This window comes from Phoca vitulina, unplaced genomic scaffold, assembly GCF_004348235.1.
Source record: "Phoca vitulina isolate PV1807 unplaced genomic scaffold, GSC_HSeal_1.0 scaffold1, whole genome shotgun sequence".
Classification (NCBI taxonomy): Eukaryota; Metazoa; Chordata; class Mammalia; order Carnivora; family Phocidae; genus Phoca; species Phoca vitulina.
The window spans coordinates 98,998,979-99,070,725 of NW_022589704.1; the positions used below are offsets into that span (position 1 = coordinate 98,998,979).

At 41.5% G+C, this 71,747-nt stretch overlaps 2 protein-coding genes across 5 annotated transcripts; one reads left to right on the forward strand and one right to left on the reverse strand.

The window, feature by feature from the left end:
• Positions 1-439: 439 nt before the first annotated feature.
• LOC116645665 (L-aminoadipate-semialdehyde dehydrogenase-phosphopantetheinyl transferase) lies at positions 440-1,447 on the reverse strand. The gene has a single exon (XM_032426087.1). The coding sequence runs from the start codon at positions 1,417-1,419 to the stop codon at positions 532-534; it is 888 nt and encodes a 295-aa protein (XP_032281978.1). The 5' UTR covers positions 1,420-1,447; the 3' UTR covers positions 440-531.
• A 14,385-nt stretch (positions 1,448-15,832) lies between these two features.
• INSIG2 (insulin induced gene 2) lies at positions 15,833-33,658 on the forward strand. Of its 4 annotated transcripts, none has more exons than XM_032411899.1 (7): positions 15,833-15,909; positions 21,353-21,474; positions 22,090-22,471; positions 28,849-28,973; positions 32,137-32,303; positions 32,488-32,587; positions 33,423-33,658. In XM_032411899.1, the coding sequence occupies exons 3-7, from the start codon at positions 22,228-22,230 to the stop codon at positions 33,462-33,464; spliced, it is 678 nt and encodes a 225-aa protein (XP_032267790.1). In that variant the 5' UTR covers positions 15,833-15,909; positions 21,353-21,474; positions 22,090-22,227; the 3' UTR covers positions 33,465-33,658. The 4 variants fall into 4 exon arrangements, with proteins under 4 accessions (XP_032267790.1, XP_032267814.1, XP_032267798.1 ...); XM_032411907.1 differs by lacking the exon at positions 15,833-15,909 and adding an exon at positions 15,920-16,033; XM_032411916.1 differs by lacking the exon at positions 15,833-15,909 and adding an exon at positions 16,051-16,242.
• The last annotated feature ends 38,089 nt before the right edge of the window (positions 33,659-71,747 follow it).

Below are 71,747 nucleotides of genomic sequence, written 5' to 3' on the forward strand. Positions count from 1 at the left end.
TCGGGCACTGTCTGGTCTAAAGCATCCTGGTTCTAAGCACACAGCAGAAGCCTGTCGGGCCACAAACGCACGATGGCGACCAGGAGATGTGCACTTAGGACAACAAAAACATTACACAACACTACGGTTCCGTAAAAAAAAGGTGTACTGATATGGATTCATTTGCCTACAAGAAGGTCTAGAAAGATACTTTGGGTTTTAGGAATCATGATCGCTGAAAGATAAGAATTTAAATGTTTCCTCTTTGCATATCTGTATTTTCTACTCTTTTCTACAACAAGCACTTATCACTTTTAGGATCCCGCTACCTTTTCTACTCCTTGTGTCAATCCAGTGCAACTGGGGGAAAGAAGAGGGACACATATTCTAGTGAGCTATCCTCATCCGACAGCCTGCTGTTTCTAATAGGAAAAGTTGTTTGTTTTTGAAAACTGGTTTTTGAAATAAAATTTGATACTATCAGGCATTTATTTTGTGAATACAGAAGATTACAAACAGTTTTCATTTTCCTTTGTTACTCAGGGAATCCTATCATGACTTTGTACCATTTCGTATTGGAATTTCTTCTGTGAAGCAAAAACAGTCCCAAAATGAAGGATCTTCAGGGGTCATAGGAACAGCAGATGATATTAAATCATTAAAGGTGAGAATAGTAAACTGCCTCTGAGTTGGTTTAGAATCATCTTCAGATGGAACCTGATGTCTAGATCCATCTGGTTTCCTAAGAGCCACTGCAACAAAATGGTGCTCGTCTATTTTGCTTTCTTCAAATGCCCATTCTTTTTCTTCTTCCCCATCCAGGAACAAACGTGTTTCCTTATAAACTTGGCCAATATCCAGATTTAATGGGGATATATCGAATTCAAGCCGTTGCAATTCAAAGCCTAGTCCAACACCAATGGCTTTTATGAAGCTTTCTTTCAGTGCCCAATTCCTGTAAAACATGTCCAGTTGAGTCCATTCATCCTTAAAGCTTCTGATTGTTTCCCATTCTTTGTTGGTGAACTCTCTTTTCATAATATGAAAGAATTCTGGAATTGAACCACGACCTGGAAAACTAGTCTTCATTACATCAATTCCAACTTGCAGCTCAGGTTCAGCAGCGAGCACGGCATAGTCCCCTTGATGAGAGACATTAAAGTTGAAATTGGGGTAGGGATTCAAGGAGTCTTTTGCAAGAACTGGTTTTCCCTTTGCAGTTCTTTGCAAACGAATATTATTCCAAGGGATATTCAATTTCTCTGCAACTAATTTCCTTATCATCGGACGAGCGGCCATGGCGGCCTTGGCGTCCCAGGCGAAGACGAACTGGCCAATGCGCTCCTTCTCCTCGGGCTGGATCGACCGCACCGCCAGCAGCCACTCTGCGCGGCTCGGCAGCCAGGTGCCGCACGAGAAGGCCCAGCGCACGCCCTCCATGGCCGGCACGACGCGGGACCGCCGGACGGGCGAGGACCTTAGGTATCCTATCTGTTAAACAACAGGGTAGACTAGATGATCTCTAAGACAATTTTCTATTCTATTTTAAGGGGAATATGGGTCATTTGGAACAACAAGTAGGGGAGTGATTGTCCTGAGGCTTACTTAACTTGGTAAAGAGTAGGGACAATATTAAAATCTAAGGTCTTATAATCCTTTCTTGATGTACTACCAGAGCATTTTCAACACAACAGCCTACTGATCAAACTGTATTGAATTCTATACTTTCAACCTTAAAAGACCTCAGCCAAGTTCAGATGCATTTTGAATAATGGACGTTTCATCTCCATGGTAGATTACTCTGCATTTTTTTCTTTCCTAAGCTCTTGTTCAGAGATGCCTAACTTGTGGTTCTCCGAGTTGGTAAGAAAACTTTTGAAGTGTTTCATTAAAAACGGAACTGTTATCTACAAAACATTCTAAATTTCAAAGCCTTTTCCCACAAAACAAGAGTGCTAGATTATGGGGCGCCTGGGTGGCTCAGTTGGTTAAGCGTCTGCCTTCGACTAGGTCATGATCCCAGGATACCCGGATGAGCCCCAGCATGGGGCTCTCTGCTCAGCAGGGAGTCTGCTTCTCCCTCTGCCCCTCCCCCTGCTCATGCTCCCGATTGTGTGCTCTCTCTCTCAAATAAATAAATAAAAACTTTTTTAAAAAAGAGTGCTAGATTATATGTTAAAATTCTAATTGCTGTAAGAATTCAGGAACTAGAAAGATCATAAATGGTCATAGGTATTCAGAAAAAGCTTCAAAGTAGAAATGGGGCTTAAAGTTCGGCCTTGAGGAAAGGCGAGACTGGAATTGTTGGAGAAAGCGGCTTTCTAGTTCTCAGAGTATCTTAACAAAGAGCAGGACTTCCCAAACGCCGGTTTAAGAATCATTCTGGCTCAGAATGAAATTTTCACTGATCCATGACTGCTCAGAAAAGTAAAGAGCAATATAGTTAGATGTGTCCAAAAACTAAATATAAGCTATTTAAAGGACGATCCTTTATTTGAGACAGTGTCCTTCCTTTGTTTTAGTGTTAAAACCTCCTTTTATGAAACGATGTCATTGGGATAGTAGATGTTTTTACTTGGGGAAATAATGGCTTCGAATTTGGCCTCCATATGATGGTCTCTCTCTTTCCCTTTGAAATTTTATTGGCCACTGAAATCCAAAGATCTGGGCACCACCAATTAAGTGAGTATTCCTGATATGTGGCATTTACTGCCGCCCTTACTCATGTAGGCCAAGAGGTCAAGTACAGCTTTCTAGCAAGGAAAAGGACCAGTGTGTGTTAGGATTTTATTTACCTGTTCCTGTGGTATGTCATGGCAGTAGACGCTGATCAGGCTTAGCCATGATGTTGCTAGAGTTAAGCTTAATATGCTGGACGTAGGACATGTCCCAGGTCTTTCACTATATGGCACCCTGGAAAACACCATCTGCTTTGTAGCCTTTAATTTATTTTAAAGCTTCATGCCACGTTGGCAGCAGGAGATCTGCCAGCCTGCTTACCAATGTCCCTGCTTTGTATTGATTAAATAAAGGAACTTGTTCACGATCCTTCCTTATTCCATGGTTGTAGATTGCTAGATGGTTGGATTTTTACTTTAGTCCAGGCATGCTGAGTCCCTCTCGAAGAAGCCAACCTGGGGTGTTTAACGTGCTCCTTCGCTCTTGCATTCAGGGTGGGACCTTCCCTCGAGGCCACATGTAAACAACTCATTTCCATCTGGAGGAAACAAGTGTGGGGACACAGTGTTTTATTACAACACTTCATAGTTTTCTGTTTCCAAAGTTGCCCCTTCCCACCCCCGTCCCCCCATCTCCTGGCCTCATATTAAGGAGTATACCAAGGAGTAGAAGGAAATTTTAATGGTGGTGCTAGGGCTGGTGCTGTGAAAGATTAGCTTTCTATATTTCCATAGGCAAATTTTATACATGCTTTTATTAGCTCACTATGATCTTTGAGCTGATATGGAAAAAAAAAAAAAAAACACTTTAGAAACACAAATTCTGATTTCATCGTTTTCAACTCAGAGGTAAAGGAACCAGAGGCCAGGTTAGATAGTGAGTAGCTCAAGGTCACCCAGCTAGTTAGCCGAGGTGCAAGGACTCGAAGTTGATCTAGTGGTGTCTCTCCTACCTCCCTCCAATACCCCACCGGAATTGAAATCATCGCAATAGCGACTACCAAGTACTTAACAATGGATATTTGATGGTGATCCTTTCAGTCTGTGCCGGGGTGGTTTTCACTTTTTCCCTTCATCAGCACAGGAAGGCAAGGACGTTGCACTACCTCTAATATTTCATGCTTAGCTCTGGATTCCCTTGGTTTTATACTTCTGACTCTTCCTTCAGTTTCTTGTAGGGCTTTATGATTTAATTTAATTTCAGCTTATGGCTGGCTTTGGTACCCAGAAGAGTGCTAATTTGTCCTTTAAATTATTCACCCAGGGGAGTCAGTGTCCTTAGAAAGTGAGGGAAGAGAACCTATGGGCTTCGTCCCCTCGGAGGGATACGTGACACACACTGATGCCTCACTCACTGGTTCTCTCCCCACAGTGCCTTATCTCCTGTGTTCAGCCCTGGTTCCTATAATACCTTGTATTTCTGCAGAGCTTTTCACATTGACAAATAAAGCAATTTATTTACACGCTGACTCGTGACTAATTATACACCCACAAGTATACACTCTGGACAAGCAGCATTCCCCTACATTAAGTTCTCTGTAGGAAGGTGTCCTAGAGTTATTTGCCAAGAGAAACTTGGGGCAACAGTCTTGGCTCTGACATTCAGTTGTTCAACGTAGGGACAGCTTATGTGATCTGGGATGCACCTCTGGACCTGGTAGCTCAGGCCCGAGACAGGTGCTGCAAGGGTTACAAAAGAAGGGAAGGAATGGGTCACCATGACCCTAGCAGATCTTGCTGAAGTTGCTGACAAAACCAGGCAAAACGTAAGCAACTACTTGTGAAGAACACAGGGTGTTCTTCTGTACCAAACACCCTGGCCGGCACAGATATACAGCTTCTGTTTTATGCACACCCGGAGTCCAGAATGGAGAGATTGTTGCCACTTTCAGTTAAAAGATAATAAGGGTAAGAGATGGGAGTGCCTGGGTCAGTTCAGCGTCTGCCTTCGGCTCAGGTCGTGATCTCGGGGTCCTGGGATTGAGCCTCATGTCGGGCTCCTTGCTCAGCTTCTCCCTCTCCCTTTGCACCTCCTTCTGCTCAAATAAATAAATAAAATCTTAAAAAAATATGGGTAAGAGATGAATAAGATTAACAGCTACTGTTTAGTGAGTGCCTACTAATGTGCTAAATCCTCTCTATATATTCTTTCATTTAATCCCACTGTCAGGGGCACCTGGGTGGCTCAGTCAGTTAAGCGTCTGACTTTGACTCCAGGTCATGATCTCAGGGTCCTGGGATCGAGCCCCGCGTCAGGCTCGCTGCTTGGTGGGGAGCCTGCTTCTCCCTCTCCCTCTCCCTCTGCCCCTCCCACTGCTGTGCTCTCTCTCTCTCTCTCAAATAAATAAAAAGTCTTTAAAAAAAATTAATCCCACTGTCAGTTAATCCTACTGTCATCCCCATTATCACATAAAATTTACTCTTCTAAAGAGGTAAAATCATGTTCCCCAGAATACCCAGCTACCTAGTGAGGGAGACCAGGAATGAACTCTCAGGTCTGTCTGACTCTTCATCATGTGTTTATACCTTCCCCACCCTAAGAAGGGGATGAGAAGCATTAACAAGAGGTCAGTATCTAGCTTGTAAATGTTGAGCGGGGTTATGCAGAGGAAAGAGATTGCTAGCATTCCATTTATAGGGACTTTAAGAAAAGGAATGAAATATTTTCAAAGCTTAATTTTTGGCCTTACAGTGGATTGGAAGCAATGGAAAAGCCCCTAATAAACTGATACGACTCCACAGGGTCCTCTCTGATGAATTCAAACAGAAAACAGACAAGCAGTCATGTTCAAAGGTAAGACAGCAATGTAAGCCTGTAAGAATATTAGACCCTAATGGCCAGGATAGAGGGAGGTAAATGAAACATGCTAAGCATCCGAGGATGTGTACGCTTATGTAGAGAGAAGGAAGAACAAGTAACAGATGGCTTTGCCGTGTGGTGCCAGGGCTCTGTTTGCTGGGCTCTATTAACCTGGTACCATTTTAAATACCTGTGTGCAAATTTTCTGACATTCCTCTCATTGAGAGATGGAGTCCATGTCTCCTTTCTCTGAATCTGGACCAACCTTAGCCATCGGTTGACCAAGAGAGGATGGCAGAAGTGATGCCATGTGACTTAAAGGCAATGAAGCTGCTCCCTGGTTTGATCCACAGCAGTGGATGGCTGGAACACCTGGTGGGAATGTCAGACCCAAGGAGATTGGCCAAAGGCAAGAACCCATTTTCTGAGGAGGGGCATTTACCCTTGGGGGACCAAAGCAGGCGCCAGAGAGTTAAGAGCAAAGAGAAAATCGGAGTATGGGGGAGTAGTAGGTCTCAGGAGAGAAGCAGAAGTGAAAGATGAAAATAAGTCCGAGGGTGAGTGGAAACAGATCAGACTGTGGAGTGCCAGCATTTAGGACTGGAGTTGTGAACAATCCAAATGTAAATGGTTCAGGCCGGAGGTAATAAGTCACGCAACGCACATTTTCATAGATGGCACAGAAGTGTGCCCAAAGTTTAAGGAGCCTACTACTTGCAGTGTTAAAAGAGTAGAGGAGGAGAGTAGAACCACTTCACTGCTTAAATTCCTATGCTTTCTCCAGCTGAAAGATTGCCAGAGAAGGAAAAGCAACCCTAATACTAGTTTGTAAAAGTAAGGTAGGGAAGAAAGCTGTAAGAAAGCCCTGGCTGTTCAAAATGCATATAAGTCTCACGGCTTGGATGAGGCACATTTCCTAGAGACTACAAGAATCTTGGGATAAAACTGAGGAACTCCTGTCAATAATTTCTGAAGAACCTTAAGAATTAGGGAAAACTGAAAATGGGACAAATGTCTTATTCTCAAAGCAGAGGTGAATCCTGTGAATTCTGGGAGATGGGCTTGACATCTGGGGCATTTTCTAGAACAAAGCATTAAAGAGATCATTTGCAAGCTCTCAGCAAAGGAATCGGCGTCAGTTAGTGAAGATGAAATAGTTAGCCTGACTTTCTAAACGCATTTGCCAGGCTGTAATGACACCACTCTGAATGAATATAAGCTGGGCCTATAGTAAACAGAATTCTTTTTTGATGAATGGATTCATGTCAAACCAAATGGCAGGGCTCTCTCCAGAGCCCACCACAGGCCTCTGTGCTTGGTGCTGTACTATGCAAAGTGTTGATTAAGGACTTGGGATAAGATTCTGATGGCAGCTGATGCGGTCTGCAGGTAACACAAGGCTTAAGGGGGCTCATCATTATGGTGAACAGTGGGAACAGTGGAAAGACATGGTTTAAGAAGAAGAAATTCAACAGGAAACTCATAATCTCTCTTGTTTAGGCATCCACCCATCATCCTCAATGGAAAACATGGACAAATCTAAACACCCCCAAATTCTACCCACAACTATACAGGAACAGGATAGAGAAAATGTGGTTTGTGCACATGGAAAGGATTTAAGAGCTGTTTAAATTTAACAACTCAATACAACTTAATAGTAGGATATGACTGCCAAAAATGCTACTGTAAAGGGGCGTTGTGTTCAAGGAAGTATCTAAAATGGGGGATGTGGTGATGCGGCTTTGGTGTTTGTTCTGGAAGTAACCCTATGGAGAGGATGTTGGTAGTCTGAAGCATGTCCAGAAGAAAGCAACAATTATGGTAAGGGGATGGAGAACCTGTCATATGGAAAATGGCTAAACAAATGGTATCTTTAACGAGGACAAGAGTCTGTGCGGAGCGCAGAGCAGGAGGAGAATTTCACAATTTCAAGGTTGTCGCATGAAGTGTTGTCAGTGGGTGGGAAGCCATCAAGAAGCTGGATATAGTTGAACTCCAAGAGGAACTTTCTTGCCCCTAGAGCTCTGCAGAGATGAAACAAGTTTCCTTAAGAGGTGAGGAATTTTCGATCCTGGCGGCATTCAACAGAAATAGGAACGTCATTTGTCAAGGAGAACATCGAAGTGATTAATGGTAATACCCACATAACTATGACGTTTTATGACTACTTTATTACATGTATTCCTTATGACAAGAAGTACTTCAATGATGAGGAAATGGAGGATCAGACAAGGCAAGTCACTTGCCCAAGAATAACCAGCTGGTAATAGAGAGCAGAGCCTGGAACCCAGATATTCCTCCTTCTATGCAGCGCGCATGCTTTTCCTTTACCCCAAGCTCCCTGAAATAAAACTGAGCTCTTGGAGTGGACACCACAGCAATTTTTAAAATAACAGAGGAGCAATGGGACCTACTGGAGCTCAAGCATCTAAGAAAGCCTCTGAAAATAGTGAGCATCACCAGGACTCTCCAAGCCATCATTGAGCCACACATATTATTTTCCAGCTTGGAATGTCTTTTCTACTAATGGTTTTATCATACTTCAATACTAACATTACTTTTATGAATCTAAGATCTTCTTCTGAAAAGTCTAAGTTCTTTTAATGATCTCTAATCACTATTAAAGCATTGATCCCTAGTCTTTAAAAAAAGCAATGCTTCTCAAATTCCAAAGGAAATAAATTTAAAACCATTTCAAGCGATGTCTTTATTTCTACAGAAAATTCTTTTGGTAGTTTCCGTTTTTGGCAAATCTGAGTCCCCGAAGAAATCTAAATCCAAGCCATTGACTTTCTGTAAGTGTGTTTTATGTCTGTTACATCACCTAGCCTTATATATATTTCTTCTGGGAAATTTTCAACTATTTGATTGTTTGTGTCTTCCATCTGCTATCAGATGAAATCCTCTGCTTTTGTGAATCAATGTATATACATATACATATATAATTGGCAAACCAGAGGAGGTTCTCTGCCACTTTTTTCAGTCTCTTATAAAAACAATATATGCTCTTAGACAACTATGAGTCTAGCTTAATTTCAACTAGAGATTGGAATACACATTTCACCTTTGGGAGAGACTGAATCCTACCTAAGACCCCAGTGTGTGAATTCGATTCGATTGAGTGTCACACAACAGAAACAACAGTGTGGTGAATTAGCAAGAGAGAAATCCCTTAGAGAACACCTTGTTATGTTTTTTGACCGCAAATTGCATGGGCCCTTGTAATAATTAATAGCTAGTGTCGCCTCTCTGTTCTTGGTCTCTATCATTGCCTCTCTGACAAATAGTTTATAGTTTATAGTCTTTCCAGGTGTCTTCTCACCCTGATGTTTTATACCTCAGTGATTCTGTCTTAGAGTTGTGTTCTGCATTTGCTTGCTCATCCGTGGTGACCTTGTTTGGGCTTTGTTTAGTTTATTTGTTGCCTGATGATACATACCAAGCCTTACAGGGACCATTTGACTTTATATACATTCAGTTTATTGACTTTAGTTGCCACTACTTCCTAACAGTCCCCAAAAGCACCCTGACAGCGTTACACAAAGGTCACTACTGAAAGGTGACTGCCCTTCTTACTGACCTCTTCCTTCAGAGCTTTGGGGGTTCACCCTGCCCCTGTTCTCTGTCCTCCTCCCCTCTTTGGCAACATGTTGTTTTTTTCCTCTATAGCCAGCATTGATCTTACTAATAATCACAGATTGAAGCAGTGCAACCATGAGAATTCAGGTTAGTTTGCCTCCTTGTGACTAGATTGATTTATAAGCACCTCCATCACTTCGTCTCCCACCCCCGACCCTCAATTTGTTTGCATGTGCTGTGGAGTTTGCCACCAAACAAAAAATTATAAAAGCAGGCTAAGGTCGGTAATTGCAGAAAACATTTAATGAGTTTATATCCAAGAAGATAAACATCCCTATTATAAAATCACCTCACATTTGTAACTATGACCGAACGGTTGGTAACTTCAGTGTATTTTCAGTCTAGAGTTATGAAAAGATAGATTGAATATTCTGGGCATATTATCAAGGAAACGTACAAAAACTTTATCTACAAATACACCAAGAATTATCATCATCTCAGAGTGTGTTAGGCTAATACAGTAGAAAAAAATTCTTTTTACATGATCTAAAAGATTTCAAGCATGGTTCTTAGATCAAGATGAATTCTATTTAAAAAAAAAAAAAGGACTGAATTATGAACCAGCAGATCTGATTTCTATTCTGACCCAACTGCTAGTAAACCTTGGGTGAGACTTTCCTCTCTGTGAGCCTCCCCTGTCTATCTCACAGCACGGAGAAAGGGTGTAAGAAGGTCTTACACTTAAAGTAAAATGCAGGTCTCCTTTCCCTGGTAAAGCAGGCTCTGTTCCTGGGGCTAGTTACCCCCTGCATGTCCAGCTCCAGCAAGTAGATTTTGTGTCCATCAAGAGTCCACTGTGATTATTGCCAGTTATGTTGTTGTGACTGCATAATGTAATTCAAAATTTGGAAATTGATGAGGGCGCCTGAGTGCCTCAGTCAGTTGAGGACCCCACTCTTGGTTTCAGCTCGGGTCATGATCTCATGGGTCATGAGATCAAGCCCTGCATGGGGCTCACCAGTCAGCATGGAGTCTGCTTGAGATTCTCTCCTTCTGCCCCTCATCCTACTCATGCGTGCTCTCTCTCTTTCTCAAATAAGTAATCTTTTAAAAAATTTGTAAATTGATTAAATGGAAATATTGAAAGGGCAGGTTTTTTTCTAGGACAAATAAGTTAAAAGCTATGGGTGCTTGGTTAAGGTGAGTGTTACTAAAAAATGTGCATATGTATGAGATGTGGGCTAGACATTTGTAAAAGACTGGAAAGACATGCAGAAGAAGCATTCAATCCACAGGTATTTTGGACTCCATCAGTCTAAGAACACTTTAAACAAAATTAAAGACATGAAGTTTTTGAATTTACTGAGGTGGAATGAATTTGGAATGCAAATTTGCCTGAGGGTCAGCTTGTGCCTACATTTCCACAGGTACTTATTTATGTTTTTATTTCCTTCTGCTCTGCTCATTTCCGTGTGTGGGTGGGGAGTGGCCTCACTTCCCATTACCTTTACGCCAAAGGTGCTATCCTTGGCTGTCCCACCTTTTAAACCTGAGGTCTCTGAATCCCCAAATTAGCAGGCCCCAAGCTTTTACATTTGTCCTCTTGTCTGAAAAGTCTGTCAAAACAGAATTTCAGTTTTTTTCCAACCAGGAAAACATTTCAGGGCAAGTAGCTTTCTTGCTCTGCTTACTTCTCCAGGGTCCTGCTTTCCCTTATATTTTGGCCTGGTAATCTTTCTTTATCTTCTCAGCTCTTTGATGATACTTAAAATACATTCCAACAAACACTTTTGTTTTCAGTAGGAGGGCTTTTCTTTACCACCCGATCTACATTACATGGTATAGACTTTCTACTGGCCATCTGCTCATGACTCTTATTGAGAAACCAGACTGTCTTGGAATTGGTGCATCCCTCAGGAAGAGGTTGGTGCCAGGTCTGAAAGTGGAGAATGCCATAACTCAAACTTTTTCCTAAAGGAAAACTAGAACCACTGGGTCACTTTGCATTATACAATTCTTTCTCCAACGTGCTAAAAGAGGTTATAAATTTTAAGGACAAATTGCTGGGAGGTAATAATTTAATTTCAACTCTATTTCTTGATTTTTTTCCTTCCTTGTTAGTATTTTGAGGAAACTAAGTTTATGTAAATCGTCTAATACAGGGCTTTCCAGTAAAATTTCATGCGATAATAGAAATGTTCTGTAATCTGCCCTGTTTACATGGGGTTATTGCACACTTGATACGTGTGACTACAGAACTAAATTTTTAATTTATTTCATTTTAATTAATTTAGGGGCACCTGGGTGGCTTAGTCGGCTAAGTGTCTGACTCTTGGTTTTGGCTCAGGTCATAACCTCAGGGTCGTGAGATCAACCTGTGTTGGGCTTCACACTCAGCAAGGAGTCTGCTTGAGATTCTCTCTCCCTTTCCTTCTGCCCCTCCCCTGCTCACACTCACACTCACTCTCTCTCTCTAAAATAAATAAATAAGTAAATAAAATCTTAAATTAATTTAAATAGCTGCACATGGCTAGTGCCTGCCATATTGGACAGTGTAGATTCTAAGACAAATTTCTTTATGATACTTCAGGATAAATATTGGTTATATGACGGGCTTCATAAAAACACTTTTGTGACCATGGTCTTCTCTCCAGAAGATATGTAGTTCATTAAATCAAAATAGCAGCAACTGCTATTGACATAAAACAAATAATACAACAAAATACTAGTTAACCCCCAAAATATTTATTGAGCTTGTATTATGAAATAGGCACCATACTAGGCATTGAAAAGTGTGCCATATGCCTGATGATGCTTCTGCTTTCTATGTAGATGTTATTGATTGACAGATGACAGAGGATTTTATAAACAGCCTTCACTGTAAAATACAACTTCATTCTTTCAACTTTCCTTAAGTGTACTAGACCGAAATGTTTGACAATATGTAAACATAGTCAAATACTAGCCCTGTGAGATGCCCTGAAGGAGGGAAAGAATCACATGTTCCATCGGACAACAGTGTCCTGGCATGTTAAAGGATCTCAGAATTCCCATATTGAAAATATGTTTCATTTTTTTCTAATCCAATGCTTACCAAATACAAATGTAGAACCCCATCCCCCTCCCCTGACAAACTACCTGTTAATATTGATTCTATGGAATACATTTTGAGAATTGGAGATTTATGCTAAGGAATTTTACAAAGCATAAATAATCAAAAACACTGGATAATCTAGGATAGGTTTTTTGTTTTTTTGTTTTTCAAAGTGGCATCTGCAGATCTTTAGGGACCATGAATATATTCTGAATATATTCTTAGTATTCCATAATTCCTCTGAAGAATTTTGAATTGATGTGATTTTACTTACATGATAAACTTCAAATATTAATACAAGCCTGTTCTGGATTATGTTGATGAACACATTCTAACAGAGTATTGTTACATGATTTCTCTTAAGATTGGCCTGTAATTGTTTTACATTGATTTGCAAAAAAAAAAAAAAAAAAGAGAGAGAGAGAGATGGATTTAAATGACCATTTGCCTCAAATAAAGGCCCAGTAATGGTGGGTTTACTATAAAAATAAAGGTTTAATAAAGAGAAGTGGTGAGAGAACTGAGCCATCACATGACATACAGTATTAAAAGCATGTTTTATCTTAAAATAATCCATTCTGGAGCAATGATTTAAATATTTACTGAAATTCTTCAAGTTCAAGAAAACACCTTTCACATTACGATTTGAAGCTTACTTATTTTATGCTTTTGTTCCTATTTATTTTGTAAGGGTTCTGGTTTATGGAGGTATATGGGCTTAAGCCTAAGAATTTTTTGTCTAGATTTATGTCTAGAATACTGTAATTTTTGTAGGTTTAAGTAATATTAGGATAAAATAATTGAAGTCAAAACTAGGGGTGCATAAATGTTATTTATGTGTGGAAACACTGCTCTAGGATATTTCTGTTACATTTCTGAATGCATCATATTGTGTTCTTAAATATTTAGCCAATATTTAAAATTGGTTTGCGTTCCATGGCCATGCATCATCTGTTAAATTTGATGTGAGGCTAGGGAAATTCTGGAAAGTATTAAAAACTCATCACGGATGATCATGAGTTGACTGTATTTAATATCACTGCAGATAAAAATAGATTTATTGAACTATTCAAATATGGCAATGTCAAATTTGGTGGTTTTTTTCCCTCCCTGATCTCTATTGTCTTTTAAAAAAAATTCCATACATAGCATACACATTATACAAAGCTTGGTTTCAGCTACCACTTATAAGTCAGTGACTCCAGATCTTTATTTCCAGACTATTTGCTCATTTGAATTCCAGATGCACACTTCCAGTGCTCTACTAGATATTTCCATCTGGATGTTCAACAAGTATTTCAAGCTCATTGAACCCCATTCTTGTGTTCTTGATCTGGGTGTTACTTCCACTCAAACTCAAAACTCTGAAGTCATCTTCTACTTCTTTCTTTCCTTCCTTCATCCTCTCATCAATGTTCAGCAAGTCCTGCCAATTCTCTTTGTACCCCTGTCATTGTCTTAGTTCAGCCTACAATTGCAATAGCCACCTACCTAGATTTCCTGCCACCAGTTACCTTCCATGCCAATCTAGCTCAAAATTGGAAGGAAATACACAGAGTTTTCAGTTGACTTGCTTCTACCTTGTGTGAGCTGGCCTAGTTTCATTTACTGAGACTTCTGCCTTACAAGGCTTGAATTTATTTAAGGCACAGGCTCTGTCTCATTCATCTTTGTGTCCCAGTGTTTAACAAAATTCCTAGCATGTAAGTGGTGTGTGCTACATGTTGTTGAATGTAGACAGTGCTAATGGGCAGCTAAGAGCACAGGTTTTGGAATCAGATAGATCTAGATTAAATTTCTGCCTCCTCTGCCACTTACTTAGTTGCTAAGTGACCCTGGGCAAATTGACTCTAACACAGTGATTCTCAGCTCTGGTTGCACATTGGGATTACACAAGGAATTTGTTAAAATGATTCAGGTCCTCTTCTCAGCCCAATTAAGTCAGAATATATATGGAGGATGAGGCTCAGACACAAGAAATTTCAATAGATCCATGGGTGATCCTAATATGCAGCCAGGATTGGGTATCACAGCTCTTGGTCTTAATTCCTCATCTACTACATAATATCTATTTTAAAAGAGTTTTTGAGCAGGTCAAATGAAATTAAATTTAGCAGTGTCTGGCACATAGATTGAGTATGTGCTCAATCATGATACTAATACACAACCTCAATTTGTAACCTCTTCCTTCTCAATTGCTACCCCCCAGCTATTCTACCTTCTTTTCAATTCCTGGAATATACCAACTTTTTCCAGCTTTAAATAAATATTTAAACTAAAATAAATGCCTCTGTAGGCTAAAATTTTCCATAAGGATTTTCTTGAAGGCAATTTCTAAGTGTTTGAAAAAGATGGCTTAGGGGAGACATGAGCTGGATGAATAGAACTCATACTGTTTTACAGAGAGTCTTAATGTCAGGACATTTTTGAGATTGTTGTCTCTTTAGTATGTACTCTTCTCTTTTTCTTTTAAAATTCCTCATCCATCCGTATAATCTGCCCAAATCTTATTTTACTGGTGGTATAAAAACCTATAGAAGAGAAATTTATGGCAAATTTATGGCAAAATATCACCTGGGTGGCTCAGTTGGTTAAGCATCTGCCTTTGGCTCAGGTCATGATCCCAGGATCCTGCGACCCAGCCTTCATCTCTGGCGGGCTCCCTGCTCAGTGGGGAACCTGCTTCTCCCTCTCCCTCTGCCCCTTTCCCCCCGTTTGTGCTCCCTCTCGCTCTCCCTCTCTCAAATAAATAAATAAAATCTTTTAAAAAAGAGAGAAATTTATGAGCTATAGGAAACAGAGTAAACAAGAAAGATCATATAAATACTTGCCTAGATGCATTTTGTTGCAGATTTAATTTAGACTTTAATTTTGAGAAATAAGTGTACTTATATAAAGGTTGGAAACATAAAAATCCATCTTATTGTTAACCACTCAAAGGAAAGAAAAAAAAGAAGGTATTTCATTAACTGATACTTTTATGGAAAGCTCTTAAACAATTACGCGAGGCCCAAATTTCACCTAAAACTTTCAAGACCACTGTAACCTGATCACATCCATATTACAGCACACCTCCTAACAAAGATAAGATTCTGTATTTTCTCTACTTTGCTATCCACCTCTAAAGCTCTTCCAAAGAGGTAGCTCACAGTGTGCTACCTGGTCGAACTTGGGGAACGATTATCAATAAAAACCTTATGAAGTGCTGTGGGATGGAGATGAGAGAAATATCAATCATGCTTTTATGATTTAGTAGGGAAGGGGAAAATGTAAAGAGTAAAATCCGGCAAAAGCACAAGGTACTGAGTCAGCGTCTCCGGTGGAGATCCGGCGGCCTGCGCTCCAGAGCCCTCAATTCCCTTTGGAGCAAAGGGACACGCTGAGGGTCACGCCTCCCAGAGAGTGTGCGTGTTTTAGTGCGCGATTCTCTTACACCGCCCACAGGGCCTGGATACTCGTCACAACCCACGATTGCCTGGTCAGCAAACAACAGCTGACCTAGCCACCTCCCACCGTCTAAACAGTCCACACCTACAAGCAGCGGCTGATTTCGGGCAAGCCGGAAGCCCTTTTGCCCCGTCTCACGGGCCCAACAACAAGTGCGGGTGTGAACCGGAAGTTTCTCTGCCCCGATCGTCGGAGCGCCTCCTCGTGGACTGCACAGGCGCAGTGGGGCTCCGGCGGAGTTGTGGGAGGGGAGGAGGAAGAGGCGGGGGGGAGGAGGAAGAGGCGGGGGGGAGGGGGGCCGCAGCCGGTCCCAGAAGATGGCGGAGGCGGGGGTGAGTTGGGGTCCCCCTGCGAAGCTCGGGAGATATAGTGCTGAGGGAAGCGGCCTGAGGAGGCGGATGGCCTTCGGGAAGAGGAACTGCTTGTGTTTTTGCAGGCTGGGAACCCCGTTGGCAGGTGCGGGTAGCCAGGACCACAGATGGGGCCTGAAGGGCAAGGGGCCCCGCTTACCTGGTGAAGGGTCGGCGAGGTCCGGAAGGAGACAGCGGGGTCGGGCGGAGGTCATGGGAGAGGCGAGGCTCCCCGGACAGTGCAAGAGTGTCCGAGCGGAAAGAAGACTGGAGGACGGCGGGAAGGGCGACCCTGGAGATTTGATGAAGCTGGAGGTCGGCGAGCTGTCAAGCATAGAGCTGTCAGGACTTGGGAGGCTGGTAGCCAGGGAGACTCAGGCTGGGGAGGAGGATGGATCCAAAAAGGTAGCTTTTGTAATAAGTTTAGAATCCGCAAGAAGGTATGTTGATATTGGGTTGAGGAGTGGGACTTTGGCATTTTGGATTGGAATTGGACACCTTTGGAGTAGGTGTGTGGGTCAATCCAAAGAGAACACTTGCCAGGACCTAGAAGTCAGCTGGTGATAAGTTACTGGGATTTGGGGGTTGCTCAGTGGGGATTGGCCATCTGGAAAAGGAAAGAGGTGTGGATGATAGGGGACGGGGGGTGGGGGTGGGAGGAAGTGTGCTAAAGCAAGTGATCATGACCCATGCCCTGTTAATGTTGGAAAAAAGTTATAAAAGTATGGTGTTAGCTTGATAGTCTAGGAAAATATACCATGAAGGGCTTCCTGTTTTGTAGGATTGATGAGGAGATGCTTTAAGAAGGAATGGGTAGACTTGACTCCTGGGCCACTGAAACTGGCCCAGATCAGTATTGGCAATGGGGCTGAGGATTGCAGGGGAAGGCACGCTCCAGTGCTAGGTACAGGGAGAATGAAGGCAAACAGTGGCTAGATTGTGTTTTACAGCTTTGGGGCTTGGCCCTGATTGCCACCCACCGAGTGAAAATGAATGAAGGGATACCTGACTAATAGGGTCTCCAGGGAAAAAATATTAGCCAGGTACTGTTCCTGGGAGTCTTCCTATTTTCCGCTTTCATTCTTTCTCTGCACGTTATGTTGACTAGTGTGATTTGTTGTAGTTGTCAGTACATATCTGATACAAAGTGGAAGAGGTTGATTCTTTTTAAACTGACAACTGTTGTTTTTAGGAATGGTCTGCTGTAAAGGAAAGGAGAGAATGCAGTTCAGTAATTTGTTATCAGAAAATTATTCCCAAATGATAGAGTAACCTTTTTAGTGACTGAGACTTGACATTTAAAAGTAGTAATGGGATGTGAATGTTGCTTGTTTAATGGTTTCCGTGTTTGGGTCTTAACATAGAAAGGAAAGATGAGTTGCATTGTCTTAAGACAAAATGTTTGTCTTTCTAGAAGTTTTAGTGTGCATAGCCTATGATTCACATTTGTGTTTATTTATTTAAGGAGAGTTAAATTTTTTCATTGATGTAAGTGTATTTTTCCTGATGTTTATGCTTATTCTGTTTTGAGAATGCCATTATAATTAAGAGAGCATCTGATGAAAGATGTGAGGTAGTAATTTAGTTTTATTATTTAGTAGCCTATCTGACCCAAACACTTGAAGAGATAGGGTGATATGAGGAAAGAAATATACTTCTGTGGCTGTTAATCATTGGAAGATGAATGGTCTTGTTTGATTGAGAAGGTGTAGAAATTGATAAAATACAGCCGTTTCTTAAGGTTACTAGAAAATTTTGTGTTTGTTGTTTTCAAATGCTTATTGCCTGAAAGTTGTTTCAGTGGAAGACATAAACTTTGATTTTCATTCACAAATGAATTCATTCACAAAGTCCTGAATCACTTATTACTTATTTTTTTTAAAGGAATAATATCACCCATTAACAAACGGCCATATAGCTGGACTAATGTTTTTCCAGTTTTGATGATTTGTTATTGATCTGTCTAAACTATTTGAACTATTTTTCTTTTTGTTCAGTAATGTACTTTATAGAAATTGTAGGTCAGGGCTCAAGGAAGAATAAGAATTTCTTATATACTGTGGGAGATTTTTCTTTGTCAATTTTTGGAAAAAAAAACAACCCACATTATTTTGGTATTAACAGTAGTTGATCAGCATGACTTTAAAAGCTGCCATTGTGTGGCGAGTGAATTGTTTTTGTATGGTGTTTGTACTTGGGTCAGTGTGGTGAAATGGGAAAGAACTCTAGAAGGAGCCAGAGTGTTGGGGATGTGGGGGAGGATGCCAGTCCTGGTACTACCTGGTAACAGTGTTATCATCTCAGGAAGTTACTTAACTTACTTTGTTCTGTAAAATGGGGATTAAAAACACTTGCCTCGGGGCGCCTGGGTGGCTCAGTCGTGCCTTCGGCTCAGGTCATGATCCCAGGGTCCCTGCTCTGCGGGAAGCCTGCTTCTCCCTCTCCCACTCCCTCTGCTTGTGTTCCCTCTCTCGCTGTGTCTCTCTCTGTCAAATAAATAAATAAAGCCTTTAAAAAAAACAAAAAAAACAAAACACCTCTGTACCAGGATTATCATTGAGGATCTATTGAGGTATTGGTCTCTCTGAATAATATCTTTATACCAAAGACTTCTTCCCTAATCAGCAAATTATTTCTTGAGTAATCTAAATTTTTCAAGTATAGATTTTTTTTTTTTAATTTTGGAGAAGAATCAAATTTATCATTGATGTAAGAGTAATATTTAAAGGTATAGGTACATTTTATTTTAAGAAAAAAAATATCAGTACCTAATCAGAAAACCCGAACTTTACAATAAACAGATTAAGGGGATACTTAATCCCAAGAGCTTTCATTTAAATAACCCACTCCCCTGTTTTGTGACTGATATTTAAACAGCATGCTTTTTAAGGAACTGAACTGTTGCATACTAGGGAGTGAGTGGTCTTGTGGAATTTTTTATCCCTTTAATGAGCCTGTTCATTTCCAGGAGTTCACTTTACACATTTGTGGTAGCAAGATCTAGTAGTACACAGCCTTGATCTTGTCACCTCACTTGACCACTTTGGGTCTCATTTGATATGCCAGTAAAATGAGAAAACTGTTAGATCACTGGTTCTTAACTTCTTTTGGATCATGGGCTTTTTAAGTACTTGATATAAACTGTGGAACTCTCCAGAAAAATGCATATATACACAACTTTTTTTGTTTTGTTTTGCCTCAGGGCTCACGGACCCCCTGGGATAGATGATCTCTCAGTTCCCTTCTATTTCTTAAATTTTAGGTTACTGTGATTCTAAAGCATCCTTTTATTTTTGTCTCCAGGAATTATATAATGTTGTATTATTATGTAGTCGTAAAAAGTAGCTCGTTGGATTTTTAAAATATGATCTTTAAAAAGAGAGCTCGTTCAAATATAGTCATAAAAATCAGCTTTTTGGATTTTTAAAATATGATCTTTAAAAAGAGAACTCATTCAAATAAACAGTCGCCAACCAAATATTGTGTTAATTTTAAAGAAAACTTTTGGGGTGAAGTAGGAAACTATAAACAAGCATTGCCAGGAAAGGTTGAATAAACAGCTGTGGTAGAATAACATAAATAAACAGCTTCGAAAGTCTCTAGCTTGAGGAAATAGTCTGTGGCAATCAGTGGTCCTTAGTGGGAGGGCATTGCCTCTCTGGGGGCATTTGGAAATATTGTAGGAACAGTTTTGGTTGTTTCAAATGGTCGAGGGGGCATGCCCTTGGTATTTAGTGGGCACGAGCCAGGGACGTTAAGTGTTTCGCAATGCCTAGGGCAGTTCCTTCTACACAGCGAGGAATTGTCCTGCCCAAAATGCCAGTGCCCTCTGACAAACACTGGTGATTGTGAGCTGGGACCTGGCACAAATGAAAAACGCTTTTTAAGCTGAAGTTACTATGCTCTTTTAGAAACATAATTCAACACAAAACATCCTTTGCCATTAATTCCCGCTTGGAAGGATCACAGACATAAAACGAGGATTCACTAGAGGAATTGGGGCTACTTAAAATTATATACTTTGTCCTCGAGTAGCCATTTTAACCGCAGAAGCTGGGGCACGTTGCTGTGTCTACTGGAAGTCTGGGAAGTGAAGGGTCTTACGCAGTATGGTGGTACACAGTATGTAAGTTGTCCATATGATTTTTTTTTTTTTTAAGATTTTATTTATTTATTTGACAGAGAGAGACAGTGAGAGACGGAACACAAGCAGGGGAGTGGGAGAGGGAGAAGCAGGCCTCCCGCAGAGCAGGGATCCCGATATGGGGCTCGATCCCAGGACCCTGGGATCATGACCTGAGCCGAAGGCAGACGCTTAACGACTGAGCCACCCAGGTGCCCCCTGATTTTTTTTTCTTTAAAACATCTTTTTACACCTTGATCTAGTAATTTTGAAGAAAATTTCAAGGCCTTGGTACATTTACTCTCATGGTCTTTGTGCTATTATACCTACTTATATTGAGAATATATTATAGTTGAGTTAGTTTTTCTCATATCTACTGTCTTTTCAGTAACCAAATCCCCTTCCATAAATCCATATGCCAAAAAAGAAGTCTGAGGAGTTGGGCTGGAATGGGGCTGAGATTTAGAGGGAAGAGGATGGGTTTTGGAATCAGACCTGAGGTAAAATTCAGTTCTGATACTGTGTGTCATGTGATGATAAGCAAGTTCCTAAATCTCTTTGACTTTGCATTTCATATGTAAAAGGAGGGTGGTAATACTTACCTTTGGATGATTTTGAAGATTAGGGCTAACTCTATGTCTGCCATGGAGTAGGCCCTCCATAAATGGGTGCTATATCAATAGTCATGATGGTGATGATGAAGAATCCTGTAGCAACTAAACACCTGGCGTGCTAATTTGCTGGATAGCACAGCAAGGAGGAGTCTGCAAGATCAGATCAGAAGGAGATGTGTTCCAGGCGTTTTCAGCTGGTGTGTAGAGTGTATTTGTCCATGAATCAGCCGGAAGACGTACTATTTTCTGTAGTCCTCTAAGCTATAGAGCTCAGTCTTGCTATAGACTAAGTTAGGTTTATGAGGACTAACTTGAGGACAGATGTCCCCCTGTGACCTGGGCCCAGAGTTTTGAATGTGACAGAGGTCGGTAAAACAAACAAACAAACAGTCTGTTGTCTGTGTTTATCACGTGGAACTGATCGGCTATGAGAGTTACTAGTACTCGTAAATGTTCTCATTTTCATACTGGTTATTTCTAAAGTCAGCACCCCTCTCCCCAACCCCCAGTTTCCACATGGGTTGTGTGCTCACAGAAATGTCAGATGTTCTTTGTCTTAACCAGATGAACATAAGAGGAAGACTACTTGCTGTGGCTTTCAGGAGCCACGTGGCTAAAACTCCTTACAATCTAGCCGTGAGGTTACTCTTCGTTTTCTTAGCTTCCTTTCTTCTGCTTCCTATTGCAGCTTTGTCACAGTAGCTCTGTGGTTGCAACAGAGGGCTGACAGAGTCCAGGCAGGGGTGGGACACAGCTGTGGCCCTGCCAAGAGTCGGGCAGGTCTGCTTTCTGGGCTTGGTGTATGTGTAGGTAAGTGGGTGCCAGTCTGTGTTTTGTAAGATGCTTTTGTGCAAAAATTCAAATACATAACCATTAAACGTGAAAACATCTTGTTCCCCTATGGAGGTCATCCTCATGAGCAAGTCACATTTTATTGTGAGCAGTATAGAATTTTCAGTTAGAATATGTTGATTTTCTGTATAAATTCATTTATTTTTTTGTAAAGTATAAAGATTTTTACCTAAATCTCTAGGCCCATCTGTCCTAACTGATGGCGTTGGAGATTTAGGTAGAAAAAAACAGAAACCTGGATTTTAATCTTCCAGATTCTGGTAGAACTATCTCAGGTAACCTGCTCTGCTTTTCTCTGAAGCAGAGCAAGCTGTTTTTATTATTATTCTAACCTTTGAGCCTCGCAGGTCACTTAGGCTGTCCTAGGAAATATTAAGTATAACACTTTTTTTATATCATGCTTATAAGAATGCTTTTTAAACCACTTCTTATTTAGTAAATAACTAATTTAAATAAATAGATAAGCTTGCCATTTCATTATTTGTACTTTGAAATTAATTAGTATGAAAATCAGAAAAATTGTATGATCATTTATTAGACAAACATTGATTTCTTTTTTCTTATCTCTTACAGGATTTCTGGTAGGTCCTCTTTTAGGATAAGATGCTGTAACTGTTGAAACGCCAGTCTGCATTGATTCACAGACAGTTGGCTTTTCAGCTGGAAAGCCTTTTTTTCCCCCCCTTGCTGGTTTACTGAACTTATGAAACCATGGCAGAAGGAGAGACAGAGTCACCTGGGCCCAAAAAGCGTGGCCCCTACATTTCTTCTGTCACTAGCAGGAGTGTGAACTTGATGATTCGTGGAGTGGTACTGTTTTTTATTGGAGTATTTCTTGCACTAGTGTTAAATTTACTTCAGATTCAGAGAAATGTGACGCTCTTTCCACCTGACGTGATCGCAAGCATCTTTTCTTCAGCGTGGTGGGTACCGCCGTGCTGTGGCACAGCCTCAGGTATGTGTAGGTTGCTTCTGTACTGCTTAGAAAGGAAGGAGGGCACATGAGTGTGGATGTTGTCTGGGCAGTACTTGCTTTTCAGCTTTAATTTAAATGCAGGACAGTGGACCTGTTTTAAATGAACAGTTCCATGAGTTGAGGCAAACGCGCACCGTCGTGTAACCAACCACCACAGTCCGGCTGTAGAACATTTCCATGACCCACAGATTCTCTTGTGCTCTCTTGCCGTCCATTCCCCACCCTCAGCCTCAGGCTTCCACTGATCTTCCTGTCCCTAGGTTATTTTTGCCCGTTCCCCCATGTAATATAAATGGAATCACAGGGTAGGTACTCTTGTGTCTGATTTCTGTCTGACCTATGAACTTTAAAATTTTAGTCTTAAAAGAATCTTGCTTCCCTTTGGGATGAGGCTTTTAACTTCTTACTTTTGTCTTTTCTTCAGCCCACCTCATATTAAGTCTTACTCTGGGTTATTTTGATGATCATCGTCACTGTGGTTTTAAGGGTTAGATCTAGGTGTGTTATGGCCTTGTTTTTGAAATAGATGAAAACTTGAAAGATGGAGTAGCGTTATTCAAGTTTAAAGCTTCATGTTATTTTTTATTTTTTTATTTTTTAAAGATTTTATTTATTTGAGAGAGAGAGGGAGAGAGTGAGCACAAGCAGGGGGAGAGGCAGAGGGAGAGAGAAACGGAGAAGCAGACTCTCCACCGAGCAGGGTGCCCAACGCAGGGCTTGATCCCAGGACTCTGGGATCATGACCTGAGCTAAAGGCAGATGCTTAACCGACTGAGCCACCCAGGTGCCCCAAGCTTCATGTTATTTTTTAGATTTTTGTACATGCTTTTTTTTTCTTGGTATCTCATTTTCAAATGTATTTTAAGGATAAAGAATACTTAAAGAGATTAATAAGTAGATTCTCTTTGCTTAAAGTCATTATCCTATTTCAGTAGTTATTTTAGATCTCTTTTGGTGGACAGTGTGTCACAGATAAAGTGGAGCATTTCAGAAAGCGTACTTAATGGGGAGCTTCCATAATGGATACTCTTTAGCTTTTTCTAATGACTGAGACCACTAGATTAATAACATTTTATAGAAGGAAGTAATAGGAGGAAGCCATCATTGTGTGGTAGAAGAAAAATCTGATCGAGGAAGAAAATTGCTTTTTAGAATGTCCATTTGGTGTCTCATACTTAAAATACACCAATACCTTGCAGTATAATGTAGATCCTTCTTGACTTCCATCCTCGAGCTGGAGGTTGAAGGGGGAGGAATTAGGTGTGAGATGTTTTAGAATGACCTCGTGGAACCTACTGGACAGTTGCGTGGATGGAAAGGCATGTTGTGGTAAGGTTTCAGTGTGGTTTATGTGTCGATGTCTCTATTACAATATTCACATTAAAAGTTTATAAAGGCAGTGATTCGTAGTTTCCCCAGGGTTATTACATTTTCTGAGAGACTAGGCAAACTTGTCCAAATAGAGGAGAAAGCATAAATTATATTTTATCATTCTCTGTTGTGTCTACTAGTCCTCATGTATTTTCTTTCGTCTAAACTCAAAAGAGAAAAATTAAGTTTTCCCATCGTCTTTTTCTAGTTTGTTTATTTTCTTGTGTGGTGTAGCTGCTGTCTGGCTACCAGTTGAAGCTTCTTGGGATTCGGAAGAACATGTCTTTTCAGAATAGACAAAAGGAAGGTCAGGGGAGGGACACTGTTACTTACTGACTGCCTCCTAATGTGCTAGGCCCATCCCTTAACCCCAGGGATCTGTAGGGCAACTTTGGGAGTGAGATTTTGGCATTGTGCCTACTTTGCGGAAATGAGGAGCCTGAGATGAAGAGAGGATGTCATTGAGCCCAGGGTCTCAGAGCCAGTGAATGGTGCAACTGGGTCCAGCATCACAGGCCAGAGAAGGGGAAAGAGAAAGCTCCTCACACTTCCCCATGACTCAGGGGGGCCTCTTTTGAAGCTTGCAGAGGAAATGCCAGGCTTGGATGGAACATACTGTTGTGTGCTGGACATTTGTGGCTGGGGCAGGAGAACTTGACTGAGGTTTCAGTGTACCTCCATTAAGGAGAGGACCAGGGCCTGTGTCTGTCCCTGTGGCATGGGCACTTTTGCCACAAACTCATATTTAGGAAGGAAAATTCCAAATGTTAATGCCACATTTCAGTTACTTTGTCCCTGCTTTCCTTCCTTTTCCCAGCCACTAGGTCTGTTACACTTACAAACCTAACTTCATACTTCTCCGTTTGGAGGATTTACATTTACATTTCTTGCTTAAGTGTTTCTCCTGAAAGCAGTGCATTCCACAAGGTACGTGGGCACATGGAAGTAGAGAGGCATTTGGAAATCTAGATTCCAGTTGACTCTGCTACTGATTTTGTTGGGTGAGTCATGGCATTTAGTAGATGAGAGTGAAGATACCAGATTTATGAAAGTTGCCAAAAGTGGAAAATGGATTCTTGCACCTCCTGCCCCCAATTTTAGGGAAAATATCAAGGAAATAAGAAGTTAATGATATAAGAAACATAGTGTGTACATGTTTACGTGTGTTTGAAGTATGTATATGTTTTTGTGTACATGTGCTGGTATGCATTTTCCGCAAAACACTGTAGTTCTTACCATCTTAAGTCAGAAAAACTGATAATTGTCCTTTGCTTTTCCTATCCAATTAATATTCATAGACAGAGCAGCTACCTTCTGGAGATTCTCCAGAATCACCACTTTCTGCATGCGAACAGAAGGGTCCCTGGCTATTTGCTATCTTCCCCTATAGCACGTAGTGCTGGAAAATTTGTTAGCAGTGCTTCTGGAGGGACACCCAGTAGAGAACTCTGGTACATTTCCTTTGATCTCATTTTTCTTTTCTTAGTTCTCTATTTTTAATTTAATAATGGCTGGTGTTTCAAGTTGATTAACTTCTCAATGTGTGCAGTGCATTAGAATCAGAGTTAGAAACCTTTTGAACGCTACGGAGGGCTGCAAAGGAATCTTTCTGAGGAATGAATAGAGGAAAAAGATAACCATCATTGTGTGGGTAAAATAACTAGGGAAATTGACTTGAAAATCGCAAGTAACCAAATTATATTCATACCTATGAAACTAATATCTAACATTAAAAGAAAAAACAAATCTTTCTAGTTTAGCCAGGCAGTCATTTACCCAGTTCCTGGAGAGCCTTGCAAGACTTCTGCTCCCACCTCCCAAGTTTCCAAGTTTCCATGTTGCCTCTGTCTCTTGGTCCAGGCCCTCTACCGCTCTGATGGGAATTTTCAGCTTTTTCTTTTTCTGCTTCTAATTTTGTCCTCTGACCACCCGCCAGTCCCCTGTCCCCATCATGTGTTGTTGTACACTCAGCACTGTAAGAGTGAGCACCTCTCTGTCTGCTACAAATGCAATGGCATTATTTCCTGATTCCCCAGTGTCTGCGATATGACCCTTGCCAACTTTTGTCTTTTTCAGAGTCTTTCTGAAGCTCCCTTTTTGCCTAAAGCTTACAGTTTCCAGGTGATGGTGGATATTTTGCACTGTCCATGCTTTTCCCCAGAATTTCCCTTGGATTAGAAAACCATTTCCACACCACTGACCTGCTGAACTTGGCTCCTGCCTCGGGGGCCACTTTTTCTGTGAAGTTTTCCCGACACTCCAGCACCCTGCCTCCCCTCAGCTCATGCCAGGAGAAGACTGGGCCCCCACTAGGCCCTGTCAGTGCCACCCCTAACATATTACTGTATTGCATCGTTTCTCTGCTCACTTTGGGGCTAGGATCACGTCTTACTCTTTTTTCTTTTTAAATCCCCAGCAAATGCCAAGAACCGGACACATTATGGGAGCTTAAGTGTTTATTGAATGAAACATTGCATATCCTGTCGTAGTTTTCCCTGAAAGTCTATCTCATTCAATGGCTTTGTTTTTTTCAGCCCCTGCTCCTTGTAAAACATTTGATTTAACTGTTCCTCTTAGTGCATCACTGAATTAAACACACTACCCTGAAAAAGTGATGACTTAATATTGATGTTTTACAAACTTCTTCTGGTTTTGGCTTGGTATGCTGTAACTGGTCACTGGGAAGTAACTTAAATCTATCCCAAGAAATGTTATTTTGCATCAGAGAGCCCTCCAATTAAGCAGGACGATGTTTGCATATAATGTTACACGGGCATGATTTTAACAATCTCTTGTTAAAATAAAAAGTCGGGAGAAAGAGAAAAGAAGCCCAGACATACTTCTGCTGAGCTCTCAAACGGTGGAGCCTCCCTGTGCCATAGGTATTGCGATCAGACTCTGCCATGCCTTTATTTAAAGGGAAGGAAGAAGACATTTAATGGGAAGTGACAAGCTTCCTTGAATTCTCCTTCTCAGTGAGCAACCGAGAACCATGCATACTCAATGGATTTGATTTTTATTGGCAAATCCCAAGGTTGGCAGCATGGCAGTTTAAATTCCTTTTTGTGTTTTTGCTTTCTCTCCTCAGTTGTCTCTCACTTGTGAGTCTGACATCACGTTCATACAAATCTAGTCAATTTTACTTATTTATATCTGTGCACACACGTCAGTATTCTCTGTGTGATAATTCTTTACCTATGGCATCAGCTGCTGAGGAAAATTGACTTGGAATGCCTGATCTTAGTTGATTTTACTCAGCAACAGGCAAAGGGAGGAGAGAGAGGGAGAGTGAGAGTGAGGAATGACATGAGCTGTTAGTTTCATGACCCCTTGAGAAAAAAAAAAAGAGGTAATATTCATTTAGATGTATTTCAACTGTTAGGCATGCTTATTGCCATTTTAATTTTGTAGGAATTTGGAAATGCTGTCAGTTAATCTCCCAGGATTTTAGAGCTGAGCCTTTTAAATAGGAATATGATATAAAAGTTTTAAATTTACTAACGCTTGTTGGAGGTCCGCATTGCTGAAATTTGTTGTTAATCTCTTGATGGTCTGTGAACCATCTATACTCAGCAAAAACCTAACTCAGAAGAGTACTTTCAGATTTGTGGATTAGAGCGCACATACATCATTGCAGCCACTCACCCCCAGATGGAGGGGTGACTCTGTGGCCTCTTTTTAATACTGCTCCATTGGTATGCTAGCCTGTGATTTTTGATATTAATTGATTTCTGTTTTTCCTTAAAGGTTGATTGAATACATCATTTGTAAGATAGAGCTAGCCAACGCCAGGCCAGGCAGGGGGTTCCTGATACTCAGGCACTCAGATTTTGGTACAGTAATTTCAAGATACATCATAGGTAGCACTGGACATTTTAAACATTGCTTTCAACCAATGTGACAATTGTGTCTTTATTACTTAATGGCAACATGACCATTCTGTTTTTAGAAAGATTAGCAAGTCAAAGCTGCCTAGCTATTTCCTGTTAAATTTAATCTGTAGAAGTACATTTTCTTTAGAACTTGTTGAAGAATATTTTGGTTTGTTAAGGTCTTTTTTTAGTGACTAACTTAGCATTTAAAATCTTCTCCCATTAAATGAATAAAATGTTGAAGTTTGACATGTATTTTAATTAAAAATTGGGTGTGAATAATTGGAGTCTCAATCACAAATAGACATTTTGCCTGCAGTTATTCATAATTATATGGTTAACATTCAAGATGTTCTTTCCAAAACTAAGAAATGTACCAAAATGACTTCTGATTTTTAAGAGTGAATTTGAATTTTAACCGAAAACGTATAGTTCTTATAGATTATGTTTCCTAAGTTTTCCTATGTGCAGAATGAGGCTTACGTGTAGATTTCTATTGCAAGTTTCCCTGTTTTGACAATATGACCTAGGCACTCATTAGAAGGCCAGGGGGGAGGGGAACGTCAGGACACAGCTCTGGGCGCAGGAGACAAGCTAGAGGCAATAGAATAATCTGTAGGCCGGCTGTAGCCATCTGAACAAACACTGTGTGTGGGATGACCGTATTGTACACATTTACACTTCCAGCTTCTCTTTAGACAGTTTGGGGCATTTTATAGCGCGCTTCATGCTTACATGGTTCAGAGAGAACATTGTTTAACTGCCAGCTGGTTTGATGTTTTCAAATCTCAGAGATAGTAGTCGTAGAGAAGTAGCATGAACCATCTAGTCCAAACTGCTAAATTGTGAATCATACACTGAAATAGCACTCTGCCAATTATAATTTGGAATACTGTTGTAATCATTTGCAGTGCTTTCTGCAGTGGTGTTATCTCTTTTTTTTTTCCTTTGGGGAGGTAAGTTTAAAAATATGGGTGATTGATGTTAAGTAACTTGGAGAGCTTCTGAAACAATCTTTCAAATGCTTGTGGGGGTTGTAGTGACTCTTTTAGCTTAAGTTTTGCCGGTATAGCATTGGAGATGACTTAATTTTTTTTCTCCTTTTTTCCACAGCTGTGATTGGGTTATTATACCCTTGCATTGACAGGCATCTAGGAGAACCACATAAATTTAAAAGAGAGTGGTCCAGTGTGATGCGGTGCGTAGCCGTCTTTGTTGGTATAAATCATGCCAGCGCTGTATCCTTTCTGCTGTAACGAAATGCATAATCACAAAGCAGCGCCGACAAACCAAAGGTTAAACAGTCCCTTGCAACTGCACTGTTGTCAAAATGTGGTACGTCCCCTTAGCGTAAAAAGAATGTGTGCTCTATTCTTGAAACATCACAGTAGCAGCCTTGCAGTTACTGGGCGGGGTATAGCCTTCCATTTAAATCCCCGAGTTTCAGGATCACTGAGAAACTTTGCACGTTTAAACATTTTGCATGTTTTTCTTAAATTAGGTTACATAATTCCGTATAGTTTTGGTAACTCCAAGATTGAAACAGATACATTTTCAAAGGATTTCTTTCCTCTCTCTTCATTTAAGACTTGCCAGTGAGGACATGTGGTGGCTTCAGGTGCTGGCTGTTTTTTGGTTTGTTTTTAATTTAAGGAACCTATCATTTTTTTCCCAAAAAAAGGACTCATCTTTTGGTTTTAATCGACGCCAGCAAACCGCATAAATGTTCTTAAAGGTGGCATAAGTGGAAATGTTCAGCTTAGACATTGGCCAAAAAGAACATTTGTCCCTAAGGTACATATTTTTAAAGTTTGATCATTTAGGGTTTTGACATTTTATTTCGTGAGTAATGAGTGTTTTTAGAGTATCCCAGCTAGAAGGGTAAAGTAGCCTCTATTTCCCTTCTCCCCGATACCACAGAAAAAAATGTCCACCCCAGAACAAAAGTTTTTGCCCTCATAAGACTTTCATCCTGTCCTCCTCCCTGCTACTTCTCCTCTTCTCCCCCACCCCTGTCCTTCCTTTGGAGAAGAGAGCCTGTGACTGGCTAGTTCAGTTGTCCCTTTTCTAGAAGATGTGGCTTAGAGAGTGGAGGGGGCAGGAGCTTTGGTGCTGGGAAGAGCACACAGTGCAGGTCAGGCTGCCCAGGGTTCCCTCTTGTGGCTCTGCACTGGGCTCACGGCTGGTGGTTAGCGGGAGAGAGGGTGGGTCACATGGCAGGTGGTTTCCTGTGTCTGTTACGGGAAGTATTGAGGTGTTCTGGAGAAGCCTGGGAGAGGAACAAAGGCAAGTGGCAAGGTCCTCCATTCTGCAAACATACTCACCTTTCTGTTCCTAATTGTGCTAGCCCTTGGGGATCTGTGAATTTGGAAGCCCCTCAGTGGCGGTTACTAATCTGTTTTTCCATTTCCTTCTGTATTAAAGAATTTCCCAACATGTTTAGCTTGGAGGAATCTTTGAGATTTAGGATTTTATAACAAACAAATCTAGTGGTTGGGAGGGCTTCAAAAGATAGACTCATAGAATATTGTACCTAGAGGAAAACTTAGAAATCACCCAGTTCCACATTCTCTTTATTAAAGATAGTAAGACAAATGAAAGCTAGAGGGGTTAGGTACTTCGCCAAGGCACTCATACTGCGAGTCTGGGACAGAGCTGAGACCAGACCCCAGAGATCCTGGCTCGAATCTAGGAAGGGTTCCTTCTCCCATTCAGGAGCCCCCTAAGCATGTAAATTTCCCTCCCAACTGGTGGATTAGACCGTTCTATCCCGGATGTTTCAGGTGTTTTTAAGTAGAGAAATTTAGATAGCCTTTTCTGGAATTTAAAAACCTTTATATTAATTTAAAATTTTTGCTTCAGTCATTCTTTTCCTTCTCTGTCAATGAGATGCTTGAATATAGCAATTTTTAACTGTTCTGTCCGCCATTGAAGCAAAGTCCAAAATGTCCGCAAAATTTATAACATAGACTTAATAATATTAGGTCCCTTAGACTAGAGAAAATCCCATGGTACTATTTTTCAGGTAGAAGTATTTTACCTATTTACCCTAGAAACCTTATTTTCCTCTGACCCTTAATAAAGTTAATTTAGTTATCAAAGATAGAACTCAGTGAATATCAAATCCTACTGTTTATAAGAATGTTTATTGCATAGAAAAATCAGAGCATATAACCTTTCCTTTGGAGTGTTAGGTATAATGCCTGCTAAAGAATAAGGAAAGCTTTTGCAGAAAGCATACCATAAGCTATAGGGTTTTTTGGGGTAAATCAAGCCTAATCAAGAAATGACCTTGAGGGAATGGCCAGCAACGGTCCTCCGATGCTGAGAAGTAAGCGAAGAGGGAGTTGGAGATCCTAGCTGGTGTGGTAAGGGTGGGGGTGGCTGGTAAATGATGGGTTGTTAAAGGAAGTGGGGAAGTAGTTTTATATGCATTTTTTGAACTTCTCCTCTCTTCTCTGTAGTTGCAGCATGGCCAGTTAGTTTGGCGAGCTATCTAGTTTCCCCTGGGGAGCTGGATATAGAGCCAAGATGTGGCCTTTGGGACATAGATAATGCCCTTTTAATGATATTTGAAATTAATTCCTTTAGTGTAATCCTCTAGCAAAGAAATGAGAAAATTGAATTTGTAAAGCTTCATTTTGCCCAGAGATTTTGGAGTAGAAAAGGACCGCACATTTGTGAATAGATGCTTAAGTAAGTGACGGAAATAAAATATCATTTGAGCAAACTGTCCTATACCAGAAAGTCTCAGGCACCAAAATAGCTTGGCAGGTTGCAAGATAATGTTCACTTCAAGGCTTTATCCTCAACAAATTAAAACTAGAACAGTTGACATAATGGAAAGGGATACTGTGTCCTTGGTCCTCTTGTTTCTGAACTGCATTATTATAAAATGTGTCTGTCAGTAAATCATATAGAGAATGTGGTACCCTGTTAAATAGCTGTCAACTCTTCTATTTTCAAGTTCTTGTATGATTCGCAAGTAATTCTGAACCTGTTTGAGAAGTAATATTGGTTTCTTTTTTAGCAAAAGTGCGTTCCTTTAGCAGTACTTGTGTTCCGAGACTTCTGGTTACGTTTTTAGCAAAGAAAGCATTTCTCAAATAATGGGTCTTATCTTATAATTGTGAATGTAGAAAGAGGGCTTTTTTGGGGGGCTGGGAGGAACTACAAGTAGTGGGATCTATTAATGAAATATCATGCCCTCTGTGTATCTTTAGTAAATATCAGAGAAATTTTAATCTCACCCAGTGTCCTGCATTGTATGAAAGGACTGAACTCACCCTAGAATAAGCAATCAAGTCCCATCTCAATAGTAACATCTCTTATTTTAGAAAAATGAATAGGTGGTATTATTTGGTTACAAGTTTTAAGATGACTCTTTAACACTGATCTCAGAAAGTAGATTTTGATAACAACATACAGTTGTCTCTCACACTGGCTGCACTCTCCATTGGACTCTGGTGGACCTTTGATAGATCTAGAAGTGGTTTTGGCCTTGGAGTAGGAATTGCTTTCTTGGCAACCTTGGTCACTCAACTGCTAGTCTATAATGGTGTTTATCAGTAAGTATTCTTTTCGGTGCTTGTTTGCTAAAAGAAATAAATGACAACTGATTTCAGAATTGAGATTTAAAAATTGCGTTAACCACTTTAATGTACAGAGTAACTTATTTCCATTGTAATTTTCTTAATGATTATCGTTGTATACTTCCTCTGTGGGTTGTTAAAAACATTTCTGTTATTCTAGATATACATCTCCAGATTTTCTCTATGTTCGTTCTTGGTTACCGTGTATATTTTTTGCTGGAGGCATAACAATGGGAAACATTGGTCGACAACTGGCAATGGTAAGCTGATGCTTATTTCATCTGTTATTGAGATGTAAGACAAGTTTTCTCCAAGCCAAGCACACTAAAAGTCGAAGGAACCACTGGGTAGAAAAGCTAAAATGTGTTACGGATATGGTGATAGCACTTACCCTCTAATTTTTTTTACTAATCTGTAAAAAAGGATGCTATTGGTCACCCCTGTCATGGATGGCAGGGCCAGGAACAGCATCCAAAGGCCACAGCAGTTTCACGAATAAGTGCTGTCACTTACATTATTGTAGCCAGCTAGGAGAATTGAGTGGCTGTCTTTTTGATAATCTGGCCACCCCATTATCTTAAACCCATTAGTTTCCTTTATCTTGAATTGTGGGTGCACATCTGTAGCTGTACTTCTAAAATACTGTTTTTGACCAGAAGATTTTGCTAACGTAATAGACTTTTCCCCTTGAAATTGTAAAGTGATTTGAGAAAATACTACCTGAATTCACCATATCAGTCCCGTCCTTAAGTTCATGACCTTTCCTTTGCTGATTGGCCTTACCGAGCACTCAGAGAAACCTATTTTGCCTCCCTTTGTGTTGTAGGATTGATCTGAATCATACTGTTATTATTTGCTTGTAATGCCGAAACCTTGTCTTTTGCCTGCGTTTCCATGTCTCTTTTACTTCTCGACTGTGAACTTTCTTTTTCCCTATCACATTCGTCATTTGCTTCTAATCCTTGCATAACTCTCAGATTCTTTGACAAATAAAGTGGGCATACATTAATAAAGTATCAATTTCTAGTCTGTGTGGAAATTGCTATTCAAAATAAACATTAATCTGTTGACCTTTTAACCTTTTAATTTTTACAGTATGAATGTAAAGTTATCGCAGAAAAATCTCATCAGGAATGAAGAAGGCAAAAATATATCTTTTGTACAGAAAAACAAGATGAAAAGGGCATGTAAATGATAGCTATATCAACAAAGCTTCGGACTGTAAAATTGCCAGGATGCAGTTTTTCCCTTGATTGGTGTATATATATGTGTGTATGTGTGTGTGTGTGTATGTGTATATATAGATATATATGTATATACACACACACATACACACACTTACATGCATGTACATGCACATATGCATATATTACTGCAATCTGTGATTGCTTCATCTGTAAAATCAGTTACAAACCTTGATGTATTTGACTTAAATAACTATAAAATATATATCCACTACATGAAACAACGTGTTCATTAATAGATGAAATTTTTTAATTAATTTTTTTAAACATACCATATATTGTATGACAATGTTGATGTGCCAAAATATTGTTATTGTCATGCAGAGTGTAAGAATGCTTGAACAGTTTATAAACTTAGTGAAATAAAATAAGAGGAAAGCCAAAAAAGAAAAAGAAAGAGAAAAATGGAAAGCTGGTATATTCTCTTTTGCTTACTGTTGTGCCTTTTCATTTTTCTAATCACAGCAGTATGAATTATGGGTGCCCTGACGTGTGGTTAGTTTCTATTTTAATGTTGTCTCAGAGAGCTTGGGGTATTTTAATTGATAATGAAAATGAACTTCCATAGAACATTTTCAAACCTGCATTACTGGAGAGAGTCCAAAAAGGAATTCTACTGGAGATAAAAGCGATGAGCAGGAGAGGGTTATCAGCGTTAAATTGTTTTAAGTCTAAGTCTACAAGGCTATATATAATTAAAAGAAGGCACCATTGGGAAATTTAGCTAGAATAAATATGTTACAGAAATACCAAAATGACTTTTAGCAGTGCCACAAGTGTTAAATGATACTGTCATTTGCAGTACAGTAACCCATTGCTTTTGCACATGGAACACCCAAGAAACCCCAAACAGATCGACATGAAGTTTCTAATTCTCTTGGGTTCTGTAATCTTTTGGGTTCTACGAAGCAAACCCCATTAGCCGGGCTGGGTCACGTGACTGTCAGTGGAATGCCATCTGGGAAATGGATGAGCACATCTCTTTTTACGTATTCATATGTCCATTGGTGAACAGTTCGAGCCTGTTCCAGAATGTGCTGAGTATGGCATATACTGTGCATGTTAAAGATCTCGATAGCAGTTTTGTGCATATCTTTCCAACAATGGGAACCATTTAAGTGTGGTTTAAACATATTTTTAGTTAACTTTTTTCTCAATTTTTATTTTTGAAATTGATGACACTTGTCTGATACACAAGGGTGGAACTTTCTGCTTACTTTGGGTTTGTGTGTCTTTGTGTGTGTATGTGTGTGTGTTGGATTGAGTGAGAGAGAATGTACATGTAGAAATGTATGTGCATGTGCCCGTGCTCTCATAATATGTCAACTAGATATTTTTAAAACCATTGCTGTCAGACTGAGATCTCCTATGCCAAACTTTAATCTGCTTTTACATTTTAAGGCTGAAAGTGTGAAGATCCTAAAAGGATTTCATATTGAATATATGTACACAATCTTAACTATAGTGGTGGTAAACATACTACTATAATTTATTATTCTATCTTCCAGATAATGTTATTCATTTAGAACAAATAAGGTATATTTTTAGAATCAACTTTGTAAGCACTATAAATCTTTAATAAGTTATAAGGTCTATGATGTGTTTACTTTGAAAATTGCTGTTAAAAGCAAGATGTATTAAATATATAATTATCATCTTGGTTAAGAGTCTTTTTTTCTTCCTCGTGCTAAATTTTAGAATCTAATACTGAGGATTAATTTAATAAAATTAATGTGTATGGTTGAATTTGCTAAGAAATCATGAAAGGAAACCAAGTCTGATGTTCCAGGAATTGAATGATTATCCCACTTGGGAGTTCTCAAGTTATTTTCAGATCATCTAGAAAATAAGAAAAGAGGGCGCCTGGGTGGCTCAGTCGTTAAGCGTCTGCCTTCGGCTCAGGTCATGATCCCAGGGTCCTGGGATCGAGCCCCGCATCGGGCTGTCTGCTCCGCGGGAAGCCTGCTTCTCCCTCTCCCACTCCCCCTGCCCCTGCTTGTGTTCCCTCTCTCGCTGTGTCTCTCTCTGTCAAATAAATAAATAAAATCTTTAAAAAAAAAAAGAAAATAAGAAAAGATATTAATGGCAAAAAGTAAAATTGTTTTGCTATTTTGATAAGCATGTAAATATATTAATCCATTTTTTTGCAATGAAAGAAAGCGGTAGACATCTTTTAACATTGCTACATAGACAGCGCTTCCTTTTATTAAAGTTCTGGAAAGCGAATGCTTGAAAACTGAAACTATAAATTCTACAAAAGCACAGGAAAACAATTAAAATTAGCTAGCCAGAATCCTGCTAATACTTATGTTATAAAATTTATTTGTTTGCACTGAGCTATTTTATTTTAATCAAGGGCACTGGAACCTCTTAGTGGTGCATACATTCACACGTCTTGTATTTTCTAGGTGTAATCCAGACTTGGTCACTATTAAATAGCTCTCCAATCATCTTGGCTCACTTGCCTGCCCAGTGAAATACAGTTGGCCCTTGAACAACGTGGGAGTAGGGGCGCTGACCCCAGCACAGTCCAAAATCTGTGTGTAAATTTTGACTCCCCCAAAACTTAACTACTCATAGCCTTACTGGTAACATAGTCGATTGCCACATATTTTGTGTTTGTATTGTATATTGTATTTGTATAATAAAGATGGAGAAAAGAAAATGTTCTTAAGAAAATCATAAGGAAGAGAAAATACATTTACAGTACTGTACCACATCTATCGAAAAGAAATCCACATATAAGTGGATCTGTGCGGTTCAAACCCATGTTGTTCAAAGGTCAACTGTGTGTTCTTTGTAAGGTAATTCTTTCAGTGATGGTCTGTGTGTAGTAGAGTCCTAGCTTTGCATGTCTGGAAGAATCTGCTTCATTCTCCCAGAACAGTTTAGCAGGCCTTAGATTTCTAGGTTCATAGTTCCCACCCACCCCCCGCCCCCTGCTCCCATTACGTTGAAGACTTTTAACTCATTGTTTATGCCATCTAATGTTGCAGATGGTAAATCTGCTATTAGTGTGATTTTTCTTTCCTTTGTAGGTAATCTTGTTTTTTCTCTCCAGGAGCTTTTACACAATATTTTCTTCGTCATTATTCAGTTTCAGTTTGACTTGTTTAGCTTTAGATTTGTTTTTACTTTTCTTGCTTGGTAATCAGTATGCACTTTATTCTGTGTGCTCACGTCTTCAATTCTGGGAAAATTTTCAAGTTGGCTGCATTTTGGAATCATATGGGAACTTGTAAAAGTATGCTGATGCCTGGTTCCCACCCCCGGAGACTCTAATAAAATAATTGGCCTGGGGTGTGCCCTGAACATGAGGATTTTCATAAATTCCCCAGGCGGTTTTAATGTGCAGCCCAGATTGCCAGTCATTGGTGTAGACGCGTATAAGATGAGGGGAATGTTCGAGGTGAGAGAGAGATCCTAACTTTGGGAACGAAGGGTGAGGGACACATTGAGATACATTTTGGACTAAGTCACCTGAACTTGATGACTTGAGTGTGAAGGGTGAGGAAGAGAAGTGTGACTTAACATTTCTTTCTTGGAAAACTAGGTGGATGGTATTCCCATAAACCAGAGAGGAATGCAGAGAAGCAGGTGAGCGGGTAAAGTTAATGAGTTTGATTGATCAGTTGAGGTGGAGCTATGTCCGGGACATCTGGTAAAGATGCATCATAAGCAATTGGACATTTGAGTCTGGGTTATTAGATGTAAATGAGGGAGCTTGTCGTTGTCATGTGTCCATGATCTTGGAAGCTGTGGAGGTGGATGAGATCCCCAAGGAGCATGTTACAGCAAACGGAGACGAGATCTGAGGCCTACTGGCGTGTTGGCAGAAGAGCTGGTGAAGGAGGTGGAGGGGGTGTGGTCAGAAGTGGGAGGAGAAATAGAAGAGTGATGTGCTTGAAACCAGAGCAGAAGGCACTTTGTGGCAGAGGGGAGCTGGTAGTATGGAGTGCAGTTGGAAGGAATTACTAACCTTAGAGATAAGGGAGGTGTGTCTGATTGTTTTATGTTGAAAAATGCTTTTCCTAACCTATTTTAGCTTAGCATTTAAAATATTTCATTGTATACCAATAGCTTACAAAATATATTTGGGACAAGTCTGATCATATACTAAGTCATATATTACGAGTGAGGGGAGCTGGGGTTAGCTAGAGAACTTTGAGGGAATGGTGGAGATTTGGACAGCCTCTACAGGGACTGACTAGAGACGAAGAAAGAATTTCTAGAACATTTTGAGGCCTTCAAGGACTCAGGTGAGGCTCGAGATGAGATTCTTGCAGTGGAGCCAATCAACATGGATGTGCCATGTCTTGGGGGCTGGAGGGGGCCTCAGTAGCCCAGGAGTTTAGGGCAATTGTGATGGGATAGATTGATTCTCATTGGGAATTTATCGGAAGACGTGGCACAAAGGCTATGTGAAAAATGAGTGGAGGCTCCTAAAGAAAGATCAAGGGATCTTTTATCATGGGATCCAGGCAAACTGGGGAAGAAAGTTGAATCAACAGTGCTGACTTAACAGTGTGAAAGAATGAGGTGAGCTAAAAGGACTGCATGCCCTGAGGTAAAAAACCCTTTTTCACAAGAAGGGTGAAGGCTTGGGGTTTGTAGTCAGGAATTTAGTGGAACATTTCCAGATCGTGAGGTCCAAGGTGTGATCTAAACAGCTTTGTCTACATAGTTCACCAAAGTGGGTGGAGATGCACAGCAGTGGAGTGGAGACCCAAGGCCTGGGTGCCCAGCTGTTAACGGCAGTACTGGTGTTACCTGGAAGGACCTCAGAGGTCAGGTGGAAAGGCTGGTCTTATCTGTAGTCCTCCCAACCATTTGAATGAAATACTTATCCAGATGCCTTGATTGGATTGGGATTTAAATAGAGTCCTTTCTCCCTTTTTTTATTTATTTATTTTTAGGGTTTTTTTGTTTTTTTTGTTTTTTTTTTCATCATCTGAAATTTCACCACAGGTTGTGTAGGAGGATTTCTTTTTCTACTAATCCTATTCAGTCAGAGACATTTCCTCTTTACTTCAGGCCTTTTTTTTTTGGGGGGGGGGATTGTTCTTATTATTTCTTTGTTCTCTGTTTTTCTTCTCTTTCCTTCTCAAATTTCTATATTCAAAAGATCTTTGACCTTTTGTTTCTGTTTTCTATATATCCCTTAGCTTTTCTCTGTTGTGCTATACTCTAGAAGAATTACTTAACTGGATCTTCCAGCTCTGTGTCTGCTCAGCATTCAGCTGTCACTGGGTTTTTAATTTCAGTGATCACACTTTGAATTTCCAAGATCTTTATTTTATTTTATTTTTTGTGGAAGTGTGTCGTCATTCTTGTATTTTCTGGGGATATTAATTATTCTACTTTTTTAAAGTTCTGAACTTTTCAGCCTGTACCAGCCTGTCTGTGGATGTGAGTGCTCCCTTGTTGGCCGTGGGTACACTGCCGTGCTTCTGTGAACTTAGTCCTCACTCTTACCACTTTCATCTGGGGCAGATACTGTGTTGTGTCTGTCCGGTCCAAGATGGGGGAGAAGAAGTGTAGAGTCGGCCAAATGGCTGCTTCCACAAGAGCCTGCTTGAACCCATCAGGTCGGTTGGGTATTTTCATCTCTGAGAGTTAGCTACCTCTGACCAGAATGTCTCTGGTTTCATTTTTAGCAAGTCCCCTCCCTCAGGGTCTTTGAGCTGTCGTTCCTCTCCATCTATCTGCTCTCAATTGTTTTCTTGCTTTCAGGAGTTCCTTATAGTGTCTGGTCCATGGAGGATATGTCTTATTTGGCAGTATAGTTGTGGATTCCTTTTCTTTTTAATTTTTTGTTGTTGTTTCTAGGAATCTAGGATAGGAGAGAGAAGCTACAGCTTAAGTGGTCTGTCTCCCTGATTCAACTTTCTCCACTCCTTTTTTTATACCATGAAATCATGCCATCTGCCTGTTCCTTTGTCTTTATGTTTCAAAAACTCCGTTTAGTTAGGAGCTGAGAAATAGGTTAAGTCAGTGGCTTCTTGTTTGGCCTCAATAAAAATAAAAATTGAGATATTGAGATTATTTTTTCTCTCGAAATACATTTAGTTTGTTGAGTTCATTGTGCCAGGGGGTTAAGTATACTAGTATCTGTTCCTTTATGCCTCCCTTCTTTTTACCACTGATGAAATCTGTGAAGCCTGTCAGCTTTCTTTGTGATTTACAAGACAGACTTTTCCAGGGTACATCAACTGTTCTGAAGACAATGTTGTTAAGTATCAGATTTGGCAGATCAGATAGAGAATGATGTGCCTGGGAAAGAATGGGCTATTGATGAGCCTCGTGTCCAAACTGATTGCTATATATGGGCAATTTTTCCCTTTCACCGTTTCCCTGGCTGCGGACTCGGTGGGGATTCCATGAACAAGGGGCAGTTTTGATTCCAAATCGAAACCGTGCTCTGGTGCAACCGCGTCCTTCTGTTCTGCTTTCATGGCAGGATTTGCAACTGCTAATCTTCCCGTGGCTTCCCGAAGGTGGGCTTTAAAAGTAATGAGCCCTGAGGAAGTATACTGCCATTTAAAAATAATCCTTTTTTATTACTGCTCTGACAACAATAAATTCACTCTGCACTACTGTGTCTCCATACGATTGTTGCGTTTGCAAGATTTGTCTCTTTCTTAGAAAAACACTTTTTAAGGAAACTTGTACAGAATGTGATCATGGACTGATTCATTGTGATGAGCAATTGAGGAGACAAAGGAAAGCAAAAACCCAAGTGCTGAATCTGTTTGTTTTAGAAGAAAAGTTTCTAAAATGCATTCCCTGGGAATTTCTGCCACTGAATGAAACTCATTTCTATTCCCTTTATAGTCATCACATGTCACTCCTAGATCTTCTGGGAATGTCTGCCCAACCAAAGTATGACAGTAGCAGTTCTTTTTTGAAAAAAAACCTTCCTGCGTTTACAAAAGCCTGAGATTTTCCAGCAGGACATTATAGAAAGACAAAGTGCTCCCCCATCATTTTAGGATCAGCTGGGCGCAGCTGCTGTGTGGAGTCTCTGCATATTGGCTTGGGGAGCCCGTAGACTGGCACTCTGAAGATGAAGCTTAAAGATGTTTGTAAAGACAAACCTTTGTGGAATTTCTGTGCCTCACACCTAGTGCGTGTCAGTGTCACGCCTGCCTAAGAGAAAGCAGGTCAGTATACGTTGAAGCACATCTTTCCAGAATGTGTGTGAAATTCATAATAAGGTTGAGTCAGGTTCAGCTTTTTTTTTTCCTCCAGAAAGAATAAATCTGTGCTCCTTAAATGTTTGATAGTATTGGTTCTGGTTCTGGCTCCACCTAAGTGTAACGGGGCTGGGATGTGTAAGGATCTGTAAGAGTGAGAACATGGTGTTAACCCGCTGTCCCTGGAGGACAGAAGAACCAGACGGGTGATCACTGGTAAGTGTCCCCCACGCTTGGTGTAAAGCGTTTTCTGGCACTCTCCGCCCGCTAGTGTGTTTTCCGTCCTAAGTGATTCATAGTGAGCACAACTAGGAGAAAATAAAAGACTTCTTTTGGTGGTAAAATTAAAATTATAGTCTTTAAAATACATAACATATAAACTTAGTATCCAAGTTCTAGAATGGTGGGAAAGAAGGAAGGGCCTCACCTTTGCCTTTTCCTGTCATCTAAAAGAAGAAGTGACCAGGGCTGGGGGGTGGGGGCAGCGCCTGGGTGGCTCAGTTGGCTCAGCACCTGCCTTCAGCTCAGGTCGCGATCCCAGGATCCCGGAATCGAGTCCTGCATCGGGCTCCCTGCTCAGTGGCGAGTCTGCTTCTCCCTCTCCCCCTGCCCCTCTCCCCCCCAACTCTCTGCTCTCTCTCTCAAATAAATAAATAAAATCTAAAAAAGAAGAAGAAGAAGTGAGGGGAAGGAAATGAATCAGGTGTTTGCATTGTGCCTCCTGTGACCATCCCTACCACGCCCTTCCAGATACGGACTGTGTTAAACCTGCCAACGTCCGTGTTCTTCTGAAAGGCCGAGCAGGGTTTCAAACTCTGGTCTGACTTGGCTCTAGGACCAAGGATCCTCCTCCTCACCACAGGGCGCTGGCCCTGCCAGGCCCTGCCAGGCCCTACAAGTGGTTTCCCATAAGTAGTTCCAACAGATTTCTCTGGCCATCCCTTAGAGTGAGTGACTTGGAGGCATTTCTGACTCGGATGCAGCCTCCGTTTCACAGAAGCAGCTTATGGTTAATCCGCTACTCCACTCTGGAACCTGGCTTATTTTAGAAAGCTAATGTAAGTATTCTGAGAGAGCCTAACGGCTTCAGCTCTCCATGAATGCCTAGACATGGACCTTGAACCTCTCTTGATAATAGATGTTCTACCGCAGCCGCCTCAGGCGCAGTCCCATGTGAAAGTCTGACAGACGAGAAAGGGGATACAATTTTTTTAACAGGTTTTGACTTCTGACCTTTTAAAAAGTTCAGTCTGGGAGACGGCTGTGTGAATTATTAATGCTGGGTGGTATTGTTTTTGATGTGCCCCATAATACATGAGTCCTGGCCTTGGGGCATCTGTGCAAATGCGGGGGGCGGGGTTGTATAGACGGATGTTCTGTAAGAGTAAGAACATGGTGTTAACCCGCTGGCCAGGAAAGGCCTCTGAAGGGTGGGGACACAGGTACTGATGAGGTGTGAAGGAAGGGTCAAACTCAGCTCGAGGAGGGGAGGGCATTTCTTGGTGGCGTGGGATGGACAGGAAAACAACAGGGGCAGACAGGTGAATGTACTCTGGAGAATCCAAAGTCAAGTCTGGAAGTAGTGAAGATGGCAGGTAGAGGAAGTGGTGGGAGGTAGGACGTCAAACATGGGGACTGACTTCTCTTTGAGGGTTTAATGACTCCCATAAAGCCTGCAAGCCTGGCATGCTTCTTAGGAAGAGTCCACAGCTGCCTGTGGGGGTTATTGCAGAAGGCTTACAAGTTGAGACTGCCCCATCTGCCACAGTTCATAGCATCCCCATTATTTATCAAGTCACCATCATGATCAGACTTTTCTTGAAAAAGAATGTTCTGAGGCTAATTCAGGTATGATCCTGAGGTTTGGTAGAGTGAATCAGGGAAAGAGGCAGCCTTGGAATCCGACAAACCCAGGCTTGAACGCCGCATGAGTTCCTTATAGACTGGGACCCGGGGCTAGTCCCCCAAGCTTTCTAAACCTCAGTTTCCTCGTCTATGAAATGGAGATACACTATCATCTTCTTTTGAGGCCTCTGAACATCAAATGCAATAATATGTAATGTAAACAGGCATCCAGTTAAATATTTGTTCCTCTCCTTTTTCTTCTTGTTCCCACTTCAAAGTATGGGTACTGAGCCAGCACGTCAGCATTTCCTTGGCATTAAGATACTCTCCTAATGTTTCTGTCAAAATGCAATCATACACAAATCCACTATGCCAACCAACCACCATCCACAGACTCACTTGGCAGCTTCCTTTCAGGGACCAGGTTCCTAAGGAAGTAGGGCAGGGAAGTGGCTCGTTGTGATAATACTGAGTAATTGATTGTTGGGCTGGAGCCTTGGCCAGGTTAGGCTGGGGAGTGTCATCCACGGAGAGAAGCTCAGAGAAGGTGTCACAGGACGGCATGAGGCCACCAGCAGGAAGGAAGGATGTGGGAAATAGGAGATAGGTTTTGTCAGCATCTTATTTTTGCCTAGGGATGATGGCTCTGTCCTCATACTTTTCAGTGTCACCACTGTGAGACTGCAGTTTCCCCAAGAAGGAGTTACATTTTAATTAGCCATAGGTACCCGATTTCTGATATATTAGTCCTTTTCCCCGGGCCTCCTTGTTTCCAGTTTTTTGCTCATGTCCGCCACTTGCTACTCCTTTTATGTGTATCAGAAGGAACCCACCAAGCAGCCTGGAAATCCTATTACCAGACCTCCAGATATTAATTGTCGAGTTCTCCCCCACGGTTACACAAGTGCTGAAAAAATGGTTCTCTTTCAACAGTGTCTTATCAAAACGCCAGGCACAGTTTGTTTTTGACATTTGCTGCTACTGTTAAATAATAGTCTTGCTTCTGTCATAGCTAATGTTGACTTGAAGGCATTTGGAGGGCATTTCTCAACTCCAGCCTTAACAGTGAGACCTGGGTCTTGACAGATATATTTTTTTATTTTTATTTTTTTTGCTTGCCCAAGGCAACTGAATGTAAGGGTTGCAACCTTTGCTTTTCCAACCTCAAGAAAATTTCAAATGGGCACGCACCAGTTGAAACTTTAGATGAATCGTGTGCATGCTCTTGCACTCAAACATAAATACACACACACACACACACACACACACACACACACACAAGCTGGAGTTCTTGAAGTTTTGCCATCCTAGGAGTGACGTTTGAATCCATTAAATAGTACCTCATTTTAAGGCCTCTTAAATCCTGGCTGTTCTGCCTTGGTAAACCTTTATCTGTTAGAATGTCATACTTAATTACAGGTCTCTTTAAAATCAATAAGCAGTTTTATTGTTTCTGTATTTGTAATGGCGCGAGCCCTTGAGCACTGCCCAGCTAACAGCATGCACCGCGTGCCATCTGTCAGAGGGAATCTGGGCTCTTAACACATAGCACTTTCTTCTCTGGCTATGTCCATTAGAAATTTAATTTATGCTCTCTTCCCCACTTCTGTGAGAAAGCATCTCTTGCATTTTACCCCGAATGTCTTCTAGACAAATGTGTAGAGACCTTCTAAGGGCATTGCAATTTCTGAAATGTTCACCATTTGTGAGATAATAGAGGGGAGACTAAAACAAAAAAAATTGGGCAGAGCAAGTGAAAATTGTACAAGAATTCTGTGGAATTGCGTGGGAGTTGGCACTGATTGTATGTGAAGAGGCCAAGTAATGCACAGTTGGTTTCAGAGTAAATACCAAAGGAATGGTTAATTAGACTGTTCTGTTTTGCAGTTTCAGAAAAATAGAAGTATACCAATCATTAGCATTTTCAATAAGTAAGGCAGCTTGGGTCTGGAGCTGTTATGTGGAACAGTAGACCGTAAGCCCAATGGGGAGGTGTCCGTCATGCCCTGTGGCACACCTTTTCTTTGACGACCCCTATGTCACAAAATGCATCCTCAAATTTTGAGAAATAACTTTTAGAGATTTCTAAAATTACAGATGCTGAGCCTGTGAATTATCGTACCATTATATCACCTCACTCTTTCTTTTTATCCTGATGCTGATATTTGTCTGGGAGACTAGGTTTAAATGGCAGCAGTTTTTCCTCTGAAAAGAATATGGACTCATTGGAAATCAGGGTGTAATTATCACATGATGATTCATAGGCATCACGTGGCCACCGAACTGAATTCTAAGATGCACAGAGAAGAGTGGTATAGCCAGAGGGGACCCTAACATTCATCTAGGACAAATACAATTAGGACGGTCTGGTCTTGGCATTTTGCACACACAGAAGCACAACTCACATCGCTTAAGTGCTTGTCCCAGGTCACATGGCCAGCTAGTAGCAGAAGGAGACATTTCAGTAGCGTTAAGAGGGCAGTAACATTTCAATTAATGAAAAGCGTAGATTTGATTTTATAACTCTGGCAGATTTATGGCGGTGTTGACAACTGGTAGGAAATGGGCATTCGTGAGTTGTGAATGTTTTTATTATGAAGGGCAAGTATTTGTTACCTTAAGTAATAGTTGGTAAATGAGACCGAGTATCAGTTATATGCTTTACATTTACCACCTCATTTACTCCATTAAAGCTATGAGGTCAGTATTAATATCTATAAAGATGTAAGATCAGTCCTTTATATGTGAAGCAATGGAGGCCTACAGAGGTCATAATCTGCCAGTGTCACACAAGTAGACTCTACGGCCGAGACAGAGCCCAAGCGCTCATTCTTCTCAGGATGCCTCTGGGCTGCTTGTGATGTCAACACAGGTGTATGTATGTTGGTGGAGAATGAAATGTTAGACGTGGAACTTAAACATGTATATGAAAGTCATGTCCTTGCCCTTCCTAAACAAATTTAAATTTTAATTGGAATAATGAACAACGTCACTGGTACAATTCTTGCCTAAGAAATGATTTCTGAGCCTGAGATTTGTAATTTTTTGATGAAATAAGTTAGAGGTCTTGAAAGAAGATGTGTGGGAAAAGATTATATGAATCATGACATATTAAAGTGGAGATATTTTTAAATCAAAGAATTAAGTTAAATATTCTCATAATGAAGAAATAGGATATAATGCACTTCTTACCAGATACATTTTCATTTATGACTTAAATCTGAGCTTCCAAGCTACTCTGTTGTCTTCAATTTTAAAATTAAAGTTGGCATATTGAAAACATTTTCGAAGTAGTTGGCACATCCACAAGAGAATAATGACAAGATGGACCTGTCATTTTCTAAATTTCCATTAGACTTGCATAATGAAAAAGCATCACAAGCATTATTTGTGAAGTTGGAAGTGATTTCTGCATGTTATCCCCTATATTTTGACATTCATGACCTTAATGAAGACAGGGAAAAAAATATGATTAGGCCTATTTTCAGATCAAGGACTCTAATTTTACTATAAATTCAAGAAGGTAATTACTTCCTCTCCCTCTGCCCCACCTTTAGCTCTGCAAAGGATAGCCCTACATACCACTTTAAACTACTCCTTCCTGAGCATGCCCTTCCTAACTAAGCCAATGAAGAAACTAGAACTGCAAGGTCATGGTGATAAATGGGGTTGGCTGGGTGGGGATCCAGGGCTGATGGCTGTATCAGTTGGGACTTTGGGGGTTATGCTTGACAGAATACCTGATCCAAAATGACTTAGGCAAGCAAGAAAGTTACTGGCTCATGAAACTGGCTTCACACATAATTGGGATTCAGGTTTCCAAAATTGGCATCAGGATGTAGCTGCTTCTGTCCCTTTGGTCTACTGCTGTGTCGCCGTTAGCCTTGGGCTTCCTAGAGGCAGGATGGTGTTAGCAGCGCCAGCCTCGTGTCCTCTCCCACTCACAAACCATCTCTCAGAAACCTCGGCGAAGGTCTCAATGTATCTTGTTGGGTCTGGTCGAGTCAAGCGTCCACTGCCAGACCAACTCCCAAGGCTGGTTCTCCACAGAAAAAATGGGACATGATGATAAAAATAAGGTAAATGTAAAAAAATAAAAACAAAACCCAAAGTACCAACAACAACCAGAAACAAAAACAAGTGTCCTGTATCAGAGCCATAAAGTCATAATGAAACAGAAGCTGGAAAAGCAAGAGAAAGGAGCCAGTTGCCGAGAGAAACAGACAGTAGGATATGAGAAAAGAGAAGAGAGGAAAACCATTTGCTATCTATCTTTCTACTCCTCGTGAGACCTACATGTTCCTTCCAATAAACTCTTTAAAAAGGATTTAAATTGGTTTTCCGTTCTTTGTAACTAAGTGAGCATGGCTAAGATAGTTTGCTACTCTTCCCTTCACTGATTAAGGCTGGATTCCAGGTAATACATAACCTATAGGTGCCCGGCAGATAACTCGTGTCCTTCATGGGAAGAGAAGACCGCCCACCAAACAGATTATCCAGATTCCTGGAAGTCATCAGATGTATGGTTTGAACTAAATGAACTTGGAGCCCCCCATGAAACCTGAAGTTCTGAGGTGCTCAGAAAACACCTACACTCAGTTTCATGCAAAACTCACCTTTTCCAACCCCTTTCCCCCTTTTGCCAGATACATTTTAATTTATTACTTAAATTTGAAGCACGGGAGAAAGTTCCCAGCTCAACTTTCTTACTTGGCTCAACAGAGGAGACTCCTGATAATCCATGTGTCAAAGCATGAATTGGCCACACTTCCTTTTAAATAGGATGTTCTTTTGCAAACAAGAACGCTTAGGTCAGTGAGGCTGGAGACCCCCACCGAAGCGATTCCCTAGAATCTGAGCCAGACCACAACTCAACAATTTCAGTCTCTCGTTTGAAAGGAAAACGAGGCAAACTGAGAAAAGAGAGTCTAGAACCTCTCCCAAGGAATCCATCCTACATTTTTAGCCATTCTCCTCTTCATTTGGCATCTACCAAATGTGAGGTTACAAGGCTTGAGAGATTGATTTGCACTTGAGGATGAGAGGAATGCATTTTATTCAGTTTCTGCTGCAAGCCCCAAAGCAGGCAGGTTGTGGGACTACCTTTGGACAAATCTTTTCATGATGTCATGATTCAAGAGAAAGATCACAGTTTCCCAGAGATTCTGTGCTAGTAGAGGACAGGTTTTCAGGGCTGCTTGTCCATCCCATCTTGCTGACTCACCATGAATGGATCCAGGTGGAACACCACCAGCTCCAGCATCAGAATCAGGTTCCCTAGCCTGTCTCTAGAAGCCTCTGTGGAGTTGTACAGGGATACCACCTGTAGTCATGTGGCTCAGGTCCCTGTCATATTCAGCTAAACAACTTTGATTTTTGGCAAGCCAAATAATTCCACTAGTATAGGATGTCTTCACACTTTCAGAATGAAATTGTCTTATTTTGCCAAACCATTATGTCCTCTTAGTAAAGTTGATACACTGGGTCAGTCTCCCCTCCCCACATGTCCTAAACCCCTTTCTCTCTTCATAATTACTGGAATACCTATGGAATGGAGCAAAACAAAACAAACAAATTTTGCCCTCCGAAGCCAAACTATGTAGGGAAATGTTAGGTCACTCTTGGCAACTGAGAGCTGAACTTGAAGATAATACAAGAAACTCATCATTTCTGTGTTGTTTTTTAATGATCCTCCTCTCCCCCATCGGTTGATTAGTGTGTCTTTCCATGGGCTGTCTTCAGTTCTTGTCCTGGGAAAGTGCCTGTTTCCAAGCCTCACACCCACAACCTATAAATGAAGAAGGAAGGTCATGTGCACGGGAGTTGCAGAGTACAAGAGATATCTATCAAAAACACAAGTCCTCTCACCTAGAGCCTTTATCCCTTGTAGAACCTTAGTTTTTTGTTATTTTATATATCCTAATCATATTAAAAGTGATTTTATTTTACACTGAATTATTTGTTCAGAGATCAAAAGTATACATCATTCAGGTAGCATTTGATTGAAAACCTCTTTCTTTGCATCTGCTGTGGTCTTAGCTCTGCAGTGCTATGATGTGAGGCAGGCACGAGTTGCTGTCAAAGGATTAGTCCATATCATCCAGCAAATTACACCCTCTTTCTAGGACAAAATACTGCTTCTGTGCACATGAGGGTTAGTGCTGTATGGTGGGAAGGTTCTGGATCAAGGTCCAAACCTCACAGATCTAGCTTTAGCTCTGCTAGTAGTTTGTCGGCTGACACAACAACTTTGAGTCTGTTTCCTCACCGATAGAATGAAGCCACTGGATGGGCTGGTCTCTGAAAGAGGCAACAGAGCAGAGTGACTAACGTTGGGGTCCTGGCTCTGCGCTCACTCATGGATTCAACTTGAGGAAGTTATTTTACCTCCCCCCGCCTTGCTGTTGTTGTTGAATCTATAAAATGGGGATGCCATGAGATGATGTGAGGATTAAACAGCCTCAGACATACAGAGTGCCTAGAAGAGAGCTTGGCTCAGAGTCAGTGCTCAAATGGTATTATCAGGAACATCACCAACTAAAATCCCTCCAAGCCATCAATAGGACCTTGTCCTACCCACCATAGAAATGTAAAAGAGGACTCAATTTTTTTAACTTGATGTGGGGAGAAAAAAAATCCATTTATGAAAAAATTAGGAGGGGTGCCTGGGTGGCTTAGTTCGTTAAGTGTCCAAGTCTTTTTTTAAAATATTTTATTTATTTACTTATTTAGAGAGAGAACATGAACAGAGGGAGGGGGAGAGAATCCACTGAGCATGGAGCTGGTGGTGGGGCCCGATCTCATGACCCTGAGATCATGACCTGAGCTGAAATCAAGAGTTGGACGCTTAACTCCAGGTGCCCCATGTGTCGGACTCGATCTTGGGTCAGGTCTTGATCTCATGGTCGTGAGTTTGAGCCCTGCGTGGGGCTCCACGCTGGGCAGGGAGCCTACTCAAAAAAAAAAATTGGAAACAATACAAAAGTATCTGATTAAATGAAAGATAGATTCTCCTGTCAAGTAGTATCAATAAAAGTTAGAAAATACAGACCTTGGTCAATCTTGGGGGGCCCTTTTCTTTATGGCAAGAGTGATTTTATCTTCTCCCCTCTGGCAACCATCAGCTTCTCTGTATTTATGGATCTGTTGCTGTTTTTGTTTGTTTGTTCATTTGTTTCGTTTTTAAGATTCCACATATAAGTGAAATCATATGGTATTTACCTCTCTCTGTCTGATTTATTTTACCTAGTATCATAACCTCTAGCTCCATCCATGTTATTGCAAATGGCAAGATCTCATTCTTTTTTATGGCTAATATTCTATTATATATGTGTGTGTATATGTTAGATATACACACACACTACATACAAATATCACATCTTTATTCATTCATCTGTCAGTGGACACTTGGGCTGCTTCCATATCTTGGCTTTTGTAAATAACACTGCAGTAAACGTAGGGGTGCATATATCTTTTCAAATTAGTGTTTGGCAAGAATGATTTTTGGGTGGAGATGATCTAACAGACATCTCCAACAGACCTTATGATTTTTTCGTACCCACTCTTCCCCTGGAACTGGCTCCTCCCCAGGCTTTCCACATCTCAGGAAGAGCAACATTCTCTCAGATCAGTTGGACTAAAAATGAATAAGGATACAAAAGACTTAAGTAACAGAATCATAAAGGTGGATGTGATCAATATATATCAAACTATGTGCCCTGAAGGTAGAGAACATATTTTTGCTTTGTGTATCTGTGGAATGGCTATACTAATTGGCCATACCACTGATCACCACAAATGAAATCACAATAAGTTTCAAAAAGCAGAGGTAATGTGGACGTTTTCTATTCACAATGCAGTAAAATTTAAAATTGATAAAAAATCAGAATTTTAAGAAAGTTGTCATTTAAACAACTTTTGAGTTAAAGGAAAAGTACAGATGCAAGCTGCAGAATTTCTAAAAGCCAGTGATAATGAAAATACTACTACTTATTAGATTTTGAATCTAAATGATTGAACTAAAGCAGCACACATGGGAGATGTCATAGCCTATAAAAGGAATATTTATTTAAATATAAAAGGGATGAAATAGAAGGAATTAAGAATCAACTCAAAAAAGTTAGGAAAAAAAGGACAACAAAATAAACCAGAGGAAAGCAGAAGAATTAAAATAAGAAGAATTCATGAGGTAGATAATGGGGGAAAACAAAGTGAGTAAGTGAATACCTGGATCATTGGGGCAAAATCAGTAAAACAGATAAGCCTTCTCAGACATCAAGGAAGAAAGAACAAAGGCAAAACAAACAAACAAAAACGACAAGAAGAAAAAATGCAGAAAGCAAGGAAATTTTAAAAACAATTTTATGCAAATTTATCTAAATTTGCAAATTTGAAAGAAGTGGATACTTTTCCAGGAGAATATAATTTACTGAAACCAACTCCAGAACGCCTAAATAAGCCAATTTTCATAGAAAATGCTAGGTAGTATTATAAAGGAGTTAATATTTAAAAAGCACCAGAGCTAGAAGTTTCCTGGGCAAATTTAGCCAAACATTTAAAGGATGGATGGTTCCAACACCATTTAAATTGTTCCAGAGCAGAGATAAAGAAGGGCAACTTTTTTTTAACCCTGCTAGGATAACATCAGTAACAAAGGCTGTAGAAAAAAAAAAAAAAGAAACAATAAATGAATCTCATACATGAATATTTATGCATAAATCCTAAATAAAATATTAGCAATCAGAATGCAGCAGCATACAAAAAGAATAATTCTTCACGACCAAGTGCAGCTTATTCTAAAAATGCAAGGACAGTTCATCAAAATAAATCTAAGGAGAAAAATCATATCATCATTTCTATAGATGCTGAAGATGCATTTTTGAGAATCCAAACTCACATAAATAACCCTGGGAGGACAGATCAGAAATTGTTGAAACCAGTGACTCATGGGGCAGAGAACAGGGGTACAGAATGGGGCAGATATAAGCATGAGTCGGGGACCAGGTTCTCAATGTATATCTTTTTATATCATTTTCATTTTTGGACTATGGGATCCTTTTACCTGTTCAAAAAGTAAAATTCTCGATGGATGTCAGATATTATTATCTAGCTACCATTGTATTCCGTGCCAGGAACTTTGAACTGTGTTCTTGTTGAAAAATTAAGCTTCAAGTGAATTACAGACAAGAGCAACACTATGTGTTGGGTCGGAGTTAACTAAATAAAAACCAAATGTGCTGGTTACCTCCCTTCTAGAAAGAAGAGCTCTCTTTGCTCCATCTTGACCACAGGGTGGAGGCTAGCCCTGGACTAACCTGAACCAGAGACTGATACACGAGAGCTGCTGACCCGCATCTGCAACAAGTCGGCCATCCACATCCGGGTCTTCAGGGTTACACCCAAGTAATGGAAATGAGGATGGCCACCTTATCCACCCACCCCCACATAAGTAGGCTCAGATGTGGCCCTTCTTGTACTGCGTACAGTCATGGACCCCCTACCAGAGCCGCGTAAGGAAAAGCCTGTCCCCTCATAGCCCAGGGGACTCTGAATTGAGAGGGAGAGTATTGTCTCTTGTTGGGCCCAAGCAGTGGGTCTTCCTGAGTCTTTGTGGTCTGTAACCATTGTCCTAGACAATAAAAACTACCAAGTAGTGTTATAAACAACAACAACAACAACAAAAAACACACACACAAACAACACAGCACAAACAACCCACTTATGGACTTTGATAAATCATGTATTATGTCCCAAGCCCACAATGCTGATGTGACTTCGTCATTTGATATGGGAGGAAAACAAAACTGGAAGTGATACCCTCCAGTCATGGTGGCAGAGCTCTGGCCTCCAATACGTCTTCCTCAAAAACAAACTGTGAAGTGGTTAAACGGGCAGTGTCGGCCAGGACTACTTGAAGGGTCCTGACATTGTCCTTAGACACCGACTCCACTGCGTTTATTGGGGACCTGCCCTGTGCCAGCTTCAGGGACACAGAACTCAACGTCTCCCCACTCGCCTCCAGAGGGCTCAGACTGGAGAGGGACACGTGAGCTGGGGCCACCTGTTAGTGCCCGCTTCTCCAGACGCGAGCAACAGGTACAGAGCCCCCCGGAAAGCTCCACCACCCAGCCAGGGCCTCCGGGCCAGGCAAGGCTGCCCAAGTTTTCAGGGGTGAGTTGGAGTTTGCAAGACGCAGAGGTGCCAAGGAGTGGTGAAAGCCACACTTCTGCCCAAAAGGCCCTCCGTCTGCTCTGCGGACCACTCTCATCGCTCAAGTCGCCCCCACAGAGGCAGTCCGGGCAAGGGCACCCTCTGTTCCTCTCCGTCTCATGCTGGTGCGGTTGATTATGTTTGCCACTGTATCCCTAGGACCTAGCCCAATGCTTGGCATTCCATGGGTGCTTAGTAAATACTTGGCAAGTGAGCAAAGGGTTTGTAAGCTGTGTTCCTCAAAGAAAACTGGCCAGGAATGTTTGCATCGTGTGTTCCATTTCTTTATTTTTTAAAAATTCATTTGAGAGAGAGAGAGAGCAGGAGTGGGGTGAGGGGCAGAGAGAGAAGCAGACTCCCCACTGAGCAGGGAGCCCGATGCGGGGCTCGATGCGGGGCTCAATGCGGGGCTCGATCCCAGGACCTGGAGATCATGACCTGAGCTGAAGGCAGGCACTTAACTGACTGAGCCACCCATTTCTTTGCGTAAACCTCTATGACAAACACGAAAACCCATTCAGGTGCTTGTTCTTTTCTGAAAGAGCCTGTCGGGACTGACTGACTGAGGGCCCGGTAACAGCTTGTTAATACTGGGCTAGGGAACAGTAATCCCCTGACCTGGGTCCACTTAACCCTGTTCCCTGTGTTCTGCCCCCTTCCCTCTACTTCCAGCGCACAGCTCCTCTCTCCCCAGGAATCCTAGCAAGGAAATCACGTCTTTTAGATGCAAATACATTTTAAAGGGCTGCCTAAAGCCTGTGCCCCCCTTGGTGGGTAGTACACCGACATCCCGCTGCTACTTATTGTTTATTGTGTGATCCTCAGCTGCTCACTTCAAGACTTAGTTTCTCCCTCTGTAAAAGAGAAATGTCACTCCTACTCTGTTTATTGGCCATGTTTGTGAAACTCCCAACGGAACACCTGGAACATAACAGATGCTCAATAAACAGGAGCTGAGAACAGTTGCTATCATTATTGGTGACGGCAACGGTGGGTTTATTGTTTTATTTACCAGTCCCAGCACATTACAAATACCCATCAGCAGAGCCTGCTCCTTATCCTATTACGCGCGCGTGTGCAGGGAACAGTGACGAGAAGACGAAGATATTGAGAAAGTCATTAAACAGTTCTACGTGAGTGGGGCAGCAAAGTGTGAAATCTTGGCAAAGGGAGACTGGGGACAAATAAGACTGAAAATAAGGCCTTTTCGAACCACAGGGACAAACACGGTCTTTAGATACACCGAAGCCTGGGTTTAAGTACCCAGAACTCCATCGAAATAGATTCTTGGTGTCTGACCTAACTCCTTTGCCCTTCAACTTGCCTGGACCCTTGGGCAGATGCTCGCTTCTTTCCCTCCTTCCCCTCAGCTCACTCTTGGTCTGTCACCTCCGGGCTCGGCTTCCTGTGCCCTTCACGGGTCTTCCTCCTCAGGTGCTGGTGCGTGCTGCCCTGACCCACCCTGTCATGCAGGCCAGGACCCCATAGTTGCTTTCAATTTCTCTTCTGCTTTCTCTGTCATCGTTTGTTTGCTGTATGTGAACAGTCCTCACACTTTCCGTCCCCTCTGGCACATTCCACGTGCAGTCACCAGGGATGGACCTCTGTGGTGGCCCCCCAACTGCCTCTCCGCCCTCAGCAGTCGCCCACACCCACCACTCCCAGTTAGCCCTTCACAATGTAGTCAGAACGAGCCTTCCAATGCAGTCGCTGCTGCCCTCAGAGGACAGTCCGTCTCCTTAGCATGGCACCCGAGGCCTTCAGGACCCGCTCCTGCCCACCTCTCCACACCTGTCCCCGCCCACACTGAAGGGCAGAAGCTCTGCTCTCACCCAGCCCTCAGGGTCTTCAATCGGACGCTCCTCTTGCCAGGCACACCTTTCCCCACCTCCTCACCAGAACTCAGCTCAGGGACCATCTCCTCCAAGAAGCCTTTGCGGACTGTCGCCTGTCCTCACTCAACTTAATTCACAGTATTGACATCGTAGTATGGTTGCCTCTCAGCTGTCCATCTCCCTGTAGGGGACGGTGGTGAAGAGTGGGTCATCTGGAGCCAACCCACCTGGGTTCACATCCGGGCGCTCCCACCTATCAGCTGTGGGGCCTTGCACAAGTTTTCACACACCCCTCCACACACACACACACACACACACACACACACATCCCGTGCTTTAGCCTCCCACCCGCAAACTGAGAGGGACCACGGCACCTGCTTCTCAGGTTGTCGTGAGGGTAAAAACAATTGATACACATAGAGTGCTGGGAGTGGAGGTGGCACATTATAAGCCCTGCATGAGCGTGAATTATTATTATTAGATCACCTTGAGGGCAGGGCTCTGTTTTATTCACCTGCTGAGCCCCCGGCACTGAATTCATAAATAGTAATAGCACTAACATTGATGAGCAGAACAACGGGTGTTTGTAGAGATAGCCCTGCATACAGCCTAGAAAATGTCTACACATACCCCATCTCATTTAGTCCTCAGCACCCTGCTGTCAGATGCCTAACGACTAGCCCCATTTCACAGGTGAAGGGACTAAGGCACAGAGAGTACTGGATCAGTCCAATCGGTTGGAGGAGCAAACAGTATGGATGGTATTCAAACTGGCCATTCTGACATCAGTACGCATGCGTTTGGAATTTGGGGACTTCAGTCGCTGAGACTGGGTCAACATCTTCTCCTTGTCCAGATTTTGTCTGGCAAACTCCTGCTTGTACTCAACTCCCAGCTTCAAAGTCACTGCCCCCGGGGAGCCTCTCTGGCCCTTCCAGGACCCCTGGACTCTGCAGTCGATGCCGCCACGTGGCATTTCTCTCTGTCTTTCTCCCTTTTTCTGATATCTCCTCTACTCTGTGAGCTCTCTAGAGGCGAGGGCCACTCATGATCCATCTCAGTATCTCCCAGGCCTAGCACAGCGCTGGCAGGTGAAGGACGGGACCCAAACTGAGCAAACTGTGGTTCCTTTGGCAGGTGATGGGCTCACGGAGTGGCAGGTGACATGGGCCATCAGCAGAGGAGTGCTGTGTGGGCAGGCGATGGCCAGGCCTCCTGGCTCCTGCCTGGTCCCACCGTTGAAGTTCCTGGGCATTGTTCCCACCTCTTCCCCGGGACTCTCAACCCTTCCCCACGGGGGCCACAATAGCACCTCTGCTGGAAGGCACAGCACCTCCCTCCAGCTTTCCAGCACCCATCCCGACCTCCATCTCCAAACCAAGATCCTCAGAGTCGGGGGTGGTTTCGCTGTAGGGAGCCAGGAGTGGCTGCAAGTGTAGTGACTCCATCCCCCAGCTTGACAAAAGGGGGGAAAAAAAAGAGAGAGAAAGGCTAAAGGCTGCCAACCACTTTTTGAGCCTTCATGATAAGTGTATACCCCGAAACTCTATGGTATGGATTGATATAAGGCAAGAACAGTGCCCTGTATTCAAAATACCCATATCTTCTCCTCAAAGTCTGGCCCTCCACAGAATACAGGTCTCATTGACCTCAGCCAGGAGCTGCTCACCCCGTCCAGTCGTGAGGAAAATGTGTGGCAAGGCTCTGGACCATGAACAAGGCACCGGCTCTTTCTGAAATGGTCAGAGCCCGTTAGCAATGGATACTGCGGTGAAGAGTTCAGTTTTCAGGGCTAACCACTGTGGAAGGACAGATGATTTTAAGCAGGTTGGGAAGTTTATTCGCTAACCTTTCGAGCCTTGACTGGCCCGCCAAAGTTGTCCACATTGCTGAGCTCTGCCTTGAATTCTTTCTATGTGTTCCCACATCTTTGAGAAACTCCTCGAGATTCAGATCTTGAGTTGTGTTGGTTCAGGTCCTCTAAGAAGCAGACACCAACACAGTGTTACACAGGCATGAAAGAGATTTATTGGTGGGGGGGGAGTGGAGAATGCCTGTGAAGGAAGAAAAGGTAGGAAGGTAGAGTCTTCAGACAGACATACAGGTCTGACAGCTCTGAAACAAGATAGGAGGAAGGGAGAGTGGGCAGGAGGAGTGTTGGGCCGCAGGGCCGTCCTCCGAAAGTCTCAACCAGACCAATGAGGAATCCTCAAGCCAAAGGTGTTTTGAGACTCCCGTGTCTGTAGGAACGGGCCTGCCTGAACGCCCCGGCTATGTTCAGCCTTTGGCTGGGAGCAGCCCAGGGGAATTGTGGCAGGAACACGAGGGTGAATCAGAAGGGCGGCAGCTGGAGCTGTCAGTCAATTACGTTTCCCAGAGCTGGAGATCTGGGCACGGTTTCTTCCCCACCACCCCCCTGGGTGGGGACATCTGATGATCTCTCCCAGATCGTCAAAAGCCTCTTAGCCACTGGTCAGCTTTTTGTGTTGGGCACATGGATCCAACCTTCTTATCCCATCCGGGATCTCCCACTCCAAATAAGGAGGGTTGACAGGATCTTGAAGTCCAAAAATGATAAATATCCAGCATAAAAAGAACTTTGTGAAAGGTGTTGTAATTCTTCCCATAGGAAAAAAAAAAAAAAGTTTCTTAGCCAAAAGAGTTCAGAAAACACCTGTTTTTAAACAGTGTTAAACAGATTTCCAGGATTTCTTACAGCTGTTACCAGGCTGATATATATCTTGAGTTTTCAAGGGAACAAAATAGCGTGTAGAGTTTGTCAAATTTATATGACCATCGACTGCCCCTCCACCCCCAAATTTTATGATATTTTTTAGAGTGTCTTATGAGACATGCTCTTGGAAATGCTGAACATACTGTATATCTCCTGTGTATCCCTCCAGAGCCACTCCCCAGCCTTCCCTACCCTGCTCTGTGCCCACGAGGCTGACCTTCCTGGACAGCGGCCCTCCCTTGCCCTTTGTCAAGCTTGTCCAAAGTAGAACTTTGGGATGATGGAAATACTCTTCATCTGTGCTGTCCTGTAGGAGAGCCATTAGCCATAATGGCTGTTGAGCACTTGAACTGTGGCTAATAGGACAAAGGACCCGAATTTTAAATTTTAATTAGTTTAAATAGCTACATATGCCTAGTGGCTCCTGTCCTAGACAGCAGGGTTCTAGATTTTGGCTTGGGTTTGACCAATAAGAAGCACCAGCGGGAGACGCGGGGGTAGAAGGAGAATAAAAAAGTTATTGATTTCCCTGGCCCCCTCCTGGTGCGGGTTGGCTGAATCTTCTATCAAAAGCTTCAGCTCTGGTCAGACAGCCCTTTATTCTAACACCAGTTCCAGTGTGTGTGGGTTTTTTCCCCCACACAAAGCAATTCTCCAACAATTCAGCTGAATTCTGACTATTTCCTGGAGATAGCGTTGGATCCCCCGGGTTAAGGGCACAGTCCTATGAGACTGTCCTCTCCTCCTGCTTCAGATGCTAACTCAAAGTTCAAGCTGTGACCTGCGCTTCTTACCCATCGGCTCTAGACCAGAGGTTCCAACAACCTCCTCTTTGGGTTTGATTAATTTGTAGAACTGCTCACTCAGAGAAACTCAGAGAAACATTTTACTGACTAGATTAAAGTTATTATAAGTGATATGATTCAGGAACAGCCAGATGGAAGAGATGCATAGAGTGAGGTGTGAAGAGAAAGGGGTGTGAAGTTTCCATGCTCTCCCAGCACCTCCCACAAATTCACCTCCCTGAAAGCTCTCCACACCTGTCCGCTTAGGTTTTTGTGGAGGCTTCGTTACATAAGCATGATTGATTAAAAAATTGGCCATTGGCAACCAACCTCCAGGTGCTTTCCCCCCCACACACAAAGGTCAGTGGGCTGGGACTGAACGTTCCAACCTTCTAACCACATGGTTGGTTCTCCCGGCAACCAGCCCCTCATCCTCAAGAGCTTTCCAAAAGTCACCTCAATAGCTTAACTCAGATGTGGTTGGAAGGGCTGGAAGGGGTTTGTTGTGACTCTCAGGACATCTTTACTGCTCTTATCACTCGGGAAATTCCAGGGTTTTAGGAGTTGTGTGCCTGGAGCACTGATGTAAAACTGGTGGGTTTTAATTCTGAAAAATATGTATCATGTAGTAATAGTGAAAAAGTCAGAAAACATTTATGATGAGGATGAAAAATCCTTGCCCCAAACACTCCTTGCCCGTCCACCTGAGACACAGAGGCAAGAACCTCAAAACCCTTTCTGGTTTTACTTTGAATGATTTCTTCCAATACCTCAAAATAATATGCGAAGGCCACTATTAGGGCTCTATTAGGGCTCAATGGACTGGAGACATCATCGGTGCCTCTTGCTGGGCTGAATGAGAATTTCTGTCACTTACATCACCCCTTCATATCTCCTTCCAAATTTTGATCGTTATAGTAGTATTTTTAGCTTCCTCTACTGGTTGTCATATAGCTTTAAATAATATATATTTAAATTTCTAATTCTTGTTCCATTGCTTTCAACTGTGTCTCTTAACCTTTCATTTTGCAAAATGAAGGCAATGACTTTTCAATCCTTCTCTCTTCTTCCCTCCTCCCTTTTCCTCTCCCTGTTTCTGTCCAGCTATGTCTTTCTTTTTTACATTATCATTGTGGATAATATTTACCTTCTGCTTTGTAACAACTAAGTTTTCTATGCTTTGTCTATGAATTTTTTTTAAGATTTTATTTATTTATTTGAGAGAGAGAGCGAGCACGAGTGGGGTGAGGGGTAGAGGGAGAAGCCCACTCCCTGACGCAGGGCTCGATCCCAGGACTCCGGGTTCATGACTTGAGCTGAAGGCAGACGCTTTACTGACTGAGTCACCCAGGTGCCCATGTCTATGAATGTTTCCAAAAACTAAAAGCCAATAATCATCATTTACATTATGTCAATATTGTCTAGTACAGAACTAAGCAGCATGCATTTTCTCTTTTTCTAAGTTTTTTTCTTTTAATTCCAGTATGGTTAACATACAGAGTTATATTAGTTTCAGGTATATAATATCTGATTCAACACTTCTATACATTACTCAGCACTTATCATGGTAAGTGACTCTTAATCCCCATCCCCTACTTCACCCATCCCCCCACCCACCTCCCCTCCGGTAACCAGCAGTTTGTTCTCTATACTTAAGACTCTTTCTTGATATCTCTCTCTCTCTCTCCTTAGCTTGTTTTGTGTCCTGAATTCCACATATGAGTGAGAAACCCTACAGTATTTGTCTTTCTCTGATTGACTTATTTCACTTAGCATTATACTCTCTAGCTCCATCCATGTTGTTGCAAATGGCAAGATTTCATTCTTTTTTATGGTTGAATAATATTCCATTGTGTGTGTGTATGTGATATATATATGTGTGTGTGTGTATGTATATATATATATATATATATATCACATATTATCCATTTATCTATTGATGGACACACTTAGGCTGTTTCTATAATTTGGCTATTATAAATAATGTTGCAATACACATAGGGGTGCATGTATCCCTTTGAATTAGAGTTTTTATATTTTTGGGGTAAATATCCAGTAGTGCAGTTACTGGATCGTAGGGTAGTTCTATTTTGAATTTCTGAGGAAACTTCATACTGTTTTCCACAGTGGCCGCACCAGTTTGCATTCCCACCAACAGTGCATGAGGGTTCCTTTTTCTCCACATCCTCGCCAACACCTGTTGTTTCTTGTGTTGTTCATTTTAGCCATTCTGACAGGTGTGAGGTGATATCTCATTGTGGTTTTGATTTGCATTTCCCTGTGATGAGTGATGTTGAGCATCTTTTCATGTGTCTGTTGGCCATCTGTATATTTTCTTTGGAGAAATGTCTGTTCATGTCTTCTGCCCATTTTTCACCAGATAATTTGTTTTTTGGGTGTCGAGTCATATAAGTTCTTTATAGATTTTGGGTAATTAACCCTTTATTGGATACGTCATTTGCAAATATCTTCTCCCATTTGGTAGGTTGCCTTCTATTTTTGTTGATTGTTCCCTTTGCTGTGCAGAAGCTTTTCATTTTGATGTAGTCCCAATAGTTTATTTTTGCTTGTATTTCCCTTGCCTCAGGAGACAACTCTAGGAAGATGTTGCTATAGCCGATGTCAGAGAAATTGCTGCCCATGCTGTCTTCTAGGATTTTTATGGTTTCAGGTCTCACATTTAGATCTTTAATCCATTTTAAGTTTATTTTTTGTATGGTATAAGAAAGGGGTTCAGTTTCATTCTTTTGCATGTAGCTGTCCAGTTTTCCCAACACCATTTGTTGAAGACATATTTTCCCATTAGCATGCATTTTCTCTTTTCCAGGTCCAATGTCATGGTGCTTTGCTAGTCAAAAGGGAGCATTCCTGGCATCAGAGTCAAATGTACTTTTCCTCCCTCTCAAACTTGCTTTACTTTGCGTGGTTTTCTATTTAGACCATGACTATTTTGTACAAATTTTATTTCCTCAAGTTTTGATTCTTTTCCTTATAAAGAGGAAAACACATATTCTCACTATGTTCCAAATATCATCCCGCTCCGTAGTCATTTAATTAATTTCTTAGAATCCTTTTCACTTTTCCTCTTTAAGGCAATATTCTTGAAATTCGGTGATTTTTTCCAATTGCTTTCAAGACCTGTGGCCCACTTTGTAACCGGGGCTCCTTTTCACTGGAATCCTGGTTGCTCTACAATTTTCTAAATTCCACAGTTCCCACCTTTCTTGGTTTTGCCCACTTGCCCCTCCCCACTCTCTTTTTTGGGAGCACATCCTTAGGTAAATTCTTTCGAAGAAAATGGATGCGTGAGGCAAAATATTCTGAACATGTGAGGGTCTGAAAGCGATGTTCTTTTTCTTGTTTTTAAACTGGACATAGAAGTCTAGGTCCAAAATAATTTTACCTTCATATTCTGAAGCCAGTGTCTTCCAGGATTCTTTACTGCTGATGAGAAGTCTGATCCATTTTGATTCAAATTCCCTTACAATTCCTGGTTTATAGTCCTCCCCACCCCCACTGAGATCTCAGAAACACTTTCCTGGGTTGATTTGATATTTCATCATGGTATGTCAAGAATTTAGTCTTCTTTTAATTAATTCTGATCAATATTTGTGTTTCCCTTCAGCTCTTGGAATTATTTTATTGTCTCTTTGATAACTGTCTTCCCTACTTTCTTATTGCTTTCTGAACGTCTCTTAATTGGCTATTAAACCTCCCACATTTATCCTTCGTGCCTCCTTCTTATTCTCTTATCATTCTTCCTCTGTCATTTTGCTCAATGTTATAGGAAATTTCCTCAATTACATCTTCTAATCTTTCTATTAAAATTTTTTAGTTTTGGGGGCACCTGGTTGGCTCCATTGGCAAGGCGTGCAACTTTTGATCTCAGGGTTGTGAGTTGGAGCCCCATGTGGGGTGTAAAGATGACTTAAAAATAACATCTTTAAAGAAAAATTATTTTTTAGTTATTATTTTTTAAAATTTGGGCAATTTAATTTCCCAGAAATATTCACTGTTTTTTCATTTGCATTTAAAGAAAAAAAATCCTGGCTTCCTGGTTTTCCCTTCTGGATATAAAGTCTTTTCAAGTCTCTGTTTTCTTGAATTCTGTATAGTGTGCTTTTCTATTTTTTCCCCTCAAGTCTCTTAGTTGTCCATTAATTTTTAAGAATGAATAAATAGAAATGCTGTTTTATGATGTGTTTGTTTATCTTTTCCTTTTAAATGTTTGTTCATATTTAAGTGTCAACTCATTTTTAGGAATGAAGAATAGCAATGCTGTCAGTTTCTGTGTCTGGGGGCTTGTCATATCAACTGGCAAGCTTCTCTCTAGGGTATTCCTGAACAAGAAAACTTTACTTTAGGATGTCAATACTCACACCAAACAAAATAATTAATATCTTCAGAGGGAAAAACTTGATTTTTTTTTTTTGGCTGGGGTTCAGCCTGAAGTCCTGCCTCTAAGACGCACTCCTTTATCCACTGTCCTCCATTGTCACTCACCTCATGCACTCAGGGCCACAGATACCTCTGCTCTGCTTTATCTGTTGACATACTGACATTTTGCCAAATGTGTTTTGTCTTCCTGAAATCTGTCAATAATTTCTTCTTCAGAGATGGCGCTCCTCCTATTCTCTTCACTATTATTGATTTAATCATTAGAAAATTCCATTCTATCATTTTGAAAGGATCTCGGAAGGGGGGGAGGCAAATTCTTGGCCTCAGTTCACCATCTTGAAATAGAAGCCCCTGAAATATCACTTAGGCAGTCCACGACGTGCAGTCAGAGAGTGTCACCTCAAGGCTTTGACTGTGATGCCTTTATGAAAAAAAGAAAACAAAAACAAAAGCAACCCAAAACAGCTATTTTTGATGAAGAACTCTTCCCAGATGGAAGTTATTTATTCTGAGCTTTTACTTGGCAGTGTTGTGTTGCAGGTGACATAGTAGGTCTTCAGTAAATATCTGTTGAACAAATAAGTGAATGAATGAACAAATGAATGATTAAACCACTGGCTCAGTTGGTAGAGCATGCGACTCTTGATCTCAGGGCCCTGAGTTTAAGCCCCATAGTGGGCATGGAGCCTACTTTAAGAATAAATAAATAAATAAAATGAACCACCAATTAATAACAGTATAAGGAAGTGGATAATATGTATGCTCAGTCAAAAAAATAAATGGAATGATTTATACATTTGTGCATTCTATTTTTCGATACATTATCTTAGAGATATAGATAGTAATGCAAACAGACTGACTTTTTAAATGAATGTCAATAAATGTGTACAATTAAATAATGTTGACCTTTAAGACAAGTGTCCTGAAAGTTACACCTTTATTCTGAGGATACTACTGATGTACATTTTTGGGAGGTTCTGGTTTGACCTTCCCTTTGGATTCTATGCTCCTTCCATCCATCCTTCCTTCCCTCTTTCCTTCCTTCCTTCCTTCCTTTGTTGCCTCAGTGAGGGATATCTTTAGTCTTTGAAGACATATTTTATTTTTAAAAATACAGCTAAATGCTACTTTGAATATATTTTTTAGATCAGAATGAATGATGCATTATTTTTGTGGTCTAAAGCATGTGATAAGGCAGATCTCAAATGGGGTTATAAATAGATTATGAATAAAAAACCCCCAAGAGGAGGTCCTTTTGTTTTTTGGGGGTTTTTTTGTAAGCAATAGCAGAAGCTTTTGAGGAAGTATATACTTTTCCAAGGAGCCCAGTATAAAGAGGGTAACATTCACACCGACATACAAAATGAAACTCACTGCTTTATAACCACCCACCATGCATTGTCTTCATTGCTATTTATGATAATGATTACTGTGAGGTTGGTAATAATGGTAGCTGTCTTAATAAGTGCCTGCTGTGCAAAGCCAGAAGCTTCATATGCATGATTCATTCAGTTGGGTTATGACCCCCATTTTTACAGATGAGGAAACTGTAATTCAGAAATTTTGTTTAATTCCAAGATACTCAGCTAGGAAATGACAGAGCTTAAGTGCATAATTGGGTCTGTCAAACCCCAGTGCTGAGTTCGTCCACCTCCCAGTTTTACTTGGACAAGTATTCTCTTTCCTATATGAGGAATCTAAGCCAGTTGACCAAGGTGACAGACTAGGTGGTTCGGTTCCAGGGTCCCAGCCTAGCAGTCTGTCCACAGCTCTCTCCTCTTTACCCTTACTTGACAAAATGCCACTAGGCCAATGGTGAGCTCCCCAGCCAATGTCTGTGTGGCAAGGCATGGCTCTCAGGCATGCTCTTGAATGGGGATGCGGAGTGAGTCTTCTGCGTACCTGTGCCCAGCCTCTTGCAGGGAGCTGAGAGGTAAGAAGCACCCTGGTCGTGTTTGTGCAAGAGGTTTGCCTAGTGTCCTGGCCTTTTCTGTGTGGTTATGAACCTTGATCCTGTTCGAACCTGAGCTATTGGTTAAGCCTCTGGCTCTAGCTTTTATCTCTTTGGCTGCTGAATTAGACCTTTTCCCTTCTTATCAAAGCTCAGCTAGGACAAAGTTTCTTGGGCTGTTCCTCTGGAGGTTTGGGCATCCCTTTGGAGTTACCAGAAGTTGACGCAAATGGGATGTGGAGGCAGTCTTCTCCCTCCAGAGATGCCTAGGTGATCAAAAGTTATGGTTAGACTAGTCTAGTTCCTGAAATGTGGGGCACAGGATGATACCCAAGGGCAAATCTGATCATGAAGGGGGACAAGAAGCCAGCCAAATGATTCCAGGAATTTCTGAACAGTGCGTGTGTGTGGGAGGGGGTGGGGGCGTGTGCTGATGGTTGCCGTAATTCAAGAATCTGAGGGCTGAGACTGGCAAGTGAATGCTAACCAAAGGTCCCAGTTGTGTTAAAATTTGTCCTATATCCAAGGGTAACCAGTGCCCTGAATAACAGGGCTATGGGACCCAAGAAATTGGAAGCTGACAGGCCTTGATACTACCTGACATTACTGCAGGGGGTCTGGAGTATCAGCCCTTGAGCATTGGACAACCAAACAGTATTTGGAAATTCTGCTGGTTAGTGAACTGAAGGCTCTTCATACACTGACCCATTTGTTCCCCATTGGTTGAGGGTTAAGGCAATCTTCAGATGGCTGGATGCTTATTCTGAACACCAGGTGTAGTGCTAGCTTAGAAAGGGGTTGAAAACAATTAGCACCGTGAAATTTCTGAGGAAGTCCAAAGTACCCTATTCAGTGCCCAGCTGAGTAAAAGTGTGTTGTGCTTAAGTCTTTTTGAGGTGGGAGAATATAAATCTATATAAATATTAAAATATAACTATGATTTTCTGGGTGATCAGACAGTGTATAAAAGGACTATGAATTGGTTGCAGATTTGTAGATATTCCTAATGAACTATGGATCCATTCTCTTTTCCAGGGGATCATATTCCTACTCCATAACTCAGCAAAAGGTCTCATTTAGGCTGAATTCTTCCATAAAAGGTGTCCTCACTTGAGCTGTGGCTATCTTGACTATGGTTATCATTACCCATTAGGACTGTGGGCCAGATGTTTTTCTTTCACAACATCCAAAAGGCTTCTTTTCTGAGGACTTCATAAAATCAAGGGGAAATATTGAGTCAAGAGGAATCAAACCCACACTGTGCAGGAACCCTGGATGGTTTACTAACAATGACCCTGAGACAAGCACTCGCATGCAGTAACGAGATGCAGATGTAACAGCGGGGTCCGGGGCTGAACTGCCCACGGTGTTTCCCGGGATCCTGTGTAATTCTTGGTTGCCTCTCTTGAATTTTCTTCCTTATTCAGCATGGATCTGGGGCAGTCCACAGGGCTGGTCACCTCCTTCTGTAAAGGTTGATACACTTTCTGCACAGGCTTCTCATCTGGCTGTAATTGCTTGAGATCTGTATTGGGAGTGCATTAGTCTGCCATGATCCAAAACTCTCGCTGTGCTTGCTCCCATCAGTCACGCACAGTGCTGAGTGACTTCTGTAACTGCCACAGCCTGCTGCAACTGTGCAGAGTAGTCTTCTGGTGCACGGGCCTGCTGCAGCAAGATTTTGTAGAACTCCCTAACTTTGGGCAGGAAGAAGTCCTGTGTTGGGCGCCATCTTGAAAATCTCCCATTAGTCAAAAAAGAAAAAAGAAAAAAAAAAGTTTTATTCCTTTTTCTGGAGACTTCCTGCATTTGTTTCTTTTTTTTTTTTTTTTTAAGATTTTATTTATTTATTTGAGAGAGACAGAAATAGCGACAGAGAGCATGAGTGGGGAGGAGAGGGAGAAGCAGGCTCCCCGCTGAGCAGGGAGCCCGTCGTGGGGCTCGATTCCAGGACCCTGACATCATGACCTAAGCTGAAGGCAGAGGCTAACTGACTTAGCCACCCAGGCGCCTCCACTTCCTGCATTTCATTGCTAAATATTACCCGTGACTCTAACCATTCTGTGATGCCAAATCGTGTTACGACATGGACTATTTGGTCATATTGTGCCCAATTTTAAGTGAACTCCTTGGAGGAATTTACTCCCACATTATCATTCAAATGATGGCATTATTGTATTGTGTAATGCATTCTTTGCGTCTTCCTAGCTTCTAGTGGTTGCTGGAAATCCTTGGAAATTCTTGGCTTATAGCTGAATCACTGTAATTGCTGCCTCGGTCTTCAGATGTCTGTTTTTCCTTTGGGTGTCTGTATCTGTGTCTTCACCTGGCTTTCTTCAAGGGCACCAGCCATTGGATGTAAAGCCCACCCTAATCCAGTCTGACCTCATCTTAACTAATCACATCTGCAAAGACCCTATTTCCAAATAAGGTCACATGTTGAAGTTCTGAGTAGACATGAATTGGCGGCTGGGGGCACTAGGCACCCAGTATACTGATGGGTCGCTGGATGATGGACCCATTCCCCTTTCAGGCACTCCATGTCTGCTCCCTAACTGGGGCTTTTGTAAGAATAGAGTCCTGCAGAAGTACCTGCAATTCTCTCAATCTGAAATTTGGAGGCGTTCAGAATTTGAGTACAGTAACTGGGTTCTGTCCCTGGTACTGCTATAATTAGGTTACCTTCATTCTTCTCTGAATCATTAACTTTGAAAACTGCTGGTTCAGTCTGTGACAACCAGTGATACATCATCTTTAACCAGTCTGCACCACCATAAAAAAAAAAAAAAAAAAAGCCTGCTCCAGGACTAATTTATTGCTCCACGACACAAATGGTGCATCTCAAACAAACTCAGCCAATTTTAAGGATGATTTCTGGGCTGTTTAAAAAGGATTCTTCTGCCAGCTTTTTGAAAAGGTTGCTTTACAGATTATTATTTTCTGTTTCAGGACAAGTCTATGAATTTGGCCCATTCATGTTAGCTATAGTGAGACGATGCATCTCTTGTCCATAAAACTTGAATACGCGGGTGTCAAAAGTGATTTTTCTGAAGTTAACTTTTCCCATACTTTGAGTTATCAGTTTCTGTCGTGCTGGTGTGCATTTCAGCTGAGGTTTTATTACATTGTGTTGGCAGCACATTATGTTTTTTACACATGGATTTGATTGAGAAATGAAACTGGAATAAGAATGAGGGAGCAGCAGCATCTGCTGCAAGACTCAACTATTGCCATTGTCAATCAGCCTGATTGATTAAATATGGTGGTACACATTTTTATTAAAATGAAATACTTCTCTTGAAAAAGGCCCATTATGCTCATAGATGATATGACTGTCCTGAAGAGTGTGCCCGACGAAAAGGCCTCTTGGCGGAGTTCAGTGACTGTAGATGGCTGAAACAAATAGGAGAGTTCAGATTCGCTCTGGGTAATTTTGTGAATTTAAGTTATTTTTTGGTGTAGGGAAGAGGTGAACCAACATTTTGGGGGACTAAGCCCTATGGAAGGGTTTGGGTTTGACTGGGTCCCCAGACACTGTCCCTTCATATGTTGATGTCCTATGGCCCACCTGGTTGTAAGGCATCCCGTATGACCCAGAATTTCTTTGAAGTAAGGGCAAACATCCTGGTCCACTGAAGTGCCACTTCCCTCATTTTTCATTCAAACCCATTTTAGCTTGTTGCCATTTTATAAATCTGAAAAACTGCTGTACAGAGATGAGATGAGATGAGATGAGATGAGAACGGAGACTCTTGAGAATGAGAATGGGTGGGTTATTCCATTGGCTTGGATGAGGACCCAGCAGACATCATCACTGTCTGCAAAAGCCTGAAATTTGGAGTAACTTCAAAGAGGAAGTGGTGAGGGATTGGGTATTAGACCATTAAAACCCCAAAGAGGTGAAACAGGAACTGAGGACTGCTCCCTGGAGGGCAAAGCACTGATTTGATTGGGCCCATTCAGTTTTGATGTGGGTGTTTGTGTGTGCATATGTGTTGCTGTGGTCACCCGGAAGTCCTTGGCTGGGGCTGGGTATTCCTGGAGTATTGATACTTTCCCTGGCTCAGGCCAGCCTAAATTCCAGGGAGCCTCTTTAATCGTGGTCCCCAGCAAAACGTCTCCTGTTGGAATCCATTTAAGACAATAATCCAAAAGGCTTTGCATTAGTGTAAAACACAGGGCTTCAGAAGAGAGCTTTTCAGAAAAATAAGTGGGCAATAAGAAAGGAAAAACCTTTGGAATAATTCCTTTAACACAGAGAATGCTTCTGCTGTGGGGCTGGTGTCAAGACTAATCTTACAGGATTGAGATATTTTCAGCTGTATCCAATTTAGGTTTCGGCTTCTCCTCACAGAGGGATTGCTTCTGAAACAATCTTTCTCACTACTCTCCCTACCCTCGTCTTCTAAAGCCTGTTTGTAGATTTGGGGATTGCTAACAGATTTTAAGAAAAACAAAAAAATCTCTGAAATACCACTCAGCTAAAAGCCAAAAACAGGAACACTTGGGAACTTGACTTTTCTTTTCTTTTCTCTTCTTTTCTATTCTCGTATTTTCTTTTCTTTTCCTCTTTCTTTTCTTTCTCTTCCTTCCTTCCTTCCTTCCTTCCTTCCTTCCTTCCTTTCTTTCTTTCTCTCTTTCTTTCTTTCTTCTTCCTTTCTTTCTTTCTTTCTTTCTTCTTTCTTTCTTCTTCCTTCCTTCCTTCCTTCCTTTCTTTCTTCTTCCTTCCTTTCTTTCTCTCTTTCTTTCTTTCTTTCTCTCTTTCTTTCTTCTTCCTTCCTTTCTTTCTTCTTCCTTCCTTCCTTCCTTCTTTCCTTTCTTTCTTTCTTTCTTCTTTCTTTCTTTCTTTCTTTCTTTCTTTCTTTCTTCTTTCTTTCAATATTTTGTCAAGAGGTGGCCTCCAACTCTCAGTCAACTTTCTCTCTGGACTCAGCCGTGAAGGATGAAAACCCCACAGAGATTTGTAGTTTTAAACTTGGAGCTTCCTGTAGGATCCCTAGACCTCCTTTTAGAGTATGACCTCTGTTTATCTGGTTCTTTCTTGGCATCTTGGGTCTTATCAATGCCAAATCCACAAACAGAGGCCACCAGATATATGCTGGGATAAGAATATCCAGTAAATTGTCTGGAAGCGCATAGGTATCCTAGTTGTTTGGCCAGGAGTCTGAAGTTTTGCCATTATTACTGGCGGTCAGGAACATGTAGGATATCAGTACCAGATAGGCAGCACACACAATAAGGGTCAGGCAGATCTGTGGGCAAAAGCCAACCAAAGTTCAGAAGTCCAGGAAGCCACATCAGTGAGATCAACATGACATCAATCCAAACACCGTGTTGTAACCTGATTTAGAGACAAAACACCTGCTGATTAAGAGAATGGGTGTCAGTCTTACTATACCTTAATCTTTCTATATATCACTTTCCTCAACTGTAAAGCAGACTTCTTACAGAGGGATTGGAGAGATACAATGAAATAATGTTAAATCTGTTGTCTGGCACACAGAAAATGCTTAACATGTAGGATTTCCGCTTTCCCATTTCTAATGTGCAGCCCTCAAAGGCAGAGCAGACATGAGTTTGAGAGGTGGTGAGCCCCCAGAGCAGGTGCAAAAGTGACCAGGTTGGCAGTGGAACATGGGAAGAAAGAAATGGTCCATTTGGACCCAGCCCTGAGTGGGTCAATGTTCTTATAGTGAAAAATTGGGTGCACTTGTACTAGCTGATTTTTTCCCCTCCTCAACTGCTGACAGTTTTGAAGAAGTTTTAGCTGCCCTAGTTTTGTTGCTATTGCTGTTATTATGGTGTATTTCATTTAATTTTTTGTTAAAGTATAACATACTTATAGAAAAGTGCATAATCATAAACAGACAACTCAATAAATTTTAACAACTTGAGCACACTCATGGAACCATAGCCAAATCAAGATCAGAACAATGTTAGTACCCTGAAAGCCCCCTTCCTGCACCCTTCTAGCCACTATTCCTACTCTACTATACCTTTTGGCAGATGAAACACAGAAAATGCTTAAGCCATTATTCTGACTTCTAGTACCAGTGATCAGTTTTATCTGTTTTCGACTGTATATATATAAATAAAATCACACATACTACATGCTCTTGTGTCTCACTTCTTTTGCTTAGCATTTGTTTGTGAGATCCATTCATACCCTGGCTTGCAAGGTTCACTCATTCCAAATACATGTCTATAGTGTTCCATAGTGTGCATATATCACTCGATTCATCCTATTGTTGGTGGGCATTTAGGTGTTTCCAGTTTAGAGATAATATGAATAGTGCTTCTCTGAATATTCTTGGACATGTCTTTTGGTCGACCTGTGCACCCCTTTCTCTTGAGTATATCCCTAAAAATGGAATTACTGGTTCAACTACAGTAGATGCTATCAGCTTTCCAAAGTGGCTGTACCAGTTTACTCTCCCCAGTATAATATATGCAAATTCTGACTTCTCCACATCTTCCCCATTACTTGGTATAGTCTCTGTCCTTTTGACCTTTCTGGTGCGTCTAGTGTATTGTGCCGTGGGTATAAATTTTCATTTTCCAGTTGACAAATGAAGTTGGGTGCCTTTTCTGATTGGAAATCTGTGGCTCAAAAAGCTAGAAGTTCTCTTCAGAGACCTACAACTAACAGGTGATTATAAACAGCAGGTCTCCTGATACTCTACGTCAACACTGTCTTCAGACTGACGTGTGGACTTAAGCCGTCGTGACCAGAACGGGGGCGACCAGTGCCTCCTCACACTCTGCATCGCCGCTCTGCATCTTGAGTAGTACGGAACCATTCAGGGCCCTACACTTTAAGAAGGATGAGGATGAACGAGGGTATGTTTAGAGGGCAGTGACCAGGTCAGCAGTCGAACCAGCAAGGGGAACAGTCAGGTGAATGGGGATTGTTCGGCCTGTAAGGAGAGGACAAAGGGGGAAACAAAAAATTGTCATTTAATTGATGGAGGGCTATCTTCTGGAAGAGGGGGCAGGCTTTTGCTGTGGGGCCCATGAGGCAAAGCTAAACACTATAGGAATGAAGATTGAAGATGGCAGGATGGCAAAGTTCAGCCCGTCATTATCTAGTTCCTTCTTCTGGCTCAGCCTGGTGATGGCCTAAACAGTAAGGCCAGTGCACTCCCTGCACATGTTACAAAATGTTCTCACCTAATTTGCATAAATTAGCTAGAATCTGTAAATAGGGGACACCTAAGAATACA

What these genes read in the sequence shown, in the direction of transcription:
- LOC116645665 (XM_032426087.1), bottom strand. Translation starts at nt 1,419, where the DNA reads ATGGAGGGCGTGCGCTGGGCCTTCTCGTGCGGCACCTGGCTGCCGAGC.
- INSIG2 (XM_032411899.1), top strand. Translation starts at nt 22,228, where the DNA reads ATGGCAGAAGGAGAGACAGAGTCACCTGGGCCCAAAAAGCGTGGCCCC. An exon ending in GTGCTGTGGCACAGCCTCAG is followed by an intron (nt 22,472 to 28,848) that starts GTATGTGTAGGT and finishes TTTTTTCCACAG; the next exon opens with CTGTGATTGGGTTATTATAC. An exon ending in GTATAAATCATGCCAGCGCT is followed by an intron (nt 28,974 to 32,136) that starts GTATCCTTTCTG and finishes CACTGATCTCAG; the next exon opens with AAAGTAGATTTTGATAACAA.